The sequence below is a fragment of the Hemitrygon akajei genome, chromosome 10, assembly GCF_048418815.1.
Source record: "Hemitrygon akajei chromosome 10, sHemAka1.3, whole genome shotgun sequence".
Classification (NCBI taxonomy): Eukaryota; Metazoa; Chordata; class Chondrichthyes; order Myliobatiformes; family Dasyatidae; genus Hemitrygon; species Hemitrygon akajei.
This window is the reverse complement of record NC_133133.1, coordinates 115,952,256-116,023,415: the sequence shown is the minus strand read 5'-3', so window position 1 is coordinate 116,023,415 and position 71,160 is coordinate 115,952,256.

Here is a 71,160-nt window from a genome sequence, read left to right as displayed (position 1 = left end):
TAAATGCCTAAATGAAAATGAATCTCAGGGTAGGATATCATAACATACACAGTATGTATTTTGATAATAATTTACTTCAATCTTAGGATTGAAAGAGTGCAGAGTAAGTTTACAAGGATGTTTCCAGGACTTGAGGCGCTGAGTTACAGGGAAAGGTTGAATAGGTTAGGACTTTATTCCCTGGAGTGTAGGAGAATGAGGGAAGATTTGATAGAGGTATACAAAATTATGAGGGGTATAGATATGATAAATATAAGTAGGCATTTACTGAGGTTGGGTGAGACTAGAACTAGTGTTCATGGGATAAGAGTGAAAGGTGAAAAGTTTAAGGGGAAATTCTTCACTCAGAGGATGTGCAAGTGTGGAGTGAGCCTCCAGCACAAGTGATGGATAGGGGTTTGATTTCGACATTTAATAGAAATTTGGATAGATATATGGATAGGAAGGGTATGGAGGGCTATGGTCCAGCTGGAGGTCGATGAGACTGGACAGATTAATTGTTCGGAATGGACTAGATGGGCTGAAGGGTCTGATTCTGTGCTGTAGTGCTCTATGGCTTTGACTATGACTCTTCACCTCAAGGCAGAGGAGCTAAGGAGCCAACTCGCTTCTGATCCAGAGACAATAAGCTTATGGTCAATGGAGTTCAATGCCTTAGCTAGGTCAATAAAAATAACAGCTAGGACTTTGTGGTTCCTCTTGGAACCCTTCATAAAACTACTTAAAATAGCAATATTGTTCTTGCTGCCAGAGGTAGCCGGGACGAATCACTTCTGACATCTTCCTTGGCATTCTCAAGGATTCTTTTGCTCATTGGTTGTTAGTTAGTCTTTGTTTGTGTGTAGTTTTTCATTGAATCTATTGCGTTTCTTTGTTTTACTGAGAATGCCTGCCAGAAAATAAATCTCACAGTAATGTGCAGTGACATATACGCACTTTAATAATAAATTCACTTTGAATGGTTGAACTTTGAGGATGGAAGCCTGACACGTCACTATTGTCACACTATTATTGTGATGAGCAGAATAGAGGTCAGTGACATGGTGGTCAGGTTCTTTCTACCCCAGGGTAGAAATGTCAGTTAGTAGAGGGCATGCATTCAAGGTGAGAGGGGGAAAGTTTAAAGGAGATAGATAAAGAGGCATAGGCAGAGTGGACAGCCAGTGCCTTTTGCCCAGAATGGCAATGGTCAAGAACAGAGGACATCTGTTGAAGTTATTGTGAGTGGTGGAAAGTTGAGGGGAGATGTCAGAGGTAGGTTCTTAGCAGAGTAGAAAGTGTCTGGAATGTACTGATAGGGATGCTGGTAGAGGCAGCTACATTAGGGACATTTAAGAGACTCTTAGATGGATGTAATGAAAATTGAGGGCTCTGAGCAGGAACTTGAAGCTGATCACCATTTCCACCACTGTCTCCTCAATGAAGACAGGTGGACCTTCTCCTGATTCCCCTTCATGAAGTCCACAATCAATTCTTACTGATGCTAAGTGCAATGTTGTGACACCACTCAACCAGTCAATCTATTTCACTCCTGTACACCTGCTCGTCACCATCTGAGATTCTGTCAACAACAGTGGCATTCTGAAAGAGGGGGCTGAAGAGATTGTGGAGGCATTAGTAATAATCTTTCAAAATCAGTGGATTCTGGCCTGATTCTGGAGGGCTGGAAAATTGCAAATGTTATTCCACTTTTCAAGAAGGGAGGGAGGGAGGCAAAAGAAAGGAAATTATAGGCCAGTTAGCCTGACCTCAGTGGTGGGGAAGAAGTTGGAGTTGATAGTTAAGGATGTGGTTTTGGGGTATTTGGAGGCCCATGATAAAACTGGCTGAAGTCAGCACGATTTCCTTCAGGGAAAATCTTGCCTGATACATCTCATGGAATTCTTTGCAGAAATAACAAGCAGGATAGACAAAGGAGAATTGGTGGATGTTGTGTACTTAGATGTTCAGAAGGCTTTTCACAAGGTGCCACACGAGGCTGCTTAACAAGTAAGGAGTCCATGGTATTTCAGGAAAAACACTAGCATGGATAGAACATTGGTTGATTGGCATCAGGCAAAGAATGGGAATAAAGGGAGCCTTTTCTGGTTGGCTACCAGTGCGTAGTGGTGTTCTGCAGGGGTCTGTCTGTGTAGGGACCATTCCTTTTCTCGTTATATATCAATGACAGAATTGATGGCTTTGTAGCAAGTTTGCAGATGAGGGGCAGGTAGTTTTGAGGAAGTAGAGAGGCTACAGAAGGACTCAGACAGATTAGGAGAATGGGAAAGGAAGTGGCAGATGGAATACAGAGTCAGGAAGGTATGGAATTAAAACCAGAGACTATTTTCTAAATGGAGGTAAAATTCAAAATTCTGAGGTGCAAAGGGGCTTGGGAATCCTTGTGCAGGAAATCCTAAAGGTTAGTTTGCAGATTGAGTTGGTAGTGAGGAAGACAAATGCGATGTTAGCATTCATTTCAAGAGGACTAAAATATGAAAGCAAGGATGTAATCCTGAGGCTTTATAAAGCATTGATGAAGCCTCACTTGGAGTTTTGTGAGCAGTTTTAGGCCCCTTATCTAAGAAAGGATGTGCTGACATTGGAACAGGTTCAAAGGAGATTCACGAAGCTGATTCCGGGATTGAAAGACTATAATATGAGGATGGCTCTGGGCCAGTACCCACTGGAATGAGGCATGACTTCATTGAAACCTATCGAATGGTGAAAGACCTTGACAGAGTGGATGTGGAGAGGATGTTTCCTATGGCGGGAGTGTCGAAGACCAGAGGGCACAGTCTCAGAATAGAGGGACGTCTAATTAGAATGGAGATGAGGAGGAATTTAGCTAGAGAGAGGTGAATCTGTGGAATTCGTTCCCACAGGCGGCTGTGGAGGCTGAGTCATTGGGTATATTTAAGACAGAGATTGATGGATTCTTGATTGGTCAGGGCATGAAGGGACACAGGGAAAAACCAGGATACTGGAGCTGAGAGGGAAATGGATCATTCATGATGAAATGGTGGAGCAGACCGGATAGGGTGAATGGGATAATTCTGCTCCTGTGTCTCATGGTCTTACAGTCGTCAGTGAATTTACCGATGGCATTTGAGTTGGACGAGGACCTGAACTGGACTGGAGCTGGAGCTGGGATTGGGATCTGGAATGTGTGCAGATTTGTAGATGGACTTACACACAAAGTGCTGGAGGAACTCAGCAGGTTGGGCAGCATCAATGGAAGGAAAAGTCCTTGTTTCGGTTCATCACGATTGAGCAAGATGGATTTGGCAAATTGGCAGTCAGAATTGGAAGCACCGGGGTCAAGAATGTGGGTGAGTTTGTGTCCCAAAATGGACCTGATATTGTAGATGAGGAAACCAAGACAAGAGCTCAGATTTGATCCCTTTAATAAGAGAATTAATAAGAGATTAATAAGAGAATACTTCAGTGAACTAAATGCAACTTCCCGAGATCAAGATGCAAAAACTAGAAGAAGAAAAGGGGAGGAGAAAGGTGTCCAGAGCTGTCAGACCCACTTCCTGCAGTCTCAGAGTCAACTCCTACAACCACCATGGAGGAGGACCCAGAACCTGAGGTTGTTTTCACAGTCCCAAGACTCACCTGCCAAGCAGAGTCATCCTCCTTGTTAGGAAAGGCATTATCCCACAAAAAAATAAGAAATCCTCCACAACAAGTAAATCTTTAGGTCTGAATGGGACAGTTTAAAATTTATTATGCTGTGAATGTCTGTATAAAATTGTATTTTATAGGATATTCTGTATATAGTCGAGATGAATCCTATATTGAGTCAGAGTTTATAACTGAGCAGAGAGGGACGTTGTGTATTTAATATTTCAGTAGTATTTGAGTAATATTGTAAATAAGCTGATTAAGCATTCTTTATTTGTTTAAGCTATTCATTAGGGGTTATATGTACAAATATTTGAATTGGATATGTTATGATGCTACCATGTGATATATGTGTGCCTTGCTTAAAGTAAAAAAATGAACTAAGACTCATATCTTTCAGTTCTATTGTTTTCCTTTGAATTAGTTTAATGTTTTTTGGAGTTACAGAACATAACACTATGTATTTTGTTAAGCAGCCTCATCTGTATTGTTAAGCCCTCTCAAAATCCAGGTATACAATATCCACCGATTCTCCTTTGTCTATCCTGCCTGATGTTTCCTCAAAGAATTCAGACAGATTTGTCAGGCAAGATTTTCCCTTAGTGAACCATTCTGGCTATGGTCCACTTTATCATGTATTTCCAAGAACCCCAAAATCACATCCTTAACAAATGGCTCCAAATCTTCCCAACCACTGACGTCAAGCTAACTGGTCTATAACTTCCTTTCTTCTGCCTCCCCTCTTCTTGAAGTTTGGAGTGACATTTGCATTTTCCATTCCTCTGGAATCATGCTAGAATCTAGTGATTCTTGAAAGGTCATTACTAATGGTTTCACAATCTCTTCAGCCACCTCTTTCAGAACCCTGGGGTGTAGTCCTGGAGTCCAGGTGACTTATCTACCTTCAGACCTTTCAGTTTCCCAAGCACCTTCTCCCTAGTAATAGCAACTACACTCACGTCTGGCCCCAGACTGTCTCAAACATCTGGCATACCACTAGTGTCTTCCTCAGCAAAAACGGATACAAAATACTCATCAGTTCATCCCCATTTCCTTGTCCCCATTACTACCTCTCCAGCACCATTTTCCAGGGGTCTGATAATTACTCTCACCTCTCTTTTACTCTTTATATATCTGAAAAACTTTTGGTCTCCTCTTTGATCTTATTGGGTAGCTTACTGTACCTTGATATTTAATCTTTTCCCTCTTTATGGCTTTTTAGGTTGCCTTCTTTTGGCTTTTAAAAGCTTCCCAGTCCTCTAATTTCCTGCTAATTTTAGCTCTATTATATGCCTCTCTCTTGCTTTTATGCCGTCTTTGACTTCACTTGTCAGCCATGGTTCCATCATTCTCCCTTCTTTGTCGGGACGTATCTGTCCTGCAGCTTCTGAATTGCTCCCAGAAACTCCAGCCATTGTTGTTCTGGCTGTCATCCCTACTAGTGTCCCCTTCCGATCAACTTTGGTCAGCTCCTCTCTCACGCCTCTGTAATTCTCTGTACTCCATTATAATCCTGATACATCTGACTTTAGCTTCTGCCTCCCATATTGCAGGGTGAAGTCTATCATATTATGATCTTGAGGTTGGTTCTTTAACGTTGTCATATAGCTGGAAGGGAGTAGGTTTGGGAATCAGTGGGGACAAGCTCCCACTACCTATTAAATGCTCCCAATAACATGCATCTCAAATAGCCTCTGACAAGTCCAGCTACAGTTCTTCACGTGTGGCTTTGCTGCTAAGTCTGGCAGAACCGTTTCTACTGACAGGAGAAGGGGATAAGTTGGCTTACTAGTGCCTTAAAACCAGTTGCTTTGGGCAGATGGGGGCTCGTCACCTGTGGTTGGCCGTTCATCTAGGTGAAGGAAAACTCTGATCTAAAACCTCGGCTGCCTTTCAGCTATACCCACTCATGGGGAAGGCTTTGGGAGTAAACCCTGAGGAAAAATCTAGAGATGAAATCTGTAAGCAGTCCTATGTTGAACTGAAGACTGACTGGCACCTCCTGCAATGCCACTGGTGCCAAACTGAATTGGTCTCTGCCGTTCCTGGAGATTCATCAGCTCCGTAGAGAGAGGGAGCCTGTTGCATGAGCATCAGCTTGTTCTCCATATTGTACCGCATATCAAATGTATGTTGACAGCCAGGACACAACTTCCATGGTTGCCACTGACCCACCGACCAACGGAGGGCTTACCGTGCAAGTTATCACTGCACACTGGCTCAGTAATTGCATGCACGTTCTGCAGTCTGATGTGCCGAGGACTTAGATAATGATTAAGTGGTCTTCACATCTCAGAGCTGTTCATTTACACAAGGCTGCAGATCGATACAGACATCTGTGTTTTGCCGCTCAGTTTCCAATTGCTTTGAGATTGAAGTTAAAATATTTCCAAGCCATCAGAGGCAAAAGCTGTGCACATTGGACCCTTAATAGGAAACGCATTTTAAAGTACTTCACTGGGTTTCTTTATCCTACATGTCATAAATAACTATAAATCTATTACTGCTGGTATGCAATGATCACAGTGAACAGAAAACTCACCACCATAATTGAGATATGCAAATGCCATTCTACAACGGGTAGTCAAAACTGTCCAATGCATCACTGGCACCAGCCTACCCACAATCTAGGATAAATATACGGAAAGGTGATGCAAAATGGCCAGCAATATCGAGAAGGATGAAGGATCCCACCCACCCTACTCAGGGACTGTTTATCCCACTCCCATTGGGGAGGAGGCTACGTAGCATCTACCAGACTCAAAAACCGTTACTTTCCCCAAGCAGTAAGGCTGATCAACACCTCCACTCACTAACCCACCCCTCCACACCCCCAACCATCACTACTTGATCAATTCCTGTCAGTCACCTTATGTACAGACACTCCTGTGCCTCACATCACTTTAAGGATATGCAATCAATCTACATATTTATATTTATTGCATTTACTTTGTATTATTGTGTTCTTTATCTTATAAACACGAGAAATTCTGCAGATGCTGGAAATCCAAAGCAACACACACAAAATGCTGGAGGACCTCAGCAGGTCAGGCAGCATCTATGGAGAGGAATAAACAGTTAATGTTTCATCAGGACTGGAAAAGAAGGGGGAAGACAGCTGAATAAGAAGATGGAGGGAAGGAGAAGGAGGATAGATAGAAGGTGAGGGGATGAAGGGGAAGGAGGATAGCTGGAAGGTGGAGGGAAGGGGAAGGAGGATAGATAGAAGGTGGAGGGAAGGGGAGAGATAGAAGGTGGAGGGAAGGGTAGAAGGATAGATAGGTGGAGGGAAGGGGAAGGAGGATAGATAGGTGGAGGGAAGGGGAGGGAGGAGAGATAGGTGGAGGGAAGGAGGATAGATAGAAGGTGGAGGGAAGTGAAGGAGGATAGAAAGAAGGTGTTGGGGAGGGGAAGGAGGACAGCTGGAAGGTTTTGGGGAGGGGAAGGAGGATAGATAGAAGGTGGAGGGAAGGGGAAGGAGGATAGAAAGAAGGTGTTGGGGAGGGGAAGGAGGATAGATAGAAGGTGGAGGAAAGGGGAAGGAGGATAGATAGAAGGTGGAGGGAAGCGAAGGAGGATAGAAGGTGTTGGGGAGGGGAAGGAGGATTGCTGGAAGGTGGAGGGAAGGGGAAGGAGGATAGAAAGAAGGTGTTGGGGAGGGGAAGGAGGATAGATAGAAGGTGGAGGAAAGGGGAAGGAGGAGAGATAGAAGGTGGAGGGAAGTGAAGGAGGATAGAAGGTGTTGGGGAGGGGAAGGAGGATTGCTGGAAGGTGGGGTGAAGCCAGGTGCGTGGGAAAGGTCAAGGACCTTTGGGCCTGTCGGGAAGTGGCCTGGTCGAGGGAAGTGCCTGGTGTAAAAAGTGCTAGTATTTGGCTTGAGAGTCTTCGGCAATGAGACTACGCCAGGCACAATTGGAGAGGGTGAAGACATGACCGCTAAGCTGATTCAGTGTGCTACGTGCATGATGTGGGAGGTCAGGGACACTGATGGTGCCCCCGGCTGCTACAGCTGTGGAAAGTGTGTCCAGATTCAGCTTCTGAAGGAACATGTTGCAGCACTGAAGAAAGAACTGGATGACCTCAGGTTTATCCACGAAAACGAGGGTTTTCTGGACAGGACCTACAGTGAGGTCGTTACACCGAGGATACCAGAAGAGAGAAAGGGGGCGACGATGAGGAAGGAAAGGATGCTTGAAGTACAGGAGACCTCAGGGGATGTACCTCTTGTAAACAGGTTCACCCTCTTGGAAGCTGTCAGGACAGAAGATACTGCCAGTCTGAGAGGCGGACAGGTCTGCAAGCCGAAAATTGGTGCAGAAGCAGAGCCGAGGAGTCAGACATCAGGAAGAGCTGTGGTAGTAGGGGACTCCATAGTAAGAGGTACGGAAAGGGATTTCTGCGGCAACAGGCAAGATTTAAGGTTGGTGTGTTGCCTCCCTGGTGCAAGGATCCAGGACATCATGGACCGATTGCAGGGAATCCTCAAGAGTGAAGGTGAACAGTCGGAAGTGGTAGTGCATGTCGGCACAAATGACATGGGGAAGAGGAAGGACATTCTGCAGCGGGACTTCAGAGAACTCGGAAGAAGGCTGAAAAGCAGGACTTCCAGGGTGGTTATCTCTGGTTTGCTTCCAGTTCCTCGTTTTGGAGAGGGCAGGAACAGGGAGATAATGGATCTGAATGTGTGGCTGAGGAACTGGTGCAGGAAGCAAGGATTTACATTCTTGGACCACTGGGATCTGTTTTGGGGTAGAGATGAATTGTGCAAAAGGGACGGGTTGCACATTAATAGGCGGGGGACCAGCATTCTGGCAGACAGGTTTGCCACTGCAACACGGATGTGTTTAAACTAAGTAGTGGGGGGGAGGAGATGAACTGGAAATATAAGGATGGAGTTAAAGGGAAAGTGAAAATAAGAAAAGTTAAAAAGGACAACAGAATCAATGAAGTAGAAAGCTCAAGAACAGATCATATAGTATGGCCAAGTGAAATAGGAATTGATATGAAAGGAGAGGGGAGTAAAAAATTAAAAGTATTATATATGAATGCACAAAGTATAAGGAATAAAGTAGATGAGCTTGAGGCTCAGTTGGAAATTGGCAAGTACGATGTTATGGGAATAACTGAGACATGGCTTCAAGCGGACAGGGCCTGGGAAATGAATATTCAAGGATATACATCTTATTGAAAGGACGGACTGACTGGTAGAGGGGGTGGGGTGGCTCTGTTGGTGAGGAATGATATTCAGTCCCTTGCGCAGGGGGACATAGAATCTGGGGATGTAGAGTCAGTATGGATAGAACTGAGAAATTCTATGGATAGAAAGACCCTAATGGGAGTTATCTACAGGCCCCCAAAAAAGAGTCTGGATATAGGGTGGATGTTGAATGAAGAGTTAAAATTGGCATGTCGCAAAGGTAATGATACAGTTGTCATGGGGGATTTCAACATGCAGGTAGACTGGAAGAATCAGAATGGTACTGGACCCCAAGAAAGGGAGTTTGTGGAGTGCCTCCGAGATGGATTCTTAGAACAGCTTGTACTGGAGCCTACCAGGGAGAAGGCAATTCTAGATTTAGTGTTGTGCAATGAACCAGATTTGATCAGGGACCTCGAGGTAAAGGAACCATTAGGAGGTAGTGACCATAATATGATATGTTTTAACCTACAATTTGAGAAGGAGAAGGGAAAATTGGATGTGTCAGTATTACAGTTGAATAAAGGGAACTATGGAGCTATGAGGGAGGAGCTGGCCAAAGTTCAATGGAACAATACCCTAGCAGGGAAGACAGTGGAACAACAATGGCAGGTATTTCTGGGAATAATGCAGAAGGTGCAGGATCGGTTCATTCCAAAGAGGAAGAAAGATCCTAAGGGGTGTAAGGGGCGGCCGTGGCTGATGAGGGAAGTAAAGGGCAGTATAAAAATAAAAGTGAAGAAGTATAACATAGCAAAGATGAGCGGGAAACCGGAGAACTGGGAAGCTTTTAAAGAGCAACAGAAGATAACAAAAAAGGCAATACGCCAAGAAAAAATGAGGTACGAAGGTAAACTAGCCAAGAATATAAAGGAGGATAGAAAAAGCTTCTTTAGGTATGTGAATAGCAAAAAAATAGTTAAGACCAAAATTGGGCCATTGAAGACAGAAACAGGTGAATTTATTATGAGGAATAAGGAAATGGCAGACGAGTTGAACAGGTACTTTGGATCTGTCTTCACTAGGGAAGACACAAACAATCTCCCAGATGTAATAGTGGCCAAAGGAACTAGGGTAAAGGATGAACTGAAGGAAATTTATATTAGGCAAGAAACTGTGTTGGGTAGACTGATGGGACTGAAGGCTGATAAGTCCCCGGGACCTGATGGTCTGCATCCCAGGGTACTTAAAGAGGTGGCTCTAGAAATCGTGGACGCATTGGTAATCATTTTCCAATGTTCTAAAGATTCAGGAACAATTCCTGCTGATTGGAGGGTGGCTAATGTTGTCCCACTTTTCAAGAAAGGAGGGAGAGAGAAAACAGGGAATTATAGACCAGTTAACCTGACGTCAGTGGTGGGAAAGATGCTGGAGTCAATTATAAAAGAGGAAATTACGACACATTTGGATAGCAGTAGAAGGATCAGTCCGAGTCAACATGGATTTATGAAGGGAAAATCATGCTTGACTAATCTTCTGGAGTTTTTTGAGGATGTAACTATGAAAATGGACAAGGGAGAGCCAATGGATGTAGTGTACCTGGACTTCCAGAAAGCTTTTGATAAAGTCCCACATAGGAAATTAGTGAGCAAAATTAGGGCACGTGGTATTTGGGGCAGAGTACTGACATGGATTGAAAATTGGCTGGCTGACAGGAAACAAAGAGTAGCGATTAACGGGTCCCTTTCAGAATGGCAGGCTGTGACCAGTGGGGTACCGCAAGGTTCGGTGCTGGGACCGCAGCTGTTTACAATATACATTAATGATTTAGATGAAGGGATTAAAAGTAACATTAGCAAATTTGCTGATGACACAAAGCTGGGTGGCAGTGTGAAATATCAGGAGGATGTTATAAGAATGCAAGGTGACTTGGACAGGTTGGGTGAGTGGGCAAATGTATGGCAGATGCAGTTTAATGTGGATAAATGTGAGGTTATCCACTTTGGTGGCAAGAACAGGAAGGCAGATTACTATCTAAATGGAGTCAAGTTAGGAAAAGGAGAAGTACAATGAGATCTAGGTGTTCTTGTACATCAGTCAATGAAAGCAAGCATGCAGGTACAGCAGGCAGTGAAGAAAGCTAATGGCATGCTGGCCTTTATAACAAGAGGAATTGAGTATGGGAGTAAAGAGGTCCTTCTGCAGCTGTACAGGGCCCTGGTGAGACCCCACCTGGAGTATTGTGTGCAGTTTTGGTCTCCAAATTTGAGGAAGGACATTCTTGCTATTGAGGGAGTGCAGCGTAGGTTCACAAGGTTAATTCCCGGAATGGCAGGACTGTCATATGTTGAAAGATTGGTGCGACTGGGCTTGTATACACTGGAATTTAGAAGGATGAGAGGGGATCTGATTGAAACATATAAGATTATTAAGGGATTGGACACGCTGGTGGCAGGAAGCATGTTCCCGCTGATGGGTGAGTCCAGAACTAGAGGCCACAGTTTAAGAATAAGGGGTAGGCCATTTAGAACAGAGATGCGGAAAAACTTTTTCACCCAGAGAGTGGTGGATATGTGGAATGCTCTGCCCCAGAAGGCAGTGGAGGCCAAGTCTCTGGATGCATTCAAGAGAGAATTAGATAGAGCTCTTATAGATAGCGGGGTCAAGGGATATGGGGAGAGGGCAGGAACGGGGTACTGATTGTGTATGATCAGCCATGATCACAGTGAATGGCGGTGCTGGCTAGAAGGGCCGAATGGCCTACTCCTGCACCTACTGTCTATTGTCTATTGAGTGGAAGGAATCTGGTAGGGGAGAACAGTGGACCACATGAGAGAGGGGAGATGCAGGGAGAAGTGAGAGGCAGGTGGGAGGAGGTAAGAGGCTAGAATGAGGAGTAGAAGAAGAGGGAATTGGGAAGGAATTTTTTTTAACCAGAAGGAGAAATCACTGTTCTTTATCGTATTGTATTTTTTCTCTGCTGCGTTGGATCTGGAGTAACAATTATTTAGTTCTTCTTTACACTAGTGTACTCGAAATGGCATTTAACTATCTTGAAGCTAGAATCACCTTGAATCTTAGGTCAGTTTTGAATGTTTTTGTGGAAAACTGTGAGGAAAATAAGAGTTATTTCAGGGTGGTATGAAAGTGCAGCGGTGAACCTATTGGTATTACTGTGCCACAGACCCAGGTCTAATTCTGCCGCTGTCTGTAAGGGATTTGCGTGGGTTTTCCCTGAGTGCTCCGGTTTCCCCTCACATTCCAAAATGTACGGGTTAGTAGGTTGATTAGACACATGGGTGTAACAGGCACTGTGGGCTTGGTGGGCGGAGGGCTCGTTACCATGCTGTATCTCTAAATAAACAAATAAATAAAATTTTGGAAAAGAATACTTTTGCACTGAAACTAGTGATTTTCAATCCTTTCAGGCAACTGGATTCAAAGTCAAATTCCAGTTTATTGTCATCTGCACAAGTACGTGTCTGCAGAGGTGCAATGATAGCCTTACCTGCAGCAGCAGCATCACAGCATCAGGTGAGCAGCATTCACAGGAAAAAGCATGAATTAAATGCAAATTATACACATCTTTACAAGAACAAGGACAATTCATACATTAAAATGCAAAATCCACTTTCGTGCAAAGTGATCAGATGGTCACAGAGCCGAGGCAGTGATCGGGGTTTTGCCAGTTGGTTCAAGAGCCGAATGGTAGAAGGGAAGACGCTGTTCCTGAACCTGGTGATGTGGGACTTCAGGCTTCTGTACCTCCTGCCCGATAGGAGTTGTGAGAAGGTGGCATGGCCTGGATGGTGGGGATCTTTGATGATGGATGTTGCCTTCTTGGAATTGCTTCCTATAGATGCAACCAGTGATGGGGGAAGACGTTTCTGCCTCTCCATTTCACTGGGTCAGTAAAGCAGCCAAACAAAGACCCTCCCCACCTCATTTTGCTCTCATTGCTTCCCTTCCATTGGACAGACTAGAACTAGAGGGTAAGGGTGAAAGGTGAAATGTTTAGACCTTAAGACCATAAGACTTAGGAGCAGGATTAGGCCATTTGGCCCATCAAGTCTGCCACGCCATTTCATCATTGCTGATCCTTTTTGCCCCTCCTCAGTCCTATTCCCTGGCCTTCTCCCCGTAACCTTTGAAGCTGTGGCCATGTTAACCTAAAGGGGAACATGAGGAGGAGCCACTTCACTTAGAGGGAGGAGAGAGTGTGGAACAAGCTGTCAACCGAAAAGGTGGATGTGGATTCATTTTCTACATTTACGAGAAGGGCTATGGTCCTGGTGTATGTCAGTGGGACTAGGCAGAATAACAGTTCAGCCTGGATTAGATGGGCTGAAGGACCTATTTCTGTACGGTAGTGTTCTATGACTCTATGTTTCCTCTCACGTTCCAGAGATGTACGGATTGGGGTTAGTGAATTTTGGGTGTGCTACGTTGACACCAGATTGGTGACGCTTTGTGGGCTTCCCACAGCACATATCCGGACTGTACTGGTCTTTGATTCAGATGAGGCAACTCCTTTAACGTAGATGCTGCCTGACCTGCTGAGTTCCTTCAGCAATTTGTGTGTGTTTTACTGTATGTTTCAATGTAGATGTGACAAAGCTAATCTGGAATCTAATCTTTATGTCTGGAATGATTTGCTGGATGGCACGCAAAATAAAAGCTTTTCACAGCCTCTTGAAACATGTGACAGCAATAAACCAATTACCAGTAATAATCGCTCATCATCAACTCTGCTCACAGTGCTGTAATGTTTTTGCAGCGATTCACTCTGCATCTTGTGTCTAAATCACTCCCCATTTCCACGGATATTGATTTATTTGATTGACCCAGGCACTGACCTTCATTTCCCAGCAAGTGTCAACTACCATGAAGATCAGTTAATACAGTCTCGCTACTCCTTCTCTGGCCCCTTCACACTGAGCAAGTGTGGCAAGTACAACTGAGTGGTGAGCCTGAAGACTGTTACGGCGAGCCGAAACATCCAATGCCTATTGGTCAGCTCACGACCAATCCCCGGCTGACTTTCACTGATTGGTCATTGTACCTGACAACATCTCAAATATTTGTTTTCCTTTTATTTAGCTCAGTACAGGCCTTTCCGGTGCAGTGAGGTGTACCGCCCAGCAACCCACCTATTAAACCCTAGTCTAATGATGGGAGAGCTTACAATGACCAATTAACTGGTACGTCTTTGGAATGTGGGAGGAATCAGAGGAAACTCCTCACAGATGGCTTTGGAGTTGAGCTCTGAACTCCGACGCCTCAAGCTGTAATAGTGTTGCACTGACGGCTATGGCACCATGGCACCCATGTCCTTGGTACTCCATTTAAACAGCTGCACTCTGGTTGCACTGTTGTGTTTTTTAGCTACATAGTTTTACTGAATAAAGGCTTATTGCATGTTCCAGCTTTGTTCTATCTCCTGGCTCAGGGTCTCATCAGTAAAGTGAACACAACAAGGACCATGGAATCTGAGCAACACGCACAAAATGCTGGAGGAAATCAGCAGGCCAGACAGCTTCTATGGAAAAGAGTACAGTCAACATTTTTGGGCCAAGACCCTTCATCAGAGCTCAGTCCGAAACATCAACTACTTACTCTTTTCTATAGATGCTGCCTGGCCTGCCGAGTTCCTCCAGCATTTTGTGTGTGTTGCTCAGATTTCCAGCATTTGCAAATTTTCTCTCATTTGCCAGAGAATCAGATTCAGGCTAATTATCCCTGACACATTTGGGTTACTTTGGGACCCTTATCTAAGAAAGGATGTGCTGGTGTTGGAGAAGGTGCAGAGGAGGTTCATGAGAATGATCCCGGGAATGAAAAGTGTTAACGTATGAGGAGTGTTTGATAGTTCTGGTCCTGTACTCACTGGAGTTTAAGAGAATGAAAAGGGATCTCATTGAAACATATTGAATATTGAAAGGCCTAGATTGAGTGGACATGGAGAGGATGTTTCCTACAGTGAGAGAGTCTAGGACAGAAGGCACAGTTTCACAATTGAATGACACTCCTTTAGAATACAGATGAAGAAGAAGTTCTTCAGCCAGAATGTGGCAAATCTGTGGAATTCATTACCTTTGATGGCTGTGGAAACCAGATCACTGAGTATCTTTAAAGTGGAGGTTGGTAGGTTCTTGATTAGTAAGGGCATCAAAATTATTGGGAGAAGGCAGGAGAATGGAGTTGAGAGAGATAATTATAGGAGGGATGTGGAAGCTTTAGAGAGAGTTCAGAGGAGATTTAACAGGATGCTGTCTGGATTAGAGAGGGTGCAGAGGAGATTTACCAGGATGCTGCCTGGATTAGAGAGGGTGCAGAGGAGATTGACCAGGATGCTGTCTGGATTAGAGAGGGTGCAGAGGAGATTTGCCAGGATGCTGCCTGGATTAGAGAGGGTGCAGAGGAGATTGACCAGGATGCTGCCTGGATTAGAGAGGGTGCAGAGGAGATTGACCAGGATGCTGCCTGGATTAGAGAGGGTGCAGAGGAGATTGACCAGGATGCTGCCTGGATTAGAGAGGGTGCAGAGGAGATTTACCAGGATGCTGCCTGGATTAGAGAGGGTGCAGAGGAGATTTACCAGGATGCTGCCTGGATTAGAGAGGGTGCAGAGGAGATTTACCAGGATGCTGTCTGGATTAGAGAGGGTGCAGAGGAGATTTGCCAGGATGCTGACTGGATTAGCGAGGGTGCAGAGGAGATTTGCCAGGATGCTGCCTGGATTAGAGAGGGTGCAGAGGAGATTTGCCAGGATGCTGACTGGATTAGAGAGCATGCCTTATGAGAAAAGGTTGAGTGAAGTAGGGCTTTTTGCTGAGGAGCAAAGGAGAATGAGAAATGACTTGATAGAGGCGTATAAGATGATACGAGGCATCGATAGAGTGGACTGCTGGTGCCTTTCTCTCAGGGCAGAAATGGCTAATATGAGAGGGGTATAATTTAAAGGTGATTTGAGGAAATTAGAGGGGGGATGTCAGAGATAGTTCTTTTACTCAGAGAGTGGTGGGTGCGTGGAATGCAGTCCCATGGGTGGAGACAGAGGCAGGTACATTAAAGACTTTTAAGAGATGCTATGATAGAAAAATAGAGAAGGGAACCATTTGATTGATCTTGGGGTAGGTTAAAAGGTTGGCAGAACATTATGGGCTGAAGACCCTGTACTGTGCTGCAGTGTGCTACATCCTATGATCTTTAACTGTGTTATAGAGAGACATTGAGTAGACTAGGACCTTATTCATTGGAGCTCAGGAGAATGAAGGGTGAACTTAGCGGGTATAAAATCATGAGGGATATAGATACAACCTTTTCACAGGGGAATAGAATAAAAAAAGCAGAAGGCCATTGGTTTAAGGTAAAAAGGGAAAATTTTAAAACGGGATCTGAGAGCCAACTTTTTCCACCCAGAGGGTGGTCTGCATATGGAATTAGCTGCCAGAGGAAGTATTGACAACCTTTTCACCCAGAGAGAGGTGGTCACAGGGTGGTCTGTATATGATTTACCTGTCAGAGGACGTGGTGGAGACAGGTACAAAAGACATTTGAACAGGTGCATGAATAGGAAACATTCATAGTGACATAGACTGAATGTGTGCAAATTGTTCTAGCTTGGTCAGTATGGAACAGCTGGTCTGTTTCTGTGCTGCTTGAGTCTAGATAGCAGCAATCACAGGGCCACCATCTCTTTATAAAAGACAGCAAATGGATAGGTATAGATATAGCCCATGTGCAGACAAATGGGATTAATTAGTTTGGCATTGTAGTTGACACGGACATCGTGGGACAAAGAGACTCTTCCTCTGTTGTACTGCTCCAAGCCCACGTGATTCACTAATGTCTTTCAGAGAATGACATCTGGTTACCTGGTCTGGTCCAGACAGGACTTCAAAGTTCAAAGCATATTTATTATCAAGTTACGTATCTGTCACCATATACTACCTGAGATTCATTTTCTTGTGGGCATTCACAGTAGAACAAAGAAAACCCAACAGAGTCAATGAAAAACTACACACAAAGACTGGCAAACAACCAATGTGCTCAAGAAGACAATCTGTGCAAGTACAAAATAAAAACTACTACTAATAATAATAAATGCAGAAAATGCCAAGAGAAACCAGAAACAATCCAACACATCACAGGATCCTGCAGCAGTTTAACTCAACCTGATCACTTACACATCATTCACCAAAATCTTGCTTTAAAATACCAACTCATAAAAGACACCATACCTTAGTATAAATAGAAACCTGATCTAGTTTTAGAGTCGGAGACCTACAAATTATATTACGACCGATCCGTATTACAGATAGGACAATCCATTATAACCGCACGGATATAATTGTTACGGTGTGTGCCGACGGATGACTGAACCCAGGTGTAGAGGAATGACGGACTCCCATATTGAGACAGAAGCAAGAGTTTATTCATCGGAATTCCAGCTGAATGTCGGTGGCTTGACCGAGTAACACCATGAGACAAATCATTCTCCAAACACAGACACAGACATGCACGAGGATCCCGCAATAAGTGCTAATAGAGAGTCCACTTTAAATAATCACAGTAGGCTAAAAACCTGTGTCAGTCAAAATAAACCTGACAAGATTAAACAGAAAGCACAAGGACTTAACGATCTCTAGGTAAGACAACAATGAACAAATACAGTTGCAGGACTGACTGTGCCCCCCCCCCCACCCCCCCAAGGCCGGCACCTGGCAGCAGAGGCAGTCATGGGGAACTCGAAACAGGGCTGGTAAATTTGAAATAATGCATATAACTTGGGAACATTACATATAACTTGGAAATATCGTATCAAATTCAGAAAGATAGCATCAAACCCAGAAACATGGAATGGCCCTCAGAAGCCTGGAATGGTTCCTGGAAACCTGGGAGGGGCATGGGAGCTTCAGAAAGCCTTGACAACCTTCAGTGTAGACTAGAGAAGCTCGGAGCATGGACTCGAGAAACTCGAGACGTAGCCTTTGGACAGCACTGAGAATAGAAGGCACTGTCACCTCCAGCTGACTGATGTCCAAGTCCCTGTGGAAACTCCGTTAGGTCCATTTACAGTGCGGGGTCCTTCCGTCATGATGTGCACTGATGGGTGACTGACCCCAGGTGCAGAGGAACAATAGACTCCCATTGTGGGACAGAAACAGGGTTTATTCATTGGCACGCCAACTGAACTTCAGTTGCTTGACTGAGCGACACTGTGAGACGAGTCATTCTCAAAACACACGCACAAGGACCCCACAATAAGTTGTGAGCCCTTGAAAGTGAGTGCACAGGTTGTGGGATTTCAGCCTCACCAGTAGGATCTGCTCTTCACTCCCTCCTCAGCAGGATGGATAATCAATGTCAGCGTTGCCAGCATGGTCTGGGTCCAGTGAACAGATGCTAAACAAAATCCTTCTCTCTCCACAAACTGCGATCAAAATGAGATCGATATTTTGTAATATGTTCAGACCAATTATTTCTGTGATTAGAGCTGCACATTCTTTCCTGTTATTGTGAGCAGCTCGATCTTCCTCTCATTCCAGTCTTCATTCGAACTCTTTCAGTCCGCCTTCTGTTAACCCTTAAACCTCCCCACCCACCAGAGAGAATTCTGTGAGGTATGGTCAATTTAAAAGCTATGAATTTTTAAAAAAAATCTTTATTTATTTAGATACTCACTGTGGAACTGTCCCTTTAGGTCCAACGAGCCACACCATCCAAGCAACCACCTCTTAACAGGACAATTAGCCAACTAACCAGTACTTGCCTTTGGAATGTGGGAGGAAACCAGAGCACCAGAAGGAAACTCACATGGTCACGGGAAGAATGTGCAAACTCCTTACAGGTGGCACTGGAACTGAACTCTGAACTCCGATGCCTCAAGCTGAAATAGTGCTGTGCTAACTGCTGGGCTACCACTCTATGAGTTATAGAGTCATAGAACACTACAGTGCAGATACAGACTCTTTGGCCCCTCTAGTCCATGCCAAACTATTATTCTGCCTAGTCCCACTGACCTGAACCTGGACCCCTCTATAACCCTTCCATCTGTGTTCTTACCCAAACTTCCTTTAAATGTTGAAACCGAACCTGCACCAACCACTTCCGCTGGCAACTCGTTCCACACTCCCACCACCCTCTGAGTGAAGAAGTTCCCCCTCATGTTCCCCTTAGGCATCTTGCCTTGCACCTGTGACACATGAACTCTTGTTCTAGTCTCACTCAACCTCTGTGAAAAAAAGCCTGCTTGCATTTACCCTATTTATACCCCTCATTGTTTGTATACTTCTATTAAATCACCCCTCATTTTCCTATGCCCTGGGGAATAAATTTCTAACCTAGTCTACCTTTCCCTATAATTCAGGTTCTCAAGTCCAGGCAACTCCTGGTAAATTTTCTCTGTACTCTTTCCATTTTGTTGACATCTTCCCAGCTCTCTATGTAACGCCCTGGTTAAGATTTCTACTGATATGCTGTAGGTATTTCATTTTAGCAGTTCTGTAAAAGCGCTGTGTTCTACTTTTAGAACGTTTTGGTTTTGGCAAAGAAATAAGGGGCTATTATGTTAGGAATGTTGAGTCAGCCAGATAGGGTGGTGGGATTGGCAGAGAGCTGGGTGAAATGGGATTTGTGATGGACACTGTGGTTCATGTTTTTTTTTGGTGGCAGCTTTGGAGAGGACAAGAAGGAAGATGGCTGAGGATGCCATGGGAAGGGGCGTTCCGGTGCACAAAGTGCTTTGTGCAGGTGAATAGCTCCAAGGGAGAAGGGTCAATACTCCTGATGAGAGTGTTTGTTTGTTTGGGATGGATTTTGAGCGACGTTCGGAATATGGGGTTCAGACCATGGGCCCAGTGCGTGAGTAAAAAGACAACCCCAAGAAGAGCGCCAACTCTATGTGCACATTTGGACTGGATTAACTGTAATAGGCCCTTTATTTTTTTTTCTTTTCTTTTTCCTACTAACTGTACAATAAAGCTGAAATTCGTAAATATACTTTCTTTATAATTTTACGCGGTGTACGATTTGTCATTTCTTGCCAACCAGCAATTATGTACGGGCAGTATTTATGCAACATTTGCTCAAATGGAGGTGTCTTTAATCGGAACACCACGATGCTCCTGTTTGGTTGAACCCCAAATCTTACAGACCCTAGACGTATAGTGTTTATGAAAGGTGGCCTTCTCACCGTTGGGTCCCGCGGCTGTCAGCGGAGTTCGCTAACGAGTCATGTTTGCATACAAGCCCAGTGAGGGGGCTGCCAGCGAGTTCTTAAAGCAGAGTGAGTGGGCATGCTAATGATTGTGCTTTATGTTTCTTGCCAGCATGTATTAGAGGAAGGGATTAGTTTTCAAGTGGATTTTCTCAGTTGTTCAATGTTTTAGCAACAGCAAGCACCATCATTATCTAAATGCAATTTACTTGCCTAGGTTCCATACCCTTATCCACCAAATTAGCTCAGCAAGGTTTGCTTGGGCACTTAGTTAGAACTTGATCTAATCACGGCCCAACCTGACCACAGTCAATCCAAGCCTAATACTGCCATGACCAATCTGAACCTTACCCAACGTTGGCCAAGCTGAACTGGACCCAACCATGGACAATCAGAACCTAACCCAACTGTGCTTAATCCAAGCCCAACCAGACTACAGACAATCCAAACTCAACCCAACCATTGCCAATCCAGATGTGACCCAGGCATATCCAATGTGAACCTGACCCAACTGTGCTCAATCCAATCCCAATGACAGCATAAAGCTGATGCAGCCATGTTCAATCCAAACCCAATCTGACCACAGTCAATACAAGCTTTACCCAGCTGTAGCCTACAGTTCAGTTCAGTTTATTGTCATTTAGAAACCACAAATGCAATGCAGTTAAAAAATGAGACAACGTTCCTCCAGAATGATATCACAAAAGCACATGACAAAACAGACCACACAAGAAAAACCACATAATGTTTGGCAATCCCCAGTCCAGAGTCCGGAGAGGCTGCTGCGTAATAATATCGCGCTACCATCTTAGCATGTTCCCCGGAAAGGAGCTTCATATCCACCAGACAAAACAAGACCAAAAACTAAAGCTATAAGACCTGCACAAAACCACATAGTTACAACATATAGTTACAACAGTGCAAACAATAGCATAATTGATAAAACCTGACCAAACCGTGGCCAATCTGAACTTGACACAATCCTGCTCAATCCAAGGCCAACCTGATTACAGCCCATCCAAGCGCAATCCAACCACGGCCAATCTGAACCTAATCCAACCGTGGCCAATGTGAAATTGACATAACCGTGCTCAATCCAAGGCCAACCTGATTACAGCCCAACCAAGCTCAATCCAACCGTGGCCCTACCATGTTCAATCCAAGACCAACCTGACCAGAGTCAATCCAAATGTAACCTAACTGTAACCAGTCCAAACCCAATCTGTTACAGTTCAGATTCAGATTCAGTTTGTTGTCATTTAGAAACCACAAATGCAATGCAGTTAAAAAATGAGACAACGTTCTCCGGAATGATATCACAAAAACACATGACAACACAGACTACACCAGAAAATCCACATAGCCCTAACCCTAACCCTAACCCCAATCCCCAATCCAGAGTCTGGAGAGGCTGCTGCGTATTAATATCGCGCTACCATCTTAGCACATTCCCCGGAAAGGAGCTCCAAATCCACCAGACAAAAAAGACCAAAAACTAAAGCTACAAGACCTGCACAAAACCACATAGTTACAACAGTGCAAACAATAGCATAATTGATAAAAAAAAACAGACCATGGGCACAGTAAAAATAGTCCAAAGATGTTAAAAGACTATAAGTTCGAAAGAAACCATCACACAGTTTCCACATGTCCTCAGGGTCCCCGATTGACTCGCCATCCCACGCAGGCGGCAGAAGGGAATACCCCCGCTATGGACTTCCACGGCGCCGCCCGACTCAGCCTCCCAGATGCAGCACACACTGAAAGCGACCTGACCGCAGCGGACTCCGAGTCCGTCGAACCTCCAAGCCTCCGACCATCCCCTCTGGCACGGCTTCTCCGAGCATCATCCTGTGCCGAGTGTATTAAGACGGCCATCGGCAATGTGACCCCGAGGACTGGAGGCCTGTTCTTCCCAGCAGAGACCCAGACCTCACAGCAGCAGCAGCAATGAAGAAGGTCTTCCTGGAGATTTCCAGATGTTCCTCCGTGCTCCCACTTCCGTTTTTCATCCGATTATGATTGCGCACAGCACCCCACTTCGCAAATAACAGATAATCAGCTCTGGAGTGGCCGCTGCAAGCTGCGTCACGCCGCCATCTTGGAAATGTGTTAATCTGAACTCAACGAGACTGTGGCCAATCCGTACCTGATGTGATGGCAGCCAACAAGAATCTGATCCCAGCCTGTTTTACCATATCGACTCAACCCAGAGAAAACATGGCAGTAGTGGCTAGCGTAACGCGATCTCTGTGCCACCGATCTGGGTTCAATTCCCACTGCTGTCTCTCAGAAGTTCTTAGGTTCTTTGCCTGACTGCATAGGCTTCCTTCAGGTGCTTTGGTTTCCATCTGGTGGTCTGGATTGGTGAATTGGAGACACAGATGTAATTAGGTGTTATGGGCTCATTGTGCCAGAAGGGCCTGTTACCGTGTTGTATCACTAAATATATTTTTTTAAATAAAAAGACAAAATACTGGGCTCTACGGCAAACAATCATGTCCTCAGCTTCAATAGATTCCACTGGAGAAAGAGTTCAAGATCGCCCAATGGATTCCTAATCTTCCACTTAATTAACAGTTTTAATTGTAGGGTTCTGACCTTTTATTCTGATCTCCACCAGCATAGAGAATGGTTTGCCTCTATCTCTGATACTGGATCATTGGACAATGGGTAACAGAGATTGTTACACAAGGTGCTGTCTTTTCCCAGTGAGATTTGGCATTGGGGGTGGGGGGAATAAGTTAGAGAAAGAATAACTTTAGAGAAGAATTGAAAATAGTTCATGACTTCAGATGGTACATAAGAGAAAAAAGCATTTAAAACATCAGCCACTTAGTTACCACCAAGCTCCTGCTTTTAGGTTAATGCATTAAATCAGTGTTTAGTCAATTCATATTTAATAATAACTATACCAGACACAGTGAGTGATGGTAAGGTTGATTAAATAGCTGTGGAATGTGAAAGCCTTTACTCTGTCTCCCTGTAAATGATTCTGCATATGTCATGTCAATTTAATCCACACTTTTATAAAATTAACTTTTGAAAAATCACATGTATGAAATTTGTAATTTTTCTTTGTTCTCCATGAGTCGAATCATGCAAACTAGGCTTCCTGTCTGCACTTCCTGCTGACTTGTTAAACCAGCTAACATAATCAAAGACATAGAACACAGAATAACACAGAATACAGTACAGGCCCTTCGGCTCACAATGTGGAGACGATCTTTTTAAACTTCTCCAAGATAAATCTAACCCTTCCCTCTTGGGTAGCACTCCATTTGTACATTAACTATGAGCTGCTCTGAATTTTCTTAAATGTCCCTAATGTACCTGTCTCTACCACCACTCCTAGCAGAGCATTCCACATACCCACCAATCTCTGTGTAAGTAACGTATCTCTGACATTCCACCCATACTTCCCTCCAATCACCTTAAAATTATACTCCTTGGTATTAACTCATTTTGCCCTGGAAAAAAAGGTGCTGGTTATCTCTGTATGGTGAGGGTGGAGCACCACGGGAGGGGTGTGGGACAGGTGGCAGAGAAGGAGGGCTGGGGGTGGGTTGGGGTGGCCCGGGTGCAGACACACCTAACCCTGTGATGCCAGGCAAAGTCATTTGATTCCAAACAATTGGTTTATTGATCATTACAGAATGTCTCTCTGGTGCTTACCGCTCCCTCAGCTCTCACTTCTCCTTTACCTAACCATGATTCCCCTCTCCCTGCCCCTTTCCCCCTCTCAGTCCACAATAGAGACCCAGATCAGAATCAGGTTTATCATCACTTACATTTGTCAGAAATTTAGTTATTTTTTGCAGCAGCGGTACAGTGCAATACATAAAATTACTACAGTACAGTGCAAAAGTCCTAGGTATCGTGGCTATATACCGTATATGTGTCTAAGACTTCTGCGCAGCACTCTGTACGCACATCATATGCACTTATGGACATAGCAAGATGGACACATAAAAAATTTCATGACTCCTTTACACACACGGAGATTGTACAGTTCACATACACACAAACAAACACACACGTGTTTATGCACACACATAGTCACAGCAAGATACACATAAAATCAGGACCCTTCAGACACACCCACACACACACAAACACGCACATATACACACACACACTTGGGAATTGCACAGTTCACTGAATTACTGTCAAAAATAATTTGCTCTAACATGCCTGTGGAAGCCCAGTTTTGGCAGTGAGGAATTATGTATGGAATCCCTCGCAGTTATTAACATCAGATTAACATTTGGGATATCTTGTCTTTCATTGTGTAGTATTTGTGTAGTATTTATTACTGTGTCACAATATACACTGAGCTAATAAATTATCAAAAATCTGTAACCTTGTTGTCACTAGGCAACCGAAGGCAAATGTAATTAAAGTGATGTGCTGTATTTGGGTGGAAAGTTGTAGCCAATCCCTGACTCTCAGTGGATGACTATTTTTATCTGAATTTTGGAGATAAATTATAGAGTGTCCCCACCTGCTCAAATGAGTCTTCTGACATCAGCAAAGACTTCACAGACCAGCCCGTTGTAAACCGTGTGTGTGTGTGTGCGTGTGTGAGTGTGTGTGTGAGTGTGTGTGTGTGAGTGTGTGTGTGTGTGTGTGTGTGTGTGAGTGTGTGTGTGTATGTGTGTGTGTGTATGTGTGTGTGTGTGAGAGTGTTAGAGAGAGACAGAAAGGGTATATGCATGTGTTTTATGTGTGTGATAAAAGAAAGAGATTATATGCATGTATGATTGTATACTAATACATGTGTGTGACTGTGTGTGTTTTGCACATATGTGTATTTCTGTTTGTATGTCAGTTGGTGTATTTGCATTTTTCTGTACTTATATGAGTGTCTGTGTTTGTGCCTTTCTGTGTTCCATGCATATGTGTGTGTTTGTGTGCGTACATGTGTGTGTCTGTGCGCGCACGTGTACATGTGTTTGTGTGTGTACGTGTGTGTGTGCGTGTGCGCGCGTGTGTGTGTGTGTACATGTGTGTGTGTGTACATGTGTGCGTGTGTGCGTGTCAGTCTCCTCCGCCACAATGGCACTGGTAGAGTCACTGCCTCTCGGCTCCAGAGACCCGGGTTTAATCCTGACCCCAGTTGTTGTTTGTGTGGAGTTTGCACCTTCTCCCTGTGTGCTCTGATTTTCTCCCATATCCCAAAGGCATGCGTGGCAAATTGCTCTTTAGTGTAGTGAGTAGTTGGACCTGGGAAAGTTCATAGGAATCTAGGAAGAGATGAATAGGCGTGGCAGAAGGTTAATATAAATGGTGTTTGATGGTCAGTATGAACTCAGTGGGCTGAAGAGTCAACTGTGGCACTTTGTGTATTTTGTTTATTTATTTACTGTTAGCATATACATGTTGCTAGTTATCCTAGAGGAACTGATAGTTCTCAAAACTGTACCGTGTGGTGAAGGTGTTTTACTAGTGTTACTGTGGAGGTAATTTTAGTATTTAGATCCAGTGATGAGGAAAAATCAACAACATATTTCACAAGTTAGGCTGGTTACAGAATCATAGAGTAGTACAGCATGAAGAAAGGCCCTTCAGTCCATTCCTGCCCATGCTGACCAGGACGAATTTCAAGCTAATCCCATTTCCCTGCACTTGACCATATCTCTGTAAACTCCATCTAGCTGTCTTTAATGTGTTTAATTTACTTGCCTCAACCTCTCCCTCTGGCAGCTAGTTTACATATCTGCCACCTGTCAACCCTCACCAATTTTTCCTGGTGCACCGTGGAAAGTATTGCTGCTTGGACACAGTAACTGTCCTGCATGTGACCACAGGAAACTGCAGAGAGTTGTGGAATCAGCTCAGTATATCATGGAAACCTGCCTCCCCTTTGTGGACTCTGTCTGTACTTCTGGCTGGCTCAGTAAAGCAGCCAGCGTAATCAAAGCCACTAATACTCTGGACATTCTCTCTTCTCCCCTCTCCCACCAGGCAGGAGATACAAAAGCCTGAAAGCACGTCCCACCAGACCCCAGAACAGCTTCTACCATGCTGTTATAAAACTCCATGTATTGTGTGACCTCACAATCTACCTTGTTATGATCTTGCATTGTATTCTCTCTGACCCTTTTAAACTTTATTGTTTTAGCGTGTTCTGCCTGATTTGACCTGTATGAACAGCATACAAAACAAACTATTCACCAAACTTTGGTGCATGTGACAATTCCAAGAGAAGTGTCTTGGGCAGAAACGTTGATGCTGCCTGACCTGCTGAGTTCCTCCAGCATACTCACAAGGTGATGGCTTGGTTCTGGGGTGCGATAGTTCTTGGGTTTGGACGTACAGTTGGACAAATGCCGCAGGGCAGTAGGTGATACACAAGTGGAGTGTGCTGAACTTGCAAATTTCTATAGATGCACCATGGAAGCATTCTGACTGGCTGCATCACAGTATGGTGTGCATCCTCCAATGCAGAGCATCACAAGAGGCTGCAGAAGACAGTGGACACAGCCAGGACACGTGTGCTATCCATCACGGGCACAGTAACGACATCTTCTAGAGGTGCTGGCTCATGAAGCTTGCATCCATCATTAAGGACCCCCTCAATTCGGGATGTGCCCTTTTCAGATGTCTATCATCAGGGAGATGTACAGGAGCCTAAAGCCACACGTTCAATGATTCAGGAGCAGCTTCTCCCCCCGGCATCAAATTTCTAAATGGCCTAAGAAAATCAGCTCATCTTTCCTTTTTTTTGCACTATTTATTTATTTTGGTTATTTATAAAATGTTACGTCTTTTTATGTTCTGCGGTAGGTACTCTGTGCTAGGTACTGTGTGGTAGGTACTGTGTGGTAGGTACTGTGTGCTAGGTACTGTGTGGTAGGTACTGTGTGGTAGGTACTGTGTGGTAGGTACTGTGTGGTAGGTACTGTGTGCTAGGTACTGTGGTAGGTACTGTGTGCTAGGTACTGTGTGCTAGGTACTGTGCGGTAGGTACTGTGTGGTAGGTACTGTGTGGTAGGTACTGTGCGGTAGGTACTGTGTGGTAGGTACTGTGCGGTAGGTACTCTGTGCTAGGTTATGTGCGGTAGGTACTGTGCGGTAGGTACTGTGTGGTAGGTACTGTGCGGTAGGTACTGTGTGGTAGGTACTGTGTGGTAGGTACTGTGTGGTAGGTACTCTGTGCTAGGTACTGTGTGCTAGGTACTGTGCGGTAGGTACTGTGTGCTAGGTACTGTGTGGTAGGTACTGTGCGGTAGGTACTGTGTGGTAGGTACTGTGTGCTAGGTACTGTGTGGTAGGTACTGTGTGGTAGGTACTGTGTGGTAGGTACTGTGTGCTAGGTACTGTGTGGTAGGTACTCTGTGCTAGGTACTGTGTGCTAGGTACTGTGCGGTAGGTACTGTGCGGTAGGTACTGTGTGCTAGGTACTGTGTGGTAGGTACTGTGTGGTAGGTACTGTGTGCTAGGTACTGTGTGCTAGGTACTGTGTGGTAGGTACTCTGTGCTAGGTACTGTGTGGTAGGTACTGTGTGGTAGGTACTGTGTGCTAGGTACTGTGTGGTAGGTACTGTGTGGTAGGTACTGTGTGGTAGGTACTGTGTGCTAGGTACTGTGTGGTAGGTACTGTGCGGTAGGTACTGTGTGGTAGGTACTGTGTGGTAGGTACTGTGTGGTAGGTACTCTGTGCTAGGTACTGTGCGGTAGGTACTGTGTGGTAGGTACTGTGTGCTAGGTACTGTGCGGTAGGTACTGTGTGGTAGGTACTCTGTGCTAGGTACTGTGTGGTAGGTACTGTGCGGTAGGTACTGTGTGGTAGGTACTGTACGGTAGGTACTGTGTGCTAGGTACTGTGTGGTAGGTACTGTGCGGTAGGTACTGTACGGAAGGTACTGTGCGGTAGGTACTGTGTGGTAGGTACTGTGTGGTAGGTACTGTGTGCTAGGTACTGTGTGGTAGGTACTGTGTGCTAGGTACTGTGCGGTAGGTACTGTGTGGTAGGTACTGTGTGCTAGGTACTGTGTGGTAGGTACTGTGTGGTAGGTACTGTGCGGTAGGTACTGTGTGCTAGGTACTGTGTGGTAGGTACTGTGCGGTAGGTACTGTACGGAAGGTACTGTGCGGTAGGTACTGTGTGGTAGGTACTGTGTGGTAGGTACTGTGTGCTAGGTACTGTGTGGTAGGTACTGTGTGCTAGGTACTGTGCGGTAGGTACTGTGTGGTAGGTACTGTGTGCTAGGTACTGTGTGGTAGGTACTGTGTGGTAGGTACTGTGCGGTAGGTACTGTGTGCTAGGTACTGTGCGGTAGGTACTGTGCGGTAGGTACTGCGCGGTAGGTACTGTGTGCTAGGTACTGTGCGGTAGGTACTGTGTGCTAGGGACTGTGTGGTAGGTACTGTGTGGTAGGTACTGTGCGGTAGGTACTGTGCGGTAGGTACTGTGTGCTAGGTACTGTGCGGTAGGTACTGTGCGGTAGGTACTGTGCGGTAGGTACTGCGCGGTAGGTACTGTGTGCTAGGTACTGTGCGGTAGGTACTGTGTGGTAGGTACTGTGTGCTAGGTACTGTGCGGTAGGTACTGCGCGGTAGGTACTGTGTGCTAGGTACTGTGCGGTAGGTACTGTGTGCTAGGTACTGTGCGGTAGGTACTGTGTGCTAGGTACTGTGCGGTAGGTACTGTGCGGTAGGTACTGTGCGGTAGGTACTGTGCGGTAGGTACTGTGTGGTAGGTACTGTGTGCTAGGTACTGTGCGGTAGGTACTGTGCGGTAGGTACTGTGTGCTAGGTACTGTGTGGTAGGTACTGTGCGGTAGGTACTGTGTGCTAGGTACTGTGCGGTAGGTACTGTGCGGTAGGTACTGTGTGCTAGGTACTGTGCGGTAGGTACTGTGTGGTAGGTACTGTGTGGTAGGTACTGTGTGGTAGGTACTGTGAGGTAGGTACTGTGTGCTAGGTACTGTGCGGTAGGTACTGCGCGGTAGGTACTGTGTGCTAGGTACTGTGCGGTAGGTACTGTGTGCTAGGGACTGTGCGGTAGGTACTGTGTGGTAGGTACTGTGTGCTAGGTACTGTGTGGTAGGTACTGTGTGGTAGGTACTGTGCGGTAGGTACTGTGTGCTAGGTACTGTGCGGTAGGTACTGTGTGGTAGGTACTGTGCGGTAGGTACTGTGTGCTAGGGACTGTGCGGTAGGTACTGTGTGGTAGGTACTGTGTGCTAGGTACTGTGTGCTAGGTACTGTGTGGTAGGTACTGTGTGGTAGGTACTGTGTGGTAGGTACTGTGTGCTAGGTACTGTGTGGTAGGTACTGTGTGGTAGGTACTGTGTGCTAGGTACTGTGTGCTAGGTACTGTGTGCTAGGTACTGTGTGCTAGGTACTGTGCGGTAGGTACTATGCGGTAGGTACTGTGTGCTAGGTACTGTGTGGTAGGTACTGTGTGGTAGGTACTGTGCGGTAGGTACTGTGTGCTAGGGACTGTGCGGTAGGTACTGTGTGGTAGGTACTGTGTGCTAGGTACTGTGTGCTAGGTACTGTGTGGTAGGTACTGTGTGGTAGGTACTGTGTGGTAGGTACTGTGTGCTAGGTACTGTGTGGTAGGTACTGTGTGGAAGGTACTGTGCGGTAGGTACTGTGCGGTAGGTACTGCGCGGTAGGTACTGTGTGCTAGGTACTGTGCGGTAGGTACTGTGTGCTAGGGACTGTGTGGTAGGTACTGTGTGGTAGGTACTGTGCGGTAGGTACTGTGCGGTAGGTACTGTGTGCTAGGTACTGTGCGGTAGGTACTGTGCGGTAGGTACTGTGTGGTAGGTACTGCGCGGTAGGTACTGTGTGCTAGGTACTGTGCGGTAGGTACTGTGTGGTAGGTACTGTGTGGTAGGTACTGTGTGGTAGGTACTGTGTGCTAGGTACTGTGCGGTAGGTACTGTGTGGTAGGTACTGTGTGCTAGGTACTGTGAGCTAGGTACTGTGCGGTAGGTACTGTGCGGTAGGTACTGTGCGGTAGGTACTGTGTGGTAGGTACTGTGTGCTAGGTACTGTGCGGTAGGTACTGTGCGGTAGGTACTGTGTGCTAGGTACTGTGCGGTAGGTACTCTGTGCTAGGTACTGTGCGGTAGGTACTGTGCGGTAGGTACTGTGTGCTAGGTACTGTGTGGTAGGTACTGTGCGGTAGGTACTGTGTGCTAGGTACTGTGCGGTAGGTACTGTGCGGTAGGTACTGTGCGGTAGGTACTGCGCGGTAGGTACTGTGTGCTAGGTACTGTGCGGTAGGTACTGTGTGGTAGGTACTGTGTGGTAGGTACTGTGTGGTAGGTACTGTGTGCTAGGTACTGTGCGGTAGGTACTGCGCGGTAGGTACTCTGTGCTAGGTACTGTGCGGTAGGTACTGTGCGGTAGGTACTGTGTGGTAGGTACTGTGTGGTAGGTACTGTGCGGTAGGTACTGTGCGGTAGGTACTGTGTGCTAGGGACTGTGCGGTAGGTACTGTGCGGTAGGTACTGTGTGCTAGGTACTGTGCGGTAGGTACTGTGTGCTAGGGACTGTGCGGTAGGTACTGTGCGGTAGGTACTGTGTGCTAGGGACTGTGCGGTAGGTACTGTGCGGTAGGTACTGTGTGCTAGGTACTGTGTGGTAGGTACTGTGTGCTAGGTACTGTGCGGTAGGTACTGTGCGGTAGGTACTGTGCGGTAGGTACTGTGCGGTAGGTACTGTGTGCTAGGTACTGTGCGGTAGGTACTGTGTGCTAGGTACTGTGCGGTAGGTACTGTGTGCTAGGGACTGTGCGGTAGGTACTGTGCGGTAGGTACTGTGTGCTAGGGACTGTGCGGTAGGTACTGTGCGGTAGGTACTGTGCGGTAGGTACTGTGCGGTAGGTACTGTGTGCTAGGGACTGTGCGGTAGGTACTGTGCGGTAGGTACTGTGCGGTAGGTACTGTGTGCTAGGGACTGTGCGGTAGGTACTGTGCGGTAGGTACTGTGTGGTAGGTACTCTGTGCTAGGTACTGTGCGGTAGGTACTGTGTGGTAGGTACTCTGTGCTAGGTACTGTGCGGTAGGTACTGTGTGGTAGGTACTGTGTGGTAGGTACTGTGTGGTAGGTACTGTGCGGTAGGTACTGTGCGGTAGGTACTGTGCGGTAGGTACTGTGTGGTAGATACTGTGCGGTAGGTACTGTGTGCTAGGTACTGTGCGGTAGGTACTGTGCGGTAGGTACTATGCGGTAGGTACTGTGTGGTAGATACTGTGCGGTAGGTACTGTGTGCTAGGGACTGTGCGGTAGGTACTATGCGGTAGGTACTATGCGGTAGGTACTGTGTGGTAGGTACTGTGTGGTAGGTACTGTGCGGTAGGTACTATGCGGTAGGTACTATGTGCTAGGGACTGTGTGGTAGGTACTGTGTGGTAGGTACTGTGTGGTAGGTACTGTGCGGTAGGTACTGTGCGGTAGGTACTGTGTGCTAGGTACTGTGCGGTAGGTACTGTGCGGTAGGTACTGCGCGGTAGGTACTGTGTGCTAGGTACTGTGCGGTAGGTACTGTGTGGTAGGTACTGTGTGGTAGGTACTGTGTGCTAGGTACTGTGCGGTAGGTACTGTGCGGTAGGTACTCTGTGCTAGGTACTGTGTGGTAGGTACTGTGCGGTAGGTACTGTGTGGTAGGTACTGTGTGGTAGGTACTGTGTGGTAGGTACTGTGTGGTAGGTACTCTGTGCTAGGTACTGTGCGGTAGGTACTGTGTGGTAGGTACTGTGTGGTAGGTACTATGTGCTAGGGACTGTGTGGTAGGTACTGTGTGGTAGGTACTGTGTGGTAGGTACTGTGTGGTAGGTACTGTGCGGTAGGTACTGTGCGGTAGGTACTGCGCGGTAGGTACTGTGTGCTAGGTACTGTGTGGTAGGTACTGTGCGGTAGGTACTGTGCGGTAGGTACTGCGCGGTAGGTACTGTGTGCTAGGTACTGTGTGGTAGGTACTGTGCGGTAGGTACTCTGTGCTAGGTACTGTGCGGTAGGTACTGTGCGGTAGGTACTCTGTGCTAGGTACTGTGTGGTAGGTACTGTGCGGTAGGTACTGTGTGGTAGGTACTGTGTGGTAGGTACTGTGTGGTAGGTACTCTGTGCTAGGTACTGTGCGGTAGGTACTGTGCGGTAGGTACTGTGCGGTAGGTACTGTGTGGTAGGTACTGTGTGGTAGGTACTGTGTGGTAGGTACTCTGTGCTAGGTACTGTGCGGTAGGTACTGTGTGGTAGGTACTGTGTGGTAGGTACTATGTGCTAGGGACTGTGTGGTAGGTACTGTGTGGTAGGTACTGTGTGGTAGGTACTGTGTGGTAGGTACTGTGCGGTAGGTACTGTGCGGTAGGTACTGCGCGGTAGGTACTGTGTGCTAGGTACTGTGTGGTAGGTACTGTGCGGTAGGTACTGTGTGGTAGGTACTATGCGGTAGGTACTGTGTGGTAGGTACTGTGCGGTAGGTACTGTGTGGTAGGTACTGTGTGCTAGGTACTGTGCGGTAGGTACTGTGCGGTAGGTACTGTGTGGTAGGTACTGTGTGCTAGGTACTGTGCGGTAGGTACTGCGCGGTAGGTACTCTGTGCTAGGTACTGTGTGGTAGGTACTGTGCGGTAGGTACTGTGCGGTAGGTACTGTGCGGTAGGTACTGTGTGGTAGGTACTGTGTGGTAGGTACTGTGCGGTAGGTACTGTGTGGTAGGTACTGTGTGGTAGGTACTCTGTGCGGTAGGTACTGTGCGGTAGGTACTGTGTGGTAGGTACTCTGTGCGGTAGGTACTGTGTGGTAGGTACTGTGTGGTAGGTACTGTGCGGTAGGTACTGTGTGGTAGGTACTGTGTGGTAGGCACTGTGTGGTAGGTACTGTGCGGTAGGTACTCTGTGCTAGGTACTGTGCGGTAGGTACTGTGTGCTAGGTACTGTGCGGTAGGTACTGTGCGGTAGGTACTATGCGGTAGGTACTGTGTGGTAGATACTGTGCGGTAGGTACTGTGTGCTAGGGACTGTGCGGTAGGTACTATGCGGTAGGTACTATGCGGTAGGTACTGTGTGGTAGGTACTGTGTGGTAGGTACTGTGCGGTAGGTACTATGCGGTAGGTACTATGTGCTAGGGACTGTGTGGTAGGTACTGTGTGGTAGGTACTGTGTGGTAGGTACTGTGCGGTAGGTACTGTGCGGTAGGTACTGTGTGCTAGGGACTGTGTGGTAGGTACTCTGTGCTAGGGACTGTGTGGTAGGTACTGTGTGGTAGGTACTGTGTGCTAGGGACTGTGTGGTAGGTACTGTGTGGTAGGTACTGTGTGGTAGGTACTGTGCGGTAGGTACTGTGCGGTAGGTACTCTGTGCTAGGTACTGTGCGGTAGGTACTGTGCGGTAGGTACTGTGTGCTAGGGACTGTGTGGTAGGTACTGTGTGGTAGGTACTGTGTGGTAGGTACTGTGCGGTAGGTACTGTGCGGTAGGTACTCTGTGCTAGGTACTGTGCGGTAGGTACTGTGCGGTAGGTACTGCGCGGTAGGTACTGTGTGCTAGGTACTGTGTGGTAGGTACTGTGTGCTAGGTACTGTGCGGTAGGTACTGTGCGGTAGGTACTCTGTGCTAGGTACTGTGTGGTAGGTACTGTGCGGTAGGTACTGTGTGGTAGGTACTGTGTGCTAGGTACTGTGCGGTAGGTACTGTGCGGTAGGTACTCTGTGCTAGGTACTGTGTGGTAGGTACTGTGCGGTAGGTACTGTGTGGTAGGTACTGTGTGGTAGGTACTGTGTGGTAGGTACTGTGTGGTAGGTACTCTGTGCTAGGTACTGTGCGGTAGGTACTGTGTGGTAGGTACTGTGTGGTAGGTACTCTGTGCTAGGTACTGTGTGGTAGGTACTGTGCGGTAGGTACTGTGTGGTAGGTACTGTGTGGTAGGTACTCTGTGCTAGGTACTGTGTGGTAGGTACTGTGCGGTAGGTACTGTGTGGTAGGTACTGTGTGCTAGGTACTGTGCGGTAGGTACTGTGCGGTAGGTACTGTGTGGTAGGTACTCTGTGCTAGGTACTGTGTGGTAGGTACTCTGTGCTAGGTACTGTGCGGTAGGTACTGTGCGGTAGGTACTGTGTGGTAGGTACTCTGTGCTAGGTACTGTGTGGTAGGTACTGTGCGGTAGGTACTGTGTGGTAGGTACTGTGTGCTAGGTACTGTGCGGTAGGTACTGTACGGTAGGTACTCTGTGCTAGGTACTGTGTGGTAGGTACTGTGCGGTAGGTACTGTGTGGTAGGTACTGTGTGGTAGGTACTGTGTGGTAGGTACTGTGTGGTAGGTACTCTGTGCTAGGTACTGTGCGGTAGGTACTGTGTGGTAGGTACTGTGTGGTAGGTACTGTGTGCTAGGTACTGTGCGGTAGGTACTGTGCGGTAGGTACTCTGTGCTAGGTACTGTGTGGTAGGTACTGTGCGGTAGGTACTGTGTGGTAGGTACTGTGTGGTAGGTACTGTGTGGTAGGTACTGTGTGGTAGGTACTCTGTGCTAGGTACTGTGCGGTAGGTACTGTGTGGTAGGTACTGTGTGGTAGGTACTATGTGCTAGGGACTGTGTGGTAGGTACTGTGTGGTAGGTACTGTGTGGTAGGTACTGTGTGGTAGGTACTGTGCGGTAGGTACTGTGCGGTAGGTACTGCGCGGTAGGTACTGTGTGCTAGGTACTGTGTGGTAGGTACTGTGCGGTAGGTACTGTGCGGTAGGTACTGCGCGGTAGGTACTGTGTGCTAGGTACTGTGTGGTAGGTACTGTGCGGTAGGTACTCTGTGCTAGGTACTGTGCGGTAGGTACTGTGCGGTAGGTACTCTGTGCTAGGTACTGTGTGGTAGGTACTGTGCGGTAGGTACTGTGTGGTAGGTACTGTGTGGTAGGTACTGTGTGGTAGGTACTGTGTGGTAGGTACTCTGTGCTAGGTACTGTGCGGTAGGTACTGTGTGGTAGGTACTGTGTGGTAGGTACTATGTGCTAGGGACTGTGTGGTAGGTACTGTGTGGTAGGTACTGTGTGGTAGGTACTGTGTGGTAGGTACTGTGCGGTAGGTACTGTGCGGTAGGTACTGCACGGTAGGTACTGTGTGCTAGGTACTGTGTGGTAGGTACTGTGCGGTAGGTACTGTGTGGTAGGTACTATGCGGTAGGTACTGTGTGGTAGGTACTGTGCGGTAGGTACTGTGTGGTAGGTACTGTGTGCTAGGTACTGTGCGGTAGGTACTGTGCGGTAGGTACTGTGTGGTAGGTACTGTGTGCTAGGTACTGTGCGGTAGGTACTGTGTGCTAGGGACTGTGCGGTAGGTACTGTGCGGTAGGTACTGTGTGCTAGGTACTGTGTGGTAGGTACTGTGCGGTAGGTACTGTGTGGTAGGTACTGTGTGGTAGGTACTGTGCGGTAGGTACTGTGTGGTAGGTACTGTGTGGTAGGTACTGTGCGGTAGGTACTGTGCGGTAGGTACTGTGTGGTAGGTACTGTGTGGTAGGCACTGTGTGGTAGGTACTGTGCGGTAGGTACTCTGTGCTAGGTACTGTGCGGTAGGTACTGTGTGGTAGGTACTCTGTGCTAGGTACTGTGCGGTAGGTACTCTCTGCTAGGTACTGTGCGGTAGGTACTGTGTGGTAGGTACTGTGTGGTAGGTACTGTGTGGTAGGTACTGTGTGCTAGGTACTGTGTGGTAGATACTGTGTGGTAGGTACTGTGTGGTAGGTACTGTGCGGTAGGTACTCTGTGCTAGGTACTGTGTGGTAGGTACTGTGCGGTAGGTACTGTGCGGTAGGTACTGTGTGGTAGGTACTGTGTGGTAGGTACTCTGTGCTAGGTACTGTGCGGTAGGTACTCTGTGCGGTAGGTACTGTGTGGTAGGTACTGTGTGGTAGGTACTGTGTGGTAGGTACTGTGTGCTAGGTACTGTGCGGTAGGTACTCTGTGCGGTAGGTACTGTGTGGTAGTTACTGTGTGGTAGGTACTCTGTGCTAGGTACTGTGCGGTAGGTACTCTGTGCTAGGTACTGTGCGGTAGGTACTGTGCGGTAGGTACTGTGTGGTAGGTACTGTGTGGTAGGTACTGTGTGGTAGGTACTGTGCGGTAGGTACTGTGCGGTAGGTACTGCGCGGTAGGTACTGTGTGCTAGGTACTGTGCGGTAGGTACTGTGTGGTAGGTACTGTGTGGTAGGTACTGTGTGGTAGGTACTGTGTGCTAGGTACTGTGCGGTAGGTACTGCGCGGTAGGTACTGTGTGCTAGGTACTGTGTGGTAGGTACTGTGCGGTAGGTACTGTGTGGTAGGTACTGTGTGGTAGGTACTGTGTGGTAGGTACTGTGTGCTAGGTACTGTGCGGTAGGTACTGTGCGGTAGGTACTCTGTGCTAGGTACTGTGCGGTAGGTACTGTGCGGTAGGTACTGTGTGGTAGGTACTGTGTGGTAGGTACTGTGTGCTAGGTACTGTGCGGTAGGTACTGTGTGCTAGGTACTGTGCGGTAGGGACTGTGTGCTAGGGACTGTGCGGTAGGTACTGTGCGGTAGGTACTGTGCGGTAGGTACTGTGTGCTAGGGACTGTGCGGTAGGTACTGTGCGGTAGGTACTGTGTGCTAGGGACTGTGCGGTAGGTACTGTGCGGTAGGTACTGTGCGGTAGGTACTGTGCGGTAGGTACTGTGTGCTAGGTACTGTGCGGTAGGTACTGTGTGCTAGGGACTGTGCGGTAGGTACTGTGCGGTAGGTACTGTGCGGTAGGTACTGTGTGCTAGGGACTGTGCGGTAGGTACTGTGCGGTAGGTACTGTGCGGTAGGTACTGTGTGCTAGGGACTGTGCGGTAGGTACTGTGCGGTAGGTACTGTGCGGTAGGTACTGTGCGGTAGGTACTGTGTGCTAGGGACTGTGCGGTAGGTACTGTGCGGCAGGTACTGTGCGGTAGGTACTGTGTGCTAGGGACTGTGCGGTAGGTACTGTGCGGTAGGTACTGTGCGGTAGGTACTGTGTGCTAGGGACTGTGCGGTAGGTACTGTGCGGTAGGTACTGTGTGGTAGGTACTCTGTGCTAGGTACTGTGCGGTAGGTACTGTGTGGTAGGTACTCTGTGCTAGGTACTGTGCGGTAGGTACTGTGTGGTAGGTACTGTGTGGTAGGTACTGTGTGGTAGGTACTGTGCGGTAGGTACTGTGCGGTAGGTACTGTGCGGTAGGTACTGTGTGCTAGGTACTGTGCGGTAGGTACTGTGCGGTAGGTACTATGCGGTAGGTACTGTGTGGTAGATACTGTGCGGTAGGTACTGTGTGCTAGGGACTGTGCGGTAGGTACTATGCGGTAGGTACTATGCGGTAGGTACTGTGTGGTAGGTACTGTGTGGTAGGTACTGTGCGGTAGGTACTATGCGGTAGGTACTATGTGCTAGGGACTGTGTGGTAGGTACTGTGTGGTAGGTACTGTGTGGTAGGTACTGTGCGGTAGGTACTGTGCGGTAGGTACTGTGTGCTAGGTACTGTGCGGTAGGTACTGTGCGGTAGGTACTGCGCGGTAGGTACTGTGTGCTAGGTACTGTGCGGTAGGTACTGTGTGGTAGGTACTGTGTGGTAGGTACTGTGTGCTAGGTACTGTGCGGTAGGTACTGTGCGGTAGGTACTCTGTGCTAGGTACTGTGTGGTAGGTACTGTGCGGTAGGTACTGTGTGGTAGGTACTGTGTGGTAGGTACTGTGTGGTAGGTACTGTGTGGTAGGTACTCTGTGCTAGGTACTGTGCGGTAGGTACTGTGTGGTAGGTACTGTGTGGTAGGTACTATGTGCTAGGGACTGTGTGGTAGGTACTGTGTGGTAGGTACTGTGTGGTAGGTACTGTGTGGTAGGTACTGTGCGGTAGGTACTGTGCGGTAGGTACTGCGCGGTAGGTACTGTGTGCTAGGTACTGTGTGGTAGGTACTGTGCGGTAGGTACTGTGCGGTAGGTACTGCGCGGTAGGTACTGTGTGCTAGGTACTGTGTGGTAGGTACTGTGCGGTAGGTACTGTGTGGTAGGTACTCTGTGCTAGGTACTGTGCGGTAGGTACTGTGCGGTAGGTACTCTGTGCTAGGTACTGTGTGGTAGGTACTGTGCGGTAGGTACTGTGTGGTAGGTACTGTGTGGTAGGTACTGTGTGGTAGGTACTGTGTGGTAGGTACTCTGTGCTAGGTACTGTGCGGTAGGTACTGTGTGGTAGGTACTGTGTGGTAGGTACTATGTGCTAGGGACTGTGTGGTAGGTACTGTGTGGTAGGTACTGTGTGGTAGGTACTGTGTGGTAGGTACTGTGCGGTAGGTACTGTGCGGTAGGTACTGCGCGGTAGGTACTGTGTGCTAGGTACTGTGTGGTAGGTACTGTGCGGTAGGTACTGTGTGGTAGGTACTATGCGGTAGGTACTGTGTGGTAGGTACTGTGCGGTAGGTACTGTGTGGTAGGTACTGTGTGCTAGGTACTGTGCGGTAGGTACTGTGCGGTAGGTACTGTGTGGTAGGTACTGTGTGCTAGGTACTGTGCGGTAGGTACTGCGCGGTAGGTACTCTGTGCTAGGTACTGTGTGGTAGGTACTGTGCGGTAGGTACTGTGTGGTAGGTACTGTGTGCTAGGTACTGTGCGGTAGGTACTGCGCGGTAGGTACTCTGTGCTAGGTACTGTGCGGTAGGTACTGTGTGGTAGGTACTGTGTGGTAGGTACTGTGCGGTAGGTACTGTGTGGTAGGTACTGTGTGGTAGGTACTGTGTGGTAGGTACTGTGTGGTAGGTACTGTGTGGTAGGTACTGTGCGGTAGGTACTGTGTGGTAGGTACTGTGTGGTAGGCACTGTGTGGTAGGTACTGTGCGGTAGGTACTCTGTGCTAGGTACTGTGCGGTAGGTACTGTGTGCTAGGTACTGTGCGGTAGGTACTGTGCGGTAGGTACTATGCGGTAGGTACTGTGTGGTAGATACTGTGCGGTAGGTACTGTGTGCTAGGGACTGTGCGGTAGGTACTATGCGGTAGGTACTATGCGGTAGGTACTGTGTGGTAGGTACTGTGTGGTAGGTACTGTGCGGTAGGTACTATGCGGTAGGTACTATGTGCTAGGGACTGTGTGGTAGGTACTGTGTGGTAGGTACTGTGTGGTAGGTACTGTGCGGTAGGTACTGTGCGGTAGGTACTGTGTGCTAGGGACTGTGTGGTAGGTACTCTGTGCTAGGGACTGTGTGGTAGGTACTGTGTGGTAGGTACTGTGTGCTAGGGACTGTGTGGTAGGTACTGTGTGGTAGGTACTGTGTGGTAGGTACTGTGCGGTAGGTACTGTGCGGTAGGTACTCTGTGCTAGGTACTGTGCGGTAGGTACTGTGCGGTAGGTACTGTGTGCTAGGGACTGTGTGGTAGGTACTGTGTGGTAGGTACTGTGTGGTAGGTACTGTGCGGTAGGTACTGTGCGGTAGGTACTCTGTGCTAGGTACTGTGCGGTAGGTACTGTGCGGTAGGTACTGCGCGGTAGGTACTGTGTGCTAGGTACTGTGTGGTAGGTACTGTGTGCTAGGTACTGTGCGGTAGGTACTGTGCGGTAGGTACTCTGTGCTAGGTACTGTGTGGTAGGTACTGTGCGGTAGGTACTGTGTGGTAGGTACTGTGTGCTAGGTACTGTGCGGTAGGTACTGTGCGGTAGGTACTCTGTGCTAGGTACTGTGTGGTAGGTACTGTGCGGTAGGTACTGTGTGGTAGGTACTGTGTGGTAGGTACTGTGTGGTAGGTACTGTGTGGTAGGTACTCTGTGCTAGGTACTGTGCGGTAGGTACTGTGTGGTAGGTACTGTGTGGTAGGTACTCTGTGCTAGGTACTGTGTGGTAGGTACTGTGCGGTAGGTACTGTGTGGTAGGTACTGTGTGGTAGGTACTCTGTGCTAGGTACTGTGTGGTAGGTACTGTGCGGTAGGTACTGTGTGGTAGGTACTGTGTGCTAGGTACTGTGCGGTAGGTACTGTGCGGTAGGTACTGTGTGGTAGGTACTCTGTGCTAGGTACTGTGTGGTAGGTACTCTGTGCTAGGTACTGTGCGGTAGGTACTGTGCGGTAGGTACTGTGTGGTAGGTACTCTGTGCTAGGTACTGTGTGGTAGGTACTGTGCGGTAGGTACTGTGTGGTAGGTACTGTGTGCTAGGTACTGTGCGGTAGGTACTGTACGGTAGGTACTCTGTGCTAGGTACTGTGTGGTAGGTACTGTGCGGTAGGTACTGTGTGGTAGGTACTGTGTGGTAGGTACTGTGTGGTAGGTACTGTGTGGTAGGTACTGTGTGGTAGGTACTCTGTGCTAGGTACTGTGCGGTAGGTACTGTGTGGTAGGTACTGTGTGGTAGGTACTGTGTGCTAGGTACTGTGCGGTAGGTACTGTGCGGTAGGTACTCTGTGTGCTAGGTACTGTGCGGTAGGTACTGTGCGGTAGGTACTGTGCGGTAGGTACTGTGCGGTAGGTACTGTGTGCTAGGTACTGTGCGGTAGGTACTGTGTGGTAGGTACTGTGTGGTAGGTACTGTGTGGTAGGTACTGTGTGCTAGGTACTGTGCGGTAGGTACTGTGCGGTAGGTACTGTGTGGTAGGTACTGTGTGGTAGGTACTGTGTGCTAGGTACTGTGCGGTAGGTACTGTGCGGTAGGTACTCTGTGTGCTAGGTACTGTGCGGTAGGTACTGTGCGGTAGGTACTGTGCGGTAGGTACTGTGCGGTAGGTACTGTGTGCTAGGTACTGTGCGGTAGGTACTGTGTGGTAGGTACTGTGTGGTAGGTACTGTGTGCTAGGTACTGTGCGGTAGGTACTGTGCGGTAGGTACTCTGTGCTAGGTACTGTGTGGTAGGTACTGTGCGGTAGGTACTGTGTGGTAGGTACTGTGTGGTAGGTACTGTGTGGTAGGTACTGTGTGGTAGGTACTCTGTGCTAGGTACTGTGCGGTAGGTACTGTGTGGTAGGTACTGTGTGGTAGGTACTATGTGCTAGGGACTGTGTGGTAGGTACTGTGTGGTAGGTACTGTGTGGTAGGTACTGTGTGGTAGGTACTGTGCGGTAGGTACTGTGCGGTAGGTACTGCGCGGTAGGTACTGTGTGCTAGGTACTGTGTGGTAGGTACTGTGCGGTAGGTACTGTGCGGTAGGTACTGCGCGGTAGGTACTGTGTGCTAGGTACTGTGTGGTAGGTACTGTGCGGTAGGTACTCTGTGCTAGGTACTGTGCGGTAGGTACTGTGCGGTAGGTACTCTGTGCTAGGTACTGTGTGGTAGGTACTGTGCGGTAGGTACTGTGTGGTAGGTACTGTGTGGTAGGTACTGTGTGGTAGGTACTGTGTGGTAGGTACTCTGTGCTAGGTACTGTGCGGTAGGTACTGTGTGGTAGGTACTGTGTGGTAGGTACTATGTGCTAGGGACTGTGTGGTAGGTACTGTGTGGTAGGTACTGTGTGGTAGGTACTGTGTGGTAGGTACTGTGCGGTAGGTACTGTGCGGTAGGTACTGCACGGTAGGTACTGTGTGCTAGGTACTGTGTGGTAGGTACTGTGCGGTAGGTACTGTGTGGTAGGTACTATGCGGTAGGTACTGTGTGGTAGGTACTGTGCGGTAGGTACTGTGTGGTAGGTACTGTGTGCTAGGTACTGTGCGGTAGGTACTGTGCGGTAGGTACTGTGTGGTAGGTACTGTGTGCTAGGTACTGTGCGGTAGGTACTGTGTGCTAGGGACTGTGCGGTAGGTACTGTGCGGTAGGTACTGTGTGCTAGGTACTGTGTGGTAGGTACTGTGCGGTAGGTACTGTGTGGTAGGTACTGTGTGGTAGGTACTGTGCGGTAGGTACTGTGTGGTAGGTACTGTGTGGTAGGTACTGTGCGGTAGGTACTGTGCGGTAGGTACTGTGTGGTAGGTACTGTGTGGTAGGCACTGTGTGGTAGGTACTGTGCGGTAGGTACTCTGTGCTAGGTACTGTGCGGTAGGTACTGTGTGGTAGGTACTCTGTGCTAGGTACTGTGCGGTAGGTACTCTCTGCTAGGTACTGTGCGGTAGGTACTGTGTGGTAGGTACTGTGTGGTAGGTACTGTGTGGTAGGTACTGTGTGCTAGGTACTGTGTGGTAGATACTGTGTGGTAGGTACTGTGTGGTAGGTACTGTGCGGTAGGTACTCTGTGCTAGGTACTGTGTGGTAGGTACTGTGCGGTAGGTACTGTGCGGTAGGTACTGTGTGGTAGGTACTGTGTGGTAGGTACTCTGTGCTAGGTACTGTGCGGTAGGTACTCTGTGCGGTAGGTACTGTGTGGTAGGTACTGTGTGGTAGGTACTGTGTGGTAGGTACTGTGTGCTAGGTACTGTGCGGTAGGTACTCTGTGCGGTAGGTACTGTGTGGTAGTTACTGTGTGGTAGGTACTCTGTGCTAGGTACTGTGCGGTAGGTACTCTGTGCTAGGTACTGTGCGGTAGGTACTGTGCGGTAGGTACTGTGTGGTAGGTACTGTGTGGTAGGTACTGTGTGGTAGGTACTGTGCGGTAGGTACTGTGCGGTAGGTACTGCGCGGTAGGTACTGTGTGCTAGGTACTGTGCGGTAGGTACTGTGTGGTAGGTACTGTGTGGTAGGTACTGTGTGGTAGGTACTGTGTGCTAGGTACTGTGCGGTAGGTACTGCGCGGTAGGTACTGTGTGCTAGGTACTGTGTGGTAGGTACTGTGCGGTAGGTACTGTGTGGTAGGTACTGTGTGGTAGGTACTGTGTGGTAGGTACTGTGTGCTAGGTACTGTGCGGTAGGTACTGTGCGGTAGGTACTCTGTGCTAGGTACTGTGCGGTAGGTACTGTGCGGTAGGTACTGTGTGGTAGGTACTGTGTGGTAGGTACTGTGTGCTAGGTACTGTGCGGTAGGTACTGTGTGCTAGGTACTGTGCGGTAGGGACTGTGTGCTAGGGACTGTGCGGTAGGTACTGTGCGGTAGGTACTGTGCGGTAGGTACTGTGTGCTAGGGACTGTGCGGTAGGTACTGTGCGGTAGGTACTGTGTGCTAGGGACTGTGCGGTAGGTACTGTGCGGTAGGTACTGTGCGGTAGGTACTGTGCGGTAGGTACTGTGTGCTAGGTACTGTGCGGTAGGTACTGTGTGCTAGGGACTGTGCGGTAGGTACTGTGCGGTAGGTACTGTGCGGTAGGTACTGTGTGCTAGGGACTGTGCGGTAGGTACTGTGCGGTAGGTACTGTGCGGTAGGTACTGTGTGCTAGGGACTGTGCGGTAGGTACTGTGCGGTAGGTACTGTGCGGTAGGTACTGTGCGGTAGGTACTGTGTGCTAGGGACTGTGCGGTAGGTACTGTGCGGCAGGTACTGTGCGGTAGGTACTGTGTGCTAGGGACTGTGCGGTAGGTACTGTGCGGTAGGTACTGTGCGGTAGGTACTGTGTGCTAGGGACTGTGCGGTAGGTACTGTGCGGTAGGTACTGTGTGGTAGGTACTCTGTGCTAGGTACTGTGCGGTAGGTACTGTGTGGTAGGTACTCTGTGCTAGGTACTGTGCGGTAGGTACTGTGTGGTAGGTACTGTGTGGTAGGTACTGTGTGGTAGGTACTGTGCGGTAGGTACTGTGCGGTAGGTACTGTGCGGTAGGTACTGTGTGCTAGGTACTGTGCGGTAGGTACTGTGCGGTAGGTACTATGCGGTAGGTACTGTGTGGTAGATACTGTGCGGTAGGTACTGTGTGCTAGGGACTGTGCGGTAGGTACTATGCGGTAGGTACTATGCGGTAGGTACTGTGTGGTAGGTACTGTGTGGTAGGTACTGTGCGGTAGGTACTATGCGGTAGGTACTATGTGCTAGGGACTGTGTGGTAGGTACTGTGTGGTAGGTACTGTGTGGTAGGTACTGTGCGGTAGGTACTGTGCGGTAGGTACTGTGTGCTAGGTACTGTGCGGTAGGTACTGTGCGGTAGGTACTGCGCGGTAGGTACTGTGTGCTAGGTACTGTGCGGTAGGTACTGTGTGGTAGGTACTGTGTGGTAGGTACTGTGTGCTAGGTACTGTGCGGTAGGTACTGTGCGGTAGGTACTCTGTGCTAGGTACTGTGTGGTAGGTACTGTGCGGTAGGTACTGTGTGGTAGGTACTGTGTGGTAGGTACTCTGTGCTAGGTACTGTGCGGTAGGTACTGTGTGGTAGGTACTGTGTGGTAGGTACTATGTGCTAGGGACTGTGTGGTAGGTACTGTGTGGTAGGTACTGTGTGGTAGGTACTGTGTGGTAGGTACTGTGCGGTAGGTACTGTGCGGTAGGTACTGTGTGCTAGGTACTGTGCGGTAGGTACTGTGTGGTAGGTACTGTGTGGTAGGTACTGTGTGGTAGGTACTGTGTGGTAGGTACTGTGTGGTAGGTACTGTGCGGTAGGTACTGTGCGGTAGGTACTGCGCGGTAGGTACTGTGTGCTAGGTACTGTGTGGTAGGTACTGTGCGGTAGGTACTGTGCGGTAGGTACTGCGCGGTAGGTACTGTGTGCTAGGTACTGTGTGGTAGGTACTGTGCGGTAGGTACTGTGTGGTAGGTACTCTGTGCTAGGTACTGTGCGGTAGGTACTGTGCGGTAGGTACTCTGTGCTAGGTACTGTGTGGTAGGTACTGTGCGGTAGGTACTGTGTGGTAGGTACTGTGTGGTAGGTACTGTGTGGTAGGTACTGTGTGGTAGGTACTCTGTGCTAGGTACTGTGCGGTAGGTACTGTGTGGTAGGTACTGTGTGGTAGGTACTATGTGCTAGGGACTGTGTGGTAGGTACTGTGTGGTAGGTACTGTGTGGTAGGTACTGTGTGGTAGGTACTGTGCGGTAGGTACTGTGCGGTAGGTACTGCGCGGTAGGTACTGTGTGCTAGGTACTGTGTGGTAGGTACTGTGCGGTAGGTACTGTGTGGTAGGTACTATGCGGTAGGTACTGTGTGGTAGGTACTGTGTGGTAGGTACTGTGTGCTAGGTACTGTGCGGTAGGTACTGTGCGGTAGGTACTGTGTGGTAGGTACTGTGTGCTAGGTACTGTGCGGTAGGTACTGCGCGGTAGGTACTCTGTGCTAGGTACTGTGTGGTAGGTACTGTGCGGTAGGTACTGTGTGGTAGGTACTGTGTGCTAGGTACTGTGCGGTAGGTACTGCGCGGTAGGTACTCTGTGCTAGGTACTGTGCGGTAGGTACTGTGTGGTAGGTACTGTGTGGTAGGTACTGTGCGGTAGGTACTGTGTGGTAGGTACTGTGTGGTAGGTACTGTGTGGTAGGTACTGTGCGGTAGGTACTGTGTGGTAGGTACTGTGTGGTAGGCACTGTGTGGTAGGTACTGTGCGGTAGGTACTCTGTGTGGTAGGTACTGTGTGGTAGGTACTGTGTGGTAGGTACTGTGTGGTAGGTACTGTGTGGTAGGTACTGTGTGGTAGGCACTGTGTGGTAGGTACTGTGCGGTAGGTACTGTGTGGTAGGTACTGTGCGGTAGGTACTCTGTGTGGTAGGTACTGTGTGGTAGGTACTGTGTGGTAGGTACTGTGTGGTAGGTACTGTGTGGTAGGTACTGTGTGGTAGGCACTGTGTGGTAGGTACTGTGCGGTAGGTACTGTGTGGTAGGTACTGTGTGGTAGGCACTGTGTGGTAGGTACTGTGCGGTAGGTACTCTGTGCTAGGTACTGTGCGGTAGGTACTGTGTGCTAGGTACTGTGCGGTAGGTACTGTGCGGTAGGTACTGTGTGGTAGATACTGTGCGGTAGGTACTGTGTGCTAGGGACTGTGCGGTAGGTACTATGCGGTAGGTACTATGCGGTAGGTACTGTGTGGTAGGTACTGTGTGGTAGGTACTGTGCGGTAGGTACTATGCGGTAGGTACTATGTGCTAGGGACTGTGTGGTAGGTACTGTGTGGTAGGTACTGTGTGGTAGGTACTGTGCGGTAGGTACTGTGCGGTAGGTACTGTGTGCTAGGTACTGTGCGGTAGGTACTGTGCGGTAGGTACTGCGCGGTAGGTACTGTGTGCTAGGTACTGTGCGGTAGGTACTGTGTGGTAGGTACTGTGTGGTAGGTACTGTGTGCTAGGTACTGTGCGGTAGGTACTGTGCGGTAGGTACTCTGTGCTAGGTACTGTGTGGTAGGTACTGTGCGGTAGGTACTGTGTGGTAGGTACTGTGTGGTAGGTACTGTGTGGTAGGTACTGTGTGGTAGGTACTCTGTGCTAGGTACTGTGCGGTAGGTACTGTGTGGTAGGTACTGTGTGGTAGGTACTATGTGCTAGGGACTGTGTGGTAGGTACTGTGTGGTAGGTACTGTGTGGTAGGTACTGTGTGGTAGGTACTGTGCGGTAGGTACTGTGCGGTAGGTACTGCGCGGTAGGTACTGTGTGCTAGGTACTGTGTGGTAGGTACTGTGCGGTAGGTACTGTGCGGTAGGTACTGCGCGGTAGGTACTGTGTGCTAGGTACTGTGTGGTAGGTACTGTGCGGTAGGTACTCTGTGCTAGGTACTGTGCGGTAGGTACTGTGCGGTAGGTACTCTGTGCTAGGTACTGTGTGGTAGGTACTGTGCGGTAGGTACTGTGTGGTAGGTACTGTGTGGTAGGTACTGTGCGGTAGGTACTGTGCGGTAGGTACTGTGCGGTAGGTACTGCGCGGTAGGTACTGTGTGCTAGGTACTGTGTGGTAGGTACTGTGCGGTAGGTACTCTGTGCTAGGTACTGTGCGGTAGGTACTGTGCGGTAGGTACTCTGTGCTAGGTACTGTGTGGTAGGTACTGTGCGGTAGGTACTGTGTGGTAGGTACTGTGTGGTAGGTACTGTGTGGTAGGTACTGTGCGGTAGGTACTGCGCGGTAGGTACTGTGTGCTAGGTACTGTGTGGTAGGTACTGTGCGGTAGGTACTGTGTGGTAGGTACTGTGTGCTAGGTACTGTGTGGTAGGTACTGTGCGGTAGGTACTGTGTGGTAGGTACTGTGTGGTAGGTACTGTGTGCTAGGTACTGTGCGGTAGGTACTGCGCGGTAGGTACTGTGTGCTAGGTACTGTGTGGTAGGTACTGTGCGGTAGGTACTCTGTGCTAGGTACTGTGCGGTAGGTACTGTGCGGTAGGTACTCTGTGCTAGGTACTGTGTGGTAGGTACTGTGCGGTAGGTACTGTGTGGTAGGTACTGTGCGGTAGGTACTGTGTGGTAGGTACTGTGCGGTAGGTACTGTGTGGTAGGTACTCTGTGCTAGGTACTGTGCGGTAGGTACTGTGCGGTAGGTACTGTGTGGTAGGTACTGTGTGCTAGGTACTGTGTGGTAGGTACTGTGCGGTAGGTACTCTGTGCTAGGTACTGTGCGGTAGGTACTGTGTGGTAGGTACTGTGTGGTAGGTACTGTGTGGTAGGTACTGTGTGGTAGGTACTCTGTGCTAGGTACTGTGCGGTAGGTACTGTGTGGTAGGTACTGTGTGGTAGGTACTATGTGCTAGGGACTGTGTGGTAGGTACTGTGTGGTAGGTACTGTGTGGTAGGTACTGTGTGGTAGGTACTGTGCGGTAGGTACTGTGCGGTAGGTACTGTGTGGTAGGTACTGTGTGGTAGGTACTGCACGGTAGGTACTGTGTGGTAGGTACTGTGTGGTAGGTACTGCACGGTAGGTACTGTGTGCTAGGTACTGTGTGGTAGGTACTGTGCGGTAGGTACTGTGTGGTAGGTACTATGCGGTAGGTACTGTGTGGTAGGTACTGTGCGGTAGGTACTGTGTGGTAGGTACTGTGTGCTAGGTACTGTGCGGTAGGTACTGTGCGGTAGGTACTGTGTGGTAGGTACTGTGTGCTAGGTACTGTGCGGTAGGTACTGTGTGCTAGGGACTGTGCGGTAGGTACTGTGCGGTAGGTACTGTGTGCTAGGTACTGTGTGGTAGGTACTGTGCGGTAGGTACTGTGTGGTAGGTACTGTGTGGTAGGTACTGTGCGGTAGGTACTGTGTGGTAGGTACTGTGTGGTAGGTACTGTGCGGTAGGTACTGTGCGGTAGGTACTGTGTGGTAGGTACTGTGTGGTAGGCACTGTGTGGTAGGTACTGTGCGGTAGGTACTCTGTGCTAGGTACTGTGCGGTAGGTACTGTGTGGTAGGTACTCTGTGCTAGGTACTGTGCGGTAGGTACTCTCTGCTAGGTACTGTGCGGTAGGTACTGTGTGGTAGGTACTGTGTGGTAGATACTGTGTGGTAGGTACTCTGTGCTAGGTTATGTGCGGTAGTTACTGTGCGGTAGGTACTGTGTGGTAGGTACTGTGTGGTAGGTACTGTGTGGTAGGTACTGTGTGGTAGGTACTGTGCGGTAGGTACTGTGTGCTAGGTACTGTGCGGTAGGTACTGTGCGGTAGGTACTGCGCGGTAGGTACTGTGTGCTAGGTACTGTGCGGTAGGTACTGTGTGGTAGGTACTGTGTGGTAGGTACTGTGTGGTAGGTACTGTGTGGTAGGTACTGTGCGGTAGGTACTGTGTGCTAGGTACTGTGTGGTAGGTACTGTGTGGTAGGTACTGTGTGGTAGGTACTGTGCGGTAGGTACTGTGTGGTAGGTACTGTGTGGTAGGTACTGTGTGGTAGGTTATGTGCGGTAGGTTATGTGCGGTAGTTACTGTGCGGTAGGTACTGTGTGGTAGGTACTGTGTGGTAGGTACTGTGTGGTAGGTACTGTGTGGTAGGTACTGTGCGGTAGGTACTGTGTGCTAGGTACTGTGCGGTAGGTACTGTGTGGTAGGTACTGTGTGGTAGGTACTCTGTGCTAGGTACTGTGCGGTAGGTACTGTGCGGTAGGTACTCTGTGCTAGGTACTGTGTGGTAGGTACTGTGCGGTAGGTACTGTGTGGTAGGTACTGTGTGGTAGGTACTGTGTGGTAGGTACTGTGTGGTAGGTACTCTGTGCTAGGTACTGTGCGGTAGGTACTGTGTGGTAGGTACTGTGTGGTAGGTACTATGTGCTAGGGACTGTGTGGTAGGTACTGTGTGGTAGGTACTGTGTGGTAGGTACTGTGTGGTAGGTACTGTGCGGTAGGTACTGTGCGGTAGGTACTGCGCGGTAGGTACTGTGTGCTAGGTACTGTGTGGTAGGTACTGTGCGGTAGGTACTGTGCGGTAGGTACTGCGCGGTAGGTACTGTGTGCTAGGTACTGTGTGGTAGGTACTGTGCGGTAGGTACTCTGTGCTAGGTACTGTGCGGTAGGTACTGTGCGGTAGGTACTCTGTGCTAGGTACTGTGTGGTAGGTACTGTGCGGTAGGTACTGTGTGGTAGGTACTGTGTGGTAGGTACTGTGTGGTAGGTACTGTGTGGTAGGTACTCTGTGCTAGGTACTGTGCGGTAGGTACTGTGTGGTAGGTACTGTGTGGTAGGTACTATGTGCTAGGGACTGTGTGGTAGGTACTGTGTGGTAGGTACTGTGTGGTAGGTACTGTGTGGTAGGTACTGTGCGGTAGGTACTGTGCGGTAGGTACTGTGTGGTAGGTACTGTGTGGTAGGTACTCTGTGCTAGGTACTGCGCGGTAGGTACTGTGTGCTAGGTACTGTGTGGTAGGTACTGTGCGGTAGGTACTGTGTGGTAGGTACTATGCGGTAGGTACTGTGTGGTAGGTACTGTGCGGTAGGTACTGTGTGGTAGGTACTGTGTGCTAGGTACTGTGCGGTAGGTACTGTGCGGTAGGTACTGTGTGGTAGGTACTGTGTGCTAGGTACTGTGCGGTAGGTACTGCGCGGTAGGTACTGTGTGGTAGGTACTGTGTGGTAGGCACTGTGTGGTAGGTACTGTGCGGTAGGTACTCTGTGCTAGGTACTGTGCGGTAGGTACTGTGTGGTAGGTACTCTGTGCTAGGTACTGTGCGGTAGGTACTCTCTGCTAGGTACTGTGCGGTAGGTACTGTGTGGTAGGTACTGTGTGGTAGATACTGTGTGGTAGGTACTCTGTGCTAGGTTATGTGCGGTAGTTACTGTGCGGTAGGTACTGTGTGGTAGGTACTCTGTGCTAGGTACTGTGTGGTAGGTACTGTGCGGTAGGTACTGTGTGGTAGGTACTGTGTGGTAGGTACTGTGTGGTAGGTACTGTGTGGTAGGTACTGTGTGGTAGGTACTCTGTGCTAGGTACTGTGCGGTAGGTACTGTGTGGTAGGTACTGTGTGGTAGGTACTATGTGCTAGGGACTGTGTGGTAGGTACTGTGTGGTAGGTACTGTGTGGTAGGTACTGTGTGGTAGGTACTGTGCGGTAGGTACTGTGCGGTAGGTACTGCGCGGTAGGTACTGTGTGCTAGGTACTGTGTGGTAGGTACTGTGCGGTAGGTACTGTGCGGTAGGTACTGCGCGGTAGGTACTGTGTGCTAGGTACTGTGTGGTAGGTACTGTGCGGTAGGTACTCTGTGCTAGGTACTGTGCGGTAGGTACTGTGCGGTAGGTACTCTGTGCTAGGTACTGTGTGGTAGGTACTGTGCGGTAGGTACTGTGTGGTAGGTACTGTGTGGTAGGTACTGTGTGGTAGGTACTGTGTGGTAGGTACTCTGTGCTAGGTACTGTGCGGTAGGTACTGTGTGGTAGGTACTGTGTGGTAGGTACTATGTGCTAGGGACTGTGTGGTAGGTACTGTGTGGTAGGTACTGTGTGGTAGGTACTGTGTGGTAGGTACTGTGCGGTAGGTACTGTGCGGTAGGTACTGTGTGGTAGGTACTGTGTGGTAGGTACTCTGTGCTAGGTACTGCGCGGTAGGTACTGTGTGCTAGGTACTGTGCGGTAGGTACTGTGCGGTAGGTACTGTGTGGTAGGTACTATGCGGTAGGTACTGTGTGGTAGGTACTGTGCGGTAGGTACTGTGTGGTAGGTACTGTGTGCTAGGTACTGTGCGGTAGGTACTGTGCGGTAGGTACTGTGTGGTAGGTACTGTGTGCTAGGTACTGTGCGGTAGGTACTGCGCGGTAGGTACTCTGTGCTAGGTACTGTGTGGTAGGTACTGTGCGGTAGGTACTGTGTGGTAGGTACTGTGTGGTAGGTACTGTGCGGTAGGTACTGTGTGGTAGGTACTGTGCGGTAGGTACTGTGCGGTAGGTACTGTGTGGTAGGTACTGTGTGGTAGGTACTGTGCGGTAGGTACTGTGCGGTAGGTACTGTGTGGTAGGTACTGTGTGGTAGGCACTGTGTGGTAGGTACTGTGCGGTAGGTACTCTGTGCTAGGTACTGTGCGGTAGGTACTGTGTGGTAGGTACTCTGTGCTAGGTACTGTGCGGTAGGTACTCTCTGCTAGGTACTGTGCGGTAGGTACTGTGTGGTAGGTACTGTGTGGTAGATACTGTGTGGTAGGTACTCTGTGCTAGGTTATGTGCGGTAGTTACTGTGCGGTAGGTACTGTGTGGTAGGTACTGTGTGGTAGGTACTGTGTGGTAGGTACTGTGCGGTAGGTACTGTGTGGTAGGTACTGTGTGGTAGGTACTGTGCGGTAGGTACTGTGTGGTAGGTACTATGCGGTAGGTACTGTGCGGTAGGTACTGTGTGGTAGGTACTGTGCGGTAGGTACTGTGCGGTAGGTACTGTGTGGTAGGTACTATGCGGTAGGTACTGTGCGGTAGGTACTGTGTGGTAGGTACTGTGTGGTAGGTACTCTGTGCTAGGTACTGTGCGGTAGGTACTCTCTGCTAGGTACTGTGCGGTAGGTACTGTGTGGTAAGTACTGTGTGGTAGATACTGTGTGGTAGGTACTCTGTGCTAGGTTATGTGCGGTAGTTACTGTGCGGTAGGTACTGTGTGGTAGGTACTGTGTGGTAGGTACTGTGTGCTAGGTACTGTGTGGTAGATACTGTGTGGTAGGTACTGTGTGGTAGGTACTGTGCGGTAGGTACTCTGTGCTAGGTACTGTGTGGTAGGTACTGTGCGGTAGGTACTGTGCGGTAGGTACTGTGTGGTAGGTACTGTGTGGTAGGTACTCTGTGCTAGGTACTGTGCGGTAGGTACTGTGCGGTAGGTACTGTGTGGTAGGTACTCTGTGCGGTAGGTACTGTGTGGTAGGTACTGTGTGGTAGGTACTGTGTGGTAGGTACTGTGTGGTAGGTACTCTGTGCTAGGTACTGTGCGGTAGGTACTCTGTGCGGTAGGTACTGTGTGTTAGGTACTCTGTGCTAGGTACTGTGCGGTAGGTACTGTGCGGTAGGTACTGTGTGGTAGGTACTGTGTGGTAGGTACTCTGTGGTAGGTACTGTGCGGTAGGTACTCTGTGCTAGGTTATGTGCGGTAGGTACTGTGCGGTAGGTACTGTGTGGTAGGTACTGTGTGGTAGGTACTGTGTGGTAGGTACTGTGCGGTAGGTACTCTGTGCTAGGTTATGTGCGGTAGGTACTGTGCGGTAGGTACTGTGTGGTAGGTACTGTGTGGTAGGTACTGTGTGGTAGGTACTCTGTGCTAGGTACTATGCGGTAGGTACTGTGCGGTAGGTACTGTGCGGTAGGTACTGTGTGGTAGGTACTGTGCGGTAGGTACTCTGCGCTAGGTACTATGCGGTAGGTACTGTGCGGTAGGTACTGTGCGGTAGGTACTGTGCGGTAGGTACTCTGTGCTAGGTACTATGCGGTAGGTACTGTGCGGTAGGTACTGTGTGGTAGGTACTCTGTGCTAGGTACTGTGCGGTAGGTACTGTGTGGTAGGTACTGTGTGGTAGGTACTCTGTGCTAGGTACTGTGCGGTAGGTACTGTGCGGTAGGTACTGTGTGGTAGGTACTCTGTGCTAGGTACTGTGCGGTAGGTACTGTGTGGTAGGTACTGTGTGGTAGGTACTCTGTGCTAGGTACTGTGCGGTAGGTACTGTGCGGTAGGTACTGTGTGGTAGGTACTCTGTGCTAGGTACTGTGCGGTAGGTACTGTGTGCTAGGTTATGTGCGGTAGGTACTGTACGGTAGGTACTCTGTGCTAGGTTATGTGCGGTAGGTACTGTACGGTAGGTACTGTGTGGTAGATACTGTGTGGTAGGTACTCTGTGCTAGGTACTGTGTGGTAGGTACTGTGCGGTAGGTACTGTGTGGTAGGTACTGTGTGGTAGGTACTCTGTGCTAGGTACTGTGCGGTAGGTACTGTACGGTAGGTACTATGCGGTAGGTACTCTGTGCTAGGTTATGTGCGGTAGATACTGTACGGTAGGTACTGTGTGGTAGATACTGTGTGGTAGGTACTCTGTGCTAGGTACTGTGCGGTAGGTACTGTACGGTAGGTACTGTGTGGTAGATACTGTGTGGTAGGTACTCTGTGCTAGGTTATGTGCGGTAGGTACTCTGTGCTAGGGACTGTGCGGTAGGTACTCTGTGCTAGGTACTGTGCGGTAGGTACTGTACGGTAGGTACTGTGTGGTAGGTACTCTGTGCTAGGTTATGTGCGGTAGGTACTGTGTGGTAGATACTGTGTGGTAGGTACTCTGTGCTAGGTTATGTGCGGTAGGTACTGTGTGGTAGTTACTGTGCGGTAGGTACTCTGTGCTAGGTTATGTGCGGTAGGTACTGTACGGTAGGTACTGTGTGGTAGATACTGTGCGGTAGGTACTCTGTGCTAGGTTATATGCGGTAGGTACTGTACGGTAGGTACTGTGTGGTAGATACTGTGTGGTAGGTACTGTGCGGTAGGTACTGTGCGGTAGGTACTCTGTGCTAGGTACTGTGCGGTAGGTACTGTACGGTAGGTACTGTGTGGTAGGTACTGTGCGGTAGGTACTGTACGGTAGGTACTGTGTGGTAGATACTGTGTGGTAGGTACTCTGTGCTAGGTTATGTGCGGTAGGTACTCTGTGCTAGGGACTGTGCGGTAGGTACTCTGTGCTAGGGACTGTGCGGTAGGTACTGTGTGGTAGGTACTGTGCGGTAGGTACTGTGTGCTAGGTACTGCGCGGTAGGTACTGTGTGGTAGGTACTGTGCGGTAGGTACTCTGTGCTAGGTTATGTGTGGTAGATACTGTGTGGTAGGTACTCTGTGCTAGGGACTGTGCGGTAGGTACTGTGTGGTAGATACTGTGCGGTAGGTACTCTGTGCTAGGTACTGCGCGGTAGGTACTGTACGGTAGGTACTGTGTGGTAGATACTGTGTGGTAGGTACTCTGTGCTAGGTTATGTGCGGTAGGTACTGTGCGGTAGGTACTGTGTGGTAGGTACTGTGCGGTAGGTACTGTGTGGTAGGTACTGTGTGGTAGGTACTGTGTGGTAGGTACTCTGTGCTAGGTACTGTGCGGTAGGTACTCTGTGCGGTAGGTACTGTGCGGTAGGTACTCTCTGCTAGGTACTGTGTGGTAGGTACTCTGTGCTAGGTTATGTGCGGTAGGTACTGTGCGGTAGGTACTGTGTGGTAGGTACTGTGTGGTAGGTACTGTGTGGTAGGTACTCTGTGCTAGGTTATGTGCGGTAGGTACTGTGCGGTAGGTACTGTGTGGTAGGTACTGTGTGGTAGGTACTGTGTGGTAGGTACTGTGCGGTAGGTACTGTGCGGTAGGTACTCTGTGCTAGGTTATGTGCGGTAGGTACTGTGCGGTAGGTACTGTGTGGTAGGTACTGTGCGGTAGGTACTGTGTGGTAGGTACTGTGCGGTAGGTACTCTGTGCTAGGTTATGTGCGGTAGGTACTGTGTGGTAGGTACTGTGCGGTAGGTACTGTGTGCTAGGTACTATGCGGTAGGTACTCTGTGCTAGGTTATGTGCGGTAGGTACTGTGTGGTAGGTACTGTGTGGTAGGTACTGTGTGCTAGGTACTATGCGGTAGGTACTCTGTGCTAGGTTATGTGCGGTAGGTACTGTACGGTAGGTACTGTGTGGTAGGTACTGTGTGGTAGGTACTCTGTGCTAGGTACTGTGCGGTAGGTACTGTGTGCTAGGTTATGTGCGGTAGGTACTGTACGGTAGGTACTGTACGGTAGGTACTATGCGGTAGGTACTCTGTGCTAGGTTATGTGCGGTAGGTACTGTACGGTAGGTACTGTGTGGTAGATACTGTGTGGTAGGTACTCTGTGCTAGGTTATGTGCGGTAGGTACTCTGTGCTAGGGACTGTGCGGTAGGTACTCTGTGCTAGGGACTGTGCGGTAGGTACTGTGTGGTAGGTACTGTGCGGTAGGTACTGTGTGCTAGGTTATGTGTGGTAGATACTGTGTGGTAGGTACTCTGTGCTAGGGACAGTGCGGTAGGTACTGTGTGGTAGATACTGTGCGGTAGGTACTCTGTGCTAGGTACTGCGCGGTAGGTACTGTACGGTAGGTACTGTGTGGTAGATACTGTGTGGTAGGTACTCTGTGCTAGGTTATGTGTGGTAGATACTGTGTGGTAGGTACTCTGTGCTAGGGACTGTGCGGTAGGTACTGTGTGGTAGATACTGTGCGGTAGGTACTCTGTGCTAGGTACTGCGCGGTAGGTACTGTACGGTAGGTACTGTGTGGTAGATACTGTGTGGTAGGTACTCTGTGCTAGGGACTGTGCGGTAGGTACTCTGTGCTAGGGACTGTGCGGTAGGTACTGTGTGGTAGATACTGTGCGGTAGGTACTCTGTGCTAGGTGCTGCGCGGTAGGTACTGTACGGTAGGTACTGTGTGGTAGATACTGTGTGGTAGGTACTCTGTGCTAGGGACTGTGCGGTAGGTACTCTGTGCTAGGTGCTGCGCGGTAGGTACTGTACGGTAGGTACTGTGTGGTAGATACTGTGTGGTAGGTACTCTGTGCTAGGGACTGTGCGGTAGGTACTCTGTGCTAGGGACTGTGCGGTAGGTACTGTGTGGTAGGTACTGTGTGGTAGATACTGTGTGGTAGGTACTCTGTGCTAGGGACTGTGCGGTAGGTACTCTGTGCTAGGGACTGTGCGGTAGGTACTGTGTGGTAGGTACTGTGTGGTAGGTACTGTGTGGTAGGTACTGTGCGGTAGGTACTGTGTGGTAGGTACTGTGTGGTAGGTACTGTGTGGTAGGTACTGTGCGGTAGGTACTGTGCGGTAGGTACTGTGCGGTAGGTACTCTGTGCTAGGTACTGTGCGGTAGGTACTGTGCGGTAGGTACTGTGCGGTAGGTACTGTGAGGTAGGTACTGTGTGCTAGGGACTGTGCGGTAGGTACTGTGCGGTAGGTACTGTGCGGTAGGTACTGTGCGGTAGGTACTGTGCGGTAGGTACTGTGTGCTAGGGACTGTGCGGTAGGTACTCTGTGCTAGGTACTGTGCGGTAGGTACTGTGTGGTAGGTACTCTGTGCTAGGTACTGTGCGGTAGGTACTCTCTGCTAGGTACTGTGCGGTAGGTACTGTGTGGTAGGTACTGTGTGGTAGATACTGTGTGGTAGGTACTCTGTGCTAGGTTATGTGCGGTAGTTACTGTGCGGTAGGTACTGTGTGGTAGGTACTGTGTGGTAGGTACTGTGTGGTAGGTACTGTGTGGTAGGTACTGTGCGGTAGGTACTGTGTGGTAGGTACTATGCGGTAGGTACTGTGCGGTAGGTACTGTGTGGTAGGTACTGTGTGGTAGGTACTCTGTGCTAGGTACTGTGCGGTAGGTACTCTCTGCTAGGTACTGTGCGGTAGGTACTGTGTGGTAGGTACTGTGTGGTAGATACTGTGTGGTAGGTACTCTGTGCTAGGTTATGTGCGGTAGTTACTGTGCGGTAGGTACTGTGTGGTAGGTACTGTGTGGTAGGTACTGTGTGCTAGGTACTGTGTGGTAGATACTGTGTGGTAGGTACTGTGTGGTAGGTACTGTGCGGTAGGTACTGTGTGGTAGGTACTGTGTGGTAGGTACTGTGTGGTAGGTACTGTGTGGTAGGTACTGTGTGGTAGGTACTGAGCGGTAGGTACTGTGTGCTAGGTACTGTGTGGTAGGTACTGTGCGGTAGGTACTGTGCGGTAGGTACTGTGTGGTAGGTACTGTGTGGTAGGTACTCTGTGCTAGGTACTGTGCGGTAGGTACTCTGTGCGGTAGGTACTGTGTGGTAGGTACTGTGTGGTAGGTACTGTGTGCTAGGTACTGTGCGGTAGGTACTCTGTGCGGTAGGTACTGTGTGGTAGGTACTGTGTGGTAGGTACTCTGTGCTAGGTACTGTGCGGTAGGTACTCTGTGCTAGGTACTGTGCGGTAGGTACTGTGCGGTAGGTACTGTGTGGTAGGTACTGTGTGGTAGGTACTGTGTGGTAGGTACTGTGCGGTAGGTACTCTGTGCTAGGTTATGTGCGGTAGGTACTGTGCGGTAGGTACTGTGTGGTAGGTACTGTGTGGTAGGTACTGTGTGGTAGGTACTGTGTGGTAGGTACTGTGCGGTAGGTACTCTGTGCTAGTTTATGTGCGGTAGGTACTGTGCGGTAGGTACTGTGTGGTAGGTACTGTGTGGTAGGTACTGTGTGGTAGGTACTGTGTGGTAGGTACTCTGTGCTAGGTACTATGCGGTAGGTACTGTGCGGTAGGTACTGTGCGGTAGGTACTGTGCGGTAGGTACTCTGTGCTAGGTACTATGCGGTAGGTACTGTGCGGTAGGTACTGTGTGGTAGGTACTCTGTGCTAGGTACTGTGCGGTAGGTACTGTGTGCTAGGTTATGTGCGGTAGGTACTGTACGGTAGGTACTCTGTGCTAGGTTATGTGCGGTAGGTACTGTACGGTAGGTACTGTGTGGTAGATACTGAATGGTAGGTACTCTGTGCTAGGTACTGTGTGGTAGGTACTGTGCGGTAGGTACTGTGTGGTAGGTACTGTGTGGTAGGTACTCTGTGCTAGGTACTGTGCGGTAGGTACTGTACGGTAGGTACTATGCGGTAGGTACTCTGTGCTAGGTTATGTGCGGTAGATACTGTACGGTAGGTACTGTGTGGTAGATACTGTGTGGTAGGTACTCTGTGCTAGGTACTGTGCGGTAGGTACTGTACGGTAGGTACTGTGTGGTAGATACTGTGTGGTAGGTACTCTGTGCTAGGTTATGTGCGGTAGGTACTCTGTGCTAGGGACTGTGCGGTAGGTACTCTGTGCTAGGTACTGTGCGGTAGGTACTGTACGGTAGGTACTGTGTGGTAGGTACTCTGTGCTAGGTTATGTGCGGTAGGTACTGTGTGGTAGATACTGTGTGGTAGGTACTCTGTGCTAGGTTATGTGCGGTAGGTACTGTGCGGTAGTTACTGTACGGTAGGTACTGTGTGGTAGGTACTCTGTGCTAGGTTATGTGCGGTAGGTACTGTGTGGTAGGTACTGTGCGGTAGTTACTGTGCGGTAGGTACTGTGTGGTAGTTACTGTGCGGTAGGTACTCTGTGCTAGGTTATGTGCGGTAGGTACTGTACGGTAGGTACTGTGTGGTAGATACTGTGCGGTAGGTACTCTGTGCTAGGTTATGTGCGGTAGGTACTGTACGGTAGGTACTGTGTGGTAGATACTGTGTGGTAGGTACTGTGCGGTAGGTACTGTGCGGTAGGTACTCTGTGCTAGGTACTGTGCGGTAGGTACTGTACGGTAGGTACTGTGTGGTAGGTACTGTGCGTTAGGTACTGTACGGTAGGTACTGTGTGGTAGATACTGTGTGGTAGGTACTCTGTGCTAGGTTATGTGCGGTAGGTACTCTGTGCTAGGGACTGTGCGGTAGGTACTCTGTGCTAGGGACTGTGCGGTAGGTACTGTGTGGTAGGTACTGTGCGGTAGGTACTGTGTGCTAGGTACTGCGCGGTAGGTACTGTGTGGTAGGTACTGTGCGGTAGGTACTCTGTGCTAGGTTATGTGTGGTAGATACTGTGTGGTAGGTACTCTGTGCTAGGGACTGTGCGGTAGGTACTGTGTGGTAGATACTGTGCGGTAGGTACTCTGTGCTAGGTACTGCGCGGTAGGTACTGTACGGTAGGTACTGTGTGGTAGATACTGTGTGGTAGGTACTCTGTGCTAGGTTATGTGCGGTAGGTACTGTGCGGTAGGTACTGTGTGGTAGGTACTGTGCGGTAGGTACTGTGTGGTAGGTACTGTGTGGTAGGTACTGTGTGGTAGGTACTCTGTGCTAGGTACTGTGCGGTAGGTACTCTGTGCGGTAGGTACTGTGCGGTAGGTACTCTCTGCTAGGTACTGTGTGGTAGGTACTCTGTGCTAGGTTATGTGCGGTAGGTACTGTGCGGTAGGTACTGTGTGGTAGGTACTGTGTGGTAGGTACTGTGTGGTAGGTACTCTGTGCTAGGTTATGTGCGGTAGGTACTGTGCGGTAGGTACTGTGTGGTAGGTACTGTGTGGTAGGTACTGTGTGGTAGGTACTGTGCGGTAGGTACTGTGCAGTAGGTACTCTGTGCTAGGTTATGTGCGGTAGGTACTGTGCGGTAGGTACTGTGTGGTAGGTACTGTGCGGTAGGTACTGTGTGGTAGGTACTGTGCGGTAGGTACTCTGTGCTAGGTTATGTGCGGTAGGTACTGTGTGGTAGGTACTGTGCGGTAGGTACTGTGTGGTAGGTACTGTGTGCTAGGTACTATGCGGTAGGTACTCTGTGCTAGGTTATGTGCGGTAGGTACTGTACGGTAGGTACTGTGTGGTAGGTACTGTGTGGTAGGTACTCTGTGCTAGGTACTGTGCGGTAGGTACTGTGTGCTAGGTTATGTGCGGTAGGTACTGTACGGTAGGTACTGTACGGTAGGTACTATGCGGTAGGTACTCTGTGCTAGGTTATGTGCGGTAGGTACTGTACGGTAGGTACTGTGTGGTAGATACTGTGTGGTAGGTACTCTGTGCTAGGTTATGTGCGGTAGGTACTCTGTGCTAGGGACTGTGCGGTAGGTACTCTGTGCTAGGGACTGTGCGGTAGGTACTGTGTGGTAGGTACTGTGCGGTAGGTACTGTGTGCTAGGTTATGTGTGGTAGATACTGTGTGGTAGGTACTCTGTGCTAGGGACTGTGCGGTAGGTACTGTGTGGTAGATACTGTGCGGTAGGTACTCTGTGCTAGGTACTGCGCGGTAGGTACTGTACGGTAGGTACTGTGTGGTAGATACTGTGTGGTAGGTACTCTGTGCTAGGTTATGTGTGGTAGATACTGTGTGGTAGGTACTCTGTGCTAGGGACTGTGCGGTAGGTACTTTGTGGTAGATACTGTGCGGTAGGTACTCTGTGCTAGGTACTGCGCGGTAGGTACTGTACGGTAGGTACTGTGTGGTAGATACTGTGTGGTAGGTACTCTGTGCTAGGGACTGTGCGGTAGGTACTCTGTGCTAGGGACTGTGCGGTAGGTACTGTGTGGTAGATACTGTGCGGTAGGTACTCTGTGCTAGGTACTGCGCGGTAGGTACTGTACGGTAGGTACTGTGTGGTAGATACTGTGTGGTAGGTACTCTGTGCTAGGGACTGTGCGGTAGGTACTCTGTGCTAGGGACTGTGCGGTAGGTACTGTGTGGTAGGTACTGTGCGGTAGGTACTGTGCGGTAGGTACTGTGCGGTAGGTACTGTGCGGTAGGTACTGTGCGGTAGGTACTGTGCGGTAGGTACTCTGTGCTAGGTACTGTGCGGTAGGTACTGTGCGGTAGGTACTGTGCGGTAGGTACTGTGAGGTAGGTACTGTGTGCTAGGGACTGTGCGGTAGGTACTGTGCGGTAGGTACTGTGCGGTAGGTACTGTGCGGTAGGTACTGTGCGGTAGGTACTGTGTGCTAGGGACTGTGCGGTAGGTACTGTGCGGTAGGTACTGTGCGGTAGGTACTGTGTGCTAGGGACTGTGCGGTAGGTACTGTGCGGTAGGTACTGTGAGGTAGGTACTGTGCGGTAGGTACTGTGCGGTAGGTACTGTGTGGTAGGTACTCTGTGCTAGGTTATGTGCGGTAGGTACTCTGTGCTAGGGACTGTGCGGTAGGTACTGTGTGGTAGGTACTGTGTGGTAGGTACTGTGCGGTAGGTACTATGCGGTAGGTACTGTGCAGTAGGTACTGTGTGGTAGGTACTCTGTGTGGTAGGTACTGTGCGGTAGGTACTCTGTGCGGTAGGTACTGTGCGGTAGGTACTGTGCGGTAGGTACTGTGTGGTAGGTACTCTGTGTGCTAGGTACTGTGCGGTAGGTACTCTGTGCGGTAGGTACTGTGCGGTAGGTACTGTGCGGAAGGTACTGTGCGGTAGGTACTATGCGGTAGGTACTGTGCAGTAGGTACTGTGTGGTAGGTACTCTGTGTGGTAGGTACTGTGTGGTAGGTACTGTGTGGTAGGTACTGTGTGGTAGGTACTGTGCGGTAGGTACTGTGCGGTAGGTACTGTGCGGTAGGTACTATGCGGTAGGTACTGTGCAGTAGGTACTGTGTGGTAGGTACTCTGTGTGGTAGGTACTGTGCGGTAGGTACTCTGTGCGGTAGGTACTGTGCGGTAGGTACTGTGCGGTAGGTACTGTGTGGTAGGTACTCTGTGTGCTAGGTACTGTGCGGTAGGTACTCTGTGCGGTAGGTACTGTGCGGTAGGTACTGTGCGGAAGGTACTGTACGGTAGGTACTGCGTGGTAGGTACTGTGCGGTAGGTACTCTGTGCTAGGTACTGTGTGGAAGGTACTGTACGGTAGGAACTTTGTTGTGCGATAGGTACTGCGCGGTAGGTACTGAGTGGTAGGTACTGCGCGGTAGGTACTGCGTGGTAGGTACTGCGTGGTAGGTACTGCGCAGTAGGTACTGAGTGGTAGGTACTGAGTGGTAGGTACTGCGCGATAGGTACTGCGCGGTAGGTACTGAGTGGTAGGTACTGCGTGGTAGGTACTGCGTGGTAGGTACTGCGCGGTAGGTACTGAGTGGTAGGTACTGCGCGGTAGGTACTGCGCGGTAGGTACTGAGTGGTAGGTACTGCGTGGTAGGTACTGCGTGGTAGGTACTGCGCGGTAGGTACTGAGTGGTAGGTACTGCGTGGTAGGTACTGCGCGGTAGGTACTGCGCGGTAGGTACTGAGTGGTAGGTACTGCGCGGTAGGTACTGCGCGGTAGGTACTGAGTGGTAGGTACTGAGTGGTAGGTACTGCGTGGTAGGTACTGCGTGGTAGGTACTGCGCGGTAGGTACTGTGCGGTAGGTACTCTGTGCTAGGTACTGTGCGGTAGGTACTGCGCGGTAGGTACTGAGTGGTAGGTACTGCGTGGTAGGTACTGCGCGGTAGGTACTGCGCGGTAGGTACTGAGTGGTAGGTACTGCGTGGTAGGTACTGCGCGGTAGGTACTGCGCGGTAGGTACTGAGTGGTAGGTACTGCGCGGTAGGTACTGCGCGGTAGGTACTGCGCGGTAGGTACTGCGCGGTAGGTACTGTGCGGTAGGTACTGTGCGGTAGGTACTGCGTGGTAGGTACTGTGCGGTAGGTACTGCGTGGTAGGTACTGAGTGGTAGATACTGCGTGGTAGGTACTGCGTGGTAGGTACTGCGCGGTAGGTACTGCGCGGTAGGTACTGAGCGGTAGGTACTGAGTGGTAGATACTGCGTGGTAGGTACTATGCGGTAGGTACTGAGCAACACAATCCATGTCAGTGAAACAACACGCACAGTTGTTGTATTGTTGGAAGCACACGTTGATAAAATTGAAGCGATATGCACAGAATGCTGGGATAACTCAGCAGGCCAGGCCGCAGGTCTATGAGAGAATGCTGGAACGTGCAGCTCGGCCAGCAGCCTATTAATATCACTTGTTACTTGGAAGGTGTGAATTACTGAGCCTTTGAGCAATAGGGCGTGCAAACAGGAGACACCAAAGGCTAGAACAGAAACCTTCCACCACAGCACAGTACGGGTCCCTCAGCCCACAATGTTGTGCTGTCCATTTAACCTACTCCAAGTTCAGGTTAACCCTTCCCTCCCACTTAACCCTACATTTTTCTAACATCCATGTGCCTAAGGGTCTCCTAAATTATCTGTATCTACCTCTATCACAAACCCAGGCGGTGCATTCTGCACACACACCATCCTCAGGTAACAAAAATCTACCTCTGACATTCCCCCTCTCACCGTATCTTCCCCCAAGCAACTTCAAATTATGCCTTCTTGTGTTAGCCATTTCTGCCCAGGGTAAGTCTTCGCCTGTCAACCCTATCTATGCCTCTTATCATCTTGCACACCTCTTGAAAGTCTTGTCTCATCCTCCTTCGCTCCGGAGCAGTGGTTCCCAAACATTTCTGTTCCATGGAACAATATCAAAAACCAATGGGGAGGTTCTGGAGAGGGAAACCAAGCTCACTCAACCTATCCTGAGAATACATGCTCTCTAATCTGGGCATCATTCTGCTAAATCTCCTCTGCACCCTCTCGAAAGTACTAGCTTGAAGGCAAGACTCCAAGTTAATTGTTGATGTCTCAGGTTTGTCTGGACTGAAAGGCAGAGAGACGACTGACAGTGCAAAGAGGGAGGGGGAAGTGTGATGGGCAGATGTAGAAGGTGGGGAGGGGGAACAGTGGGAGGAGTGTGTGGGTGATGGACAGATGTAGAAGGTGGGGAGGGGGAACAGTGGGAGGAGTGTGTGGGTGATGGGCAGATGTAGAAGGTGGGGAGGGGGAACAGTGGGAGGAGTGTGTGGGTGATGGACAGATGTAGAAGGTGGGGAGGGTGAACAGTGGGAGGAGTGTGTGGGTGATGGACAGATGTAGAAGGTGGGGAGGGTGAACAGTGGGAGGAGTGTGTGGGTGATGGACAGATGGAGAAGGTGGGGAGGGTGAACAGTGGGAGGAGTGTGTGGGTGATGGACAGATGGAGAAGGTGGGGGAGGTGAACAGTGGGAGGAGTGTGTGGGTGATGGACAGTTGGAGAAGGTGGGGAGGGGGAACAGTGGGAGGAGTGTGTGGGTGATTGGCAGATGTAGAAGGTGGGGAGGGGGAACAGTGGGAGGAGTGTGTGGGTGATGGGCAGATGTAGAAGGTGGGGAGGGGGAACAGTGGGAGGAGTGTGTGGGTGACGGGCAGATGGAGAAGGTGGGGGAGGGTGAACAGTGGGAGGAGTGTGTGGGTGATGGGTAGATGGAGAAGGTGGGGGAGGTGAACAGTGGGAGGAGTGTGTGGGTGATGGACAGTTGGAGAAGGTGGGGAGGGGGAACAGTGGGAGGAGTGTGTGGGTGATGGGTAGATGGAGAAGGTGGGGGAGGTGAACAGTGGGAGGAGTGTGTGGGTGATGGACAGTTGGAGAAGGTGGGGAGGGGGAACAGTGGGAGGAGTGTGTGGGTGATGGGTAGATGGAGAAGGTGGGGAGGGGGAACAGTGGGAGGAGTGTGTGGGTGATGGGCTGATGGCGAAGGTGGGGAGGGGGAACAGTGGGAGGAGTGTGTGGGTGATGGGTAGATGGAGAAGGTGGGGAGGGTGAACAGTGGGAGGAGTGTGTGGGTGATGGACAGATGGAGAAGGTGGGGAGGGGGAACAGTGGGAGGAGTGTGTGGGTGATGGGCAGATGGAGAAGGTGGGGAGGGGGAACAGTGGGAGGAGTGTGTGGGTGATGGGTAGATGGAGAAGGTGGGGAGGGGGAACAGTGGGAGTAGTGTGTGGGTGATGGGCAGATGGAGAAGGTGGGGAGGGGGAACAGTGGGAGGAGTGTGTGGGTGATGGACAGATGGAGAAGGTGGGGAGGGGGAACAGTGGGAGGAGTGTGTCGGTGATTGGTAGATGGAGAAGGTGGGGAGGGGGAACAGTGGGAGGAGTGTGTGGGTGATGGACAGATGGAGAAGGTGGGGAGGGTGAACAGTGGGAGGAGTGTGTCGGTGATGGGCAGATGGAGAAGGTGGGGAGGGGGAACAGTGGGAGGAGTGTGTGGGTGATGGACAGATGGAGAAGGTGGGGAGGGTGAACAGTAGGAGGAGTGTGTGGGTGATGGACAGATGGAGAAGGTGGGGAGGGGGAACAGTGGGAGGAGTGTGTGTGATGGACAGATGGAGAAGGTGGGGAGGGTGAACAGTGGGAGGAGTGTGTGGGTGATGGGCAGATGGAGAAGGTGGGGGAGGTGAACAGTGGGAGGAGTGTGTGGGTGATGGACAGATGGAGAAGGTGGGGAGGGGGAACAGTGGGAGGAGTGTGTGGGTGATGGGCAGATGGAGAAGGTGGGGGAGGTGAACAGTGGGAGGAGTGTGTGGGTGATGGGCAGATGGAGAAGGTGGGGAGGGGGAACAGTGGGAGGAGTGTGTGGGTGATGGGCTGATGGAGAAGGTGGGGAGGGGGAACAGTGGGAGGAGTGTGTGGGTGATTGGCAGATGGAGAAGGTGGGGAGGGGGAACAGTGGGAGGAGTGTGTGGGTGATGGGCAGATGGAGAAGGTGGGGAGGGGGAACAGTGGGAGGAATGTGTGGGTGATGGACAGATGGAGAAGGTGGGGAGGGTGAACAGTGGGAGGAGTGTGTGGGTGATGGGCAGATGGAGAAGGTGGGGAGGGTGAACAGTGGGAGGAGTGTGTGGGTGATGGACAGATGGAGAAGGTGGGGAGGGGGAACAGTGGGAGGAGTGTGTGGGTGATGGGCAGATGGAGAAGGTGGGGAGGGGTAACAGTGGGAGGAGTGTGTGGGTGATGGGCAGATGGAGAAGGTGGGGAGGGGGAACAGTGGGAGGAGTGTGTGGGTGATGGGCAGATGGAGAAGGTGGGGAGGTGAACAGTGGGAGGAGTGTGTCGGTGATGGGCAGATAGAGAAGGTGGGGAGGGGGAACAGTGGGAGGAGTGTGTGGGTGATGGGCAGATGGAGAAGGTGGGGAGGGGGAACAGTGGGAGGAGTGTGTGGGTGATGGGCAGATGGAGAAGGTGGGGAGGTGAACAGTGGGAGGAGTGTGTGGGTGATGGGCAGATGGAGAAGGTGGGGAGGGTGAACAGTGGGAGGAGTGTGTGGGTGATGGGCAGATGGAGAAGGTGGGGAGGGGGAACAGTGGGAGGAGTGTGTGGGTGATGGGCAGATGGAGAAGGTGGGGAGGTGAACAGTGGGAGGAGTGTGTGGGTGATGGGCAGATGGAGAAGGTGGGGAGGGTGAACAGTGGGAGGAGTGTGTGGGTGATGGGCAGATGGAGAAGGTGGGGAGGTGAACAGTGGGAGGAGTGTGTCGGTGATGGGCAGATAGAGAAGGTGGGGAGGGGGAACAGTGGGAGGAGTGTGTGGGTGATGGGCAGATGGAGAAGGTGGGGAGGGGGAACAGTGGGAGGAGTGTGTGGGTGATGGACAGATGGAGAAGGTGGGGAGGGGGAACAGTGGGAGGAGTGTGTGGGTGATGGACAGATGGAGAAGGTGGGGAGGGGGAACAGTGGGCGGAGTGTGTGGGTGATGGGCAGATGGAGAAGGTGGGGAGGGGGAACAGTGGGAGGAGTGTGTGGGTGATGGGCAGATGGAGAAGGTGGGGAGGTGAACAGTGGGAGGAGTGTGTGGGTGATGGGCAGATGGAGAAGGTGGGGAGGGGGAACAGTGGGAGGAGTGTGTGGGTGATGGGCAGATGGAGAAGGTGGGGAGGTGAACAGTGGGAGGAGTGTGTCGGTGATGGGCAGATAGAGAAGGTGGGGAGGGGGAACAGTGGGAGGAGTGTGTGGGTGATGGGCAGATGGAGAAGGTGGGGAGGGGGAACAGTGGGAGGAGTGTGTGGGTGATGGACAGATGGAGAAGGTGGGGAGGGGGAACAGTGGGAGTAGTGTGTGTGTGATGGACAGATGGAGAAGGTGGGGAGGGGGAACAGTAGGAGGAGTGTGTGGGTGATGGACAGATGGAGAAGGTCGGGAGGGGGAACAGTGGGAGGAGTGTGTGGGTGATGGGCAGATGGAGAAGGTCGGGAGGGGGAACAGTGGGAGGAGTGTGTGGGTGATGGGCAGATGGAGAAGGTGGGGAGGGGGAACAGTAGGAGGAGTGTGTGGGTGATGGGCAGATGGAGAAGGTGGGGAGGGGGAACAGTAGGAGGAGTGTGTGGGTGATGGGCAGATGGAGAAGGTGGGGAGGGTGAACAGTAGGAGGAGTGTGTGGGTGATGGACAGATGGAGAAGGTGGGCAGATGAACAGTGGGAGGAGTGTGTGGGTGATGGGCAGATGGAGAAGGTGGGGAGGGGGAACAGTGGGAGGAGTGTGTGGGTGATGGACAGATGGAGAAGGTGGGGAGGTGGAACAGTGGGAGGAGTGTGTGGGTGATGGGCAGATGGAGAAGGTGGGGAGGGGGAACAGTAGGAGGAGTGTGTGGGTGATGGGCAGATGGAGAAGGTGGGGAGGGTGAACAGTGGGAGGAGAGTGTGGGTGATGGGCAGATGGAGAAGGTGGGGAGGTGAACAGTGGGAGGAGTGTGTGGGTGATGGGTAGATGGAGAAGGTGGGAGGGGGAACAGTGGGAGGAGTGTGTGGGTGATTGGTAGATGGAGAAGGTGGGGAGGGGGAACAGTGGGAGGAGTGTGTGGGTGATACGCAGATGGAGAAGGTGGGGAGGGGGAACAGTGGGAGGAGTGTGTGGGTGATGGGTAGATGGAGAAGGTGGGAGGGGGAACAGTGGGAGGAGTGTGTGGGTGATGGGTAGATGGAGAAGGTGGGGAGGGGGAACAGTGGGAGGAGTGTGTGGGTGATGGGCAGATGGAGAAGGTGGGGAGGGGGAACAGTGGGAGGAGTGTGTGGGTGATACGCAGATGGAGAAGGTGGGGAGGGGGAACAGTAGGAGGAGTGTGTGGGTGATGGGCAGATGGAGAAGGTGGGGAGGGGGAACAGTGGGAGGAGTGTGTGGGTGATGGGCAGATGGAGAAGGTGGGGAGGGGGAACAGTGGGAGGAGTGTGTGGGTGATACGCAGATGGAGAAGGTGGGGAGGGGGAACAGTGGGAGGAGTGTGTGGGTGATGGACAGATGGAGAAGGTGGGGAGGGGGAACAGTGGGAGGAGTGTGTGGGTGATGGACAGATGTAGAAGGTGGGGAGGGGAACAGTGGGAGGAGTGTGTGGGTGATGGACAGATGGAGAAGGTGGGGAGGGTGAACAGTGGGAGGAGTGTGTGGGTGATGGACAGATGGAGAAGGTGGGGAGGGTGAACAGTGGGAGGAGTGTGTGGGTGATGGACAGATGGAGAAGGTGGGGAGGGGGAACAGTGGGAGGAGTGTGTGGGTGATGGACAGATGGAGAAGGTGGGGAGGGGGAACAGTGGGAGGAGTGTGTGGGTGATGGACAGATGGAGAAGGTGGGAGGGGGAACAGTGGGAGGAGTGTGTGGGTGATGGGCAGATGGAGAAGGTGGGGAGGGTGAACAGTAGGAGGAGTGTGTGGGTGATGGGCAGATGGAGAAGGTGGGGAGGGGGAACAGTAGGAGGAGTGTGTGGGTGATGGGCAGATGGAGAAGGTGGGGAGGGTGAACAGTAGGAGGAGTGTGTGGGTGATGGGCAGATGGAGAAGGTGGGGAGGGGGAACAGTAGGAGGAGTGTGTGGGTGATGGGCAGATGGAGAAGGTGGGGAGGGTGAACAGTGGGAGGAGAGTGTGGGTGATGGGCAGATGGAGAAGGTGGGGAGGTGAACAGTGGGAGGAGTGTGTGGGTGATGGGTAGATGGAGAAGGTGGGAGGGGGAACAGTGGGAGGAGTGTGTGGGTGATTGGTAGATGGAGAAGGTGGGGAGGGGGAACAGTGGGAGGAGTGTGTGGGTGATACGCAGATGGAGAAGGTGGGGAGGGGGAACAGTGGGAGGAGTGTGTGGGTGATGGGTAGATGGAGAAGGTGGGAGGGGGAACAGTGGGAGGAGTGTGTGGGTGATGGGTAGATGGAGAAGGTGGGGAGGGGGAACAGTGGGAGGAGTGTGTGGGTGATGGGCAGATGGAGAAGGTGGGGAGGGGGAACAGTGGGAGGAGTGTGTGGGTGATACGCAGATGGAGAAGGTGGGGAGGGGGAACAGTAGGAGGAGTGTGTGGGTGATGGGCAGATGGAGAAGGTGGGGAGGGGGAACAGTGGGAGGAGTGTGTGGGTGATGGGCAGATGGAGAAGGTGGGGAGGGGGAACAGTGGGAGGAGTGTGTGGGTGATACGCAGATGGAGAAGGTGGGGAGGGGGAACAGTGGGAGGAGTGTGTGTGTGATGGACAGATGGAGAAGGTGGGGAGGGGGAACAGTGGGAGGAGTGTGTGGGTGATGGGCAGATGGAGAAGGTGGGGAGGGGGAACAGTGGGAGGAGTGTGTGGGTGATGGGCAGATGGAGAAGGTGGGGAAGGTGAACAGTGGGAGGAGTGTGTGGGTGATGGGCAGATGGAGAAGGTGGGGGAGGTGAACAGTGGGAGGAGTGTGTGGGTGATGGACAGATGGAGAAGGTGGGGAGGGGGAACAGTAGGAGGAGTGTGTGGGTGATGGACAGATGGAGAAGGTGGGAGGGGGAACAGTGGGAGGAGTGTGTGGGTGATGGGCAGATGGAGAAGGTGGGGAGGGGGAACAGTGGGAGGAGTGTGTGGGTGATGGGCAGATGGAGAAGGTGGGGAGGGTGAACAGTGGGAGGAGTGTGTGGGTGATGGACAGATGGAGAAGGTGGGGAGGGGGAACAGTGGGAGGAGTGTGTGGGTGATGGACAGATGGAGAAGGTAGGGAGGGGGAACAGTGGGAGGAGTGTGTGGGTGATGGGCAGATGGAGAAGGTGGGGAGGGTGAACAGTGGGAGGAGTGTGTGGGTGATGGACAGATGGAGAAGGTGGGGGAGGGTGAACAGTGGGAGGAGTGTGTGGGTGATGGACAGATGGAGAAGGTGGGGAGGGGGAACAGTGGGAGGAGTGTGTGGGTGATGGACAGATGGAGAAGGTGGGGGAGGGTGAACAGTGGGAGGAGTGTGTGGGTGATGGACAGATGGAGAAGGTGGGGAGGGGGAACAGTGGGAGGAGTGTGTGGGTGATGGACAGATGGAGAAGGTAGGGAGGGGGAACAGTGGGAGGAGTGTGTGGGTGATGGGCAGATGGAGAAGGTGGGGAGGGTGAACAGTGGGAGGAGTGTGTGGATGATGGACAGATGGAGAAGGTGGGGAGGTGAACAGTGGGAGGAGTGTGTGGATGATGGGCAGATGGAGAAGGTAGGGAGGGGGAACAGTGGGAGGAGTGTGTGGGTGATGGACAGATGGAGAAGGTGGGGAGGGTGAACAGTGGGAGGAGTGTGTGGATGATGGACAGATGGAGATGGTGGGGGAGGGGAACAGTGGGAGGAGTGTGTGGGTGATGGGCAGATGGAGATGGTGGGGAGGGGGAACAGTGGGAGGAGTGTGTGGGTGATGGACAGATGTAGAAGGTGGGGAGGGGGAACAGTGGGAGGAGTGTGTGGGTGATGGGCTGATGGAGAAGGTGGGGAGGGTGAACAGTGGGAGGAGTGTGTGGGTGATGGGCAGATGGAGAAGGTGGGGAGGGTGAACAGTGGGAGGAGTGTGTGGGTGATGGGCTGATGGAGAAGGTGGGGAGGGGGAACAGTGGGAGTAGTGTGTGGGTGATGGACAGATGGAGAAGGTGGGGAGGGTGAACAGTGGGAGGAGTGTGTGGGTGATGGGCAGATAGAGAAGGTGGGAAGGTGAACAGTGGGAGGAGTGTGTGGGTGATGGGCTGATGGAGAAGGTGGGGAGGGGGAACAGTGGGAGGAGTGTGTGGGTGATGGGCAGATGGAGAAGGTGGGGAGGGGTAACAGTGGGAGGAGTGTGTGGGTGATGGTCAGATGGAGAAGGTGGGGAGGGGGAACAGTGGGAGGAGTGTTTGGGTGATGGGCAGATGGAGAAGGTGGGGAGGAGAACAGTGGGAGGAGTGTGTGGGTGATGGACAGATGGAGAAGGTGGGGAGGGGGAACAGTGGGAGGAGTGTGTGGGTGATGGGCTGATGGAGAAGGTGGGGAGGGGGAACAGTGGGAGGAGTGTGTGGGTGATGGGCAGATGGAGAAGGTGGGGAGGGGGAACAGTGGGAGGAGTGTGTGGGTGATTGGCAGATGGAGAAGGTGGGGAGGGGGAACAGTGGGAGGAGTGTGTGGGTGATGGGCAGATGGAGAAGGTGGGGAGGGGAACAGTGGGAGGAGTGTGTGGGTGATGGGCAGATGGAGATGGTGGGGGGGGAACAGTGGGAGGAGTGTGTGGGTGATGGACAGATGGAGAAGGTGGAGAGGGTGAACAGTGGGAGGAGTGTGTGGGTGATGGACAGATGGAGAAGGTGGGGAGGGTGAACAGTGGGAGGAGTGTGTGGGTGATGGACAGATGGAGAAGGTGGGGAGGGGGAACAGTGGGAGGAGTGTGTGGGTGATGGGCAGATGGAGATGGTGGGGGAGGGGGAACAGTGGGAGGAGTGTGTGGGTGATGGGCAGATGGAGAAGGTGGGGAGGGGAACAGTGGGAGGAGTGTGTGGGTGATGGGCAGATGGAGAAGGTGGGGAGGGGGAACAGTGGGAGGAGTGTGTGGGTGATGGGCAGATGGAGAAGGTGGG